Source organism: Amphiura filiformis, chromosome 14 (assembly GCF_039555335.1).
Source record: "Amphiura filiformis chromosome 14, Afil_fr2py, whole genome shotgun sequence".
NCBI lineage: Eukaryota > Metazoa > Echinodermata > Ophiuroidea > Amphilepidida > Amphiuridae > Amphiura > Amphiura filiformis.
The window spans coordinates 62,969,686-63,041,774 of NC_092641.1; the positions used below are offsets into that span (position 1 = coordinate 62,969,686).

At 37.7% G+C, this 72,089-nt stretch overlaps 1 protein-coding gene across 1 annotated transcript; it reads left to right on the top strand.

Moving 5' to 3' along the window:
• Window positions 1–3,037: 3,037 nt before the first annotated feature.
• LOC140169565 (run domain Beclin-1-interacting and cysteine-rich domain-containing protein-like) lies at window positions 3,038–56,759 on the top strand. The gene is made up of 18 exons (XM_072192829.1): window positions 3,038–3,421; window positions 15,857–16,013; window positions 18,603–18,825; window positions 19,742–19,848; window positions 30,760–31,585; window positions 37,682–37,791; window positions 38,615–38,819; window positions 40,788–40,841; window positions 41,340–41,459; window positions 42,022–42,191; window positions 42,410–42,490; window positions 45,077–45,150; window positions 46,222–46,286; window positions 47,089–47,327; window positions 49,796–49,857; window positions 50,384–50,537; window positions 53,968–54,061; window positions 56,641–56,759. The coding sequence occupies exons 1-18, from the start codon at window positions 3,354–3,356 to the stop codon at window positions 56,757–56,759; spliced, it is 2,928 nt and encodes a 975-aa protein (XP_072048930.1). The 5' UTR covers window positions 3,038–3,353.
• Window positions 56,760–72,089: the final 15,330 nt, after the last annotated feature.

Below are 72,089 nucleotides of genomic sequence, written 5' to 3' on the forward strand. Positions count from 1 at the left end.
AGAAAACGTACCATATTTTGTAATTTTATTTGTTTAAAAACATTATGTGTATTAATAGCGCTCAATTGTTGATAACTGCGTGTTCTATATATACAATTAATGAGCCTACGCACAATAGTTTTTTCATACATTATATCGATTTTGACTCGCACGTGCTCGCCGTATACCAAAAGTATGTCGGTGTGGCGTGGCCTACCATTTTTCCATATGGGGTATAATCTTCTTCCACGGTAAACCAAACAGCTTCCGTGGTAAACCTTATAGCGCCATCACTTGATGAAAGTACGTTATTAGTAGGCGTGAGTTAAAAGCTATCTGGGCTAGAACTATTCCGACTGTAGGGGTGAGCTTGCCTACAGGTAATAAAATACTCGTGGCGGTTACCTTATACACGTATAGTTTAGGGCAACGGGGGGAGGAGGGTATGCCTACTACGGGGATGTGCGGCAGATTCAGGGTGCATTTTGGATTATTGATGGCCACCAAACACAATTAAGTCAGATCTCGAATGCTATATCATAACCCTTTCCTGTATAGTTTAAATAGGCCTATATTAATATAATTTTTAAATGCTATTATATTATTTTGTAATTAATTGAAAATCTAAAATAGTATAAAATCGTATACTATGCCTTAAATTAAAGTTTAAAACGTTCTTCCAATATTAAAAACTATTATTAAATAATCCCTAACATCTCAGACAACACCCCCCTCCCCAACACACACACCTGCACACCCGGTACCCCATACACCAACAACCACATGCCAAGTCTTGGCGAAAGTCTACCTTGTACATCGTGCAACCGCGCGTGCACATTCCAGCATTGCCCCGCTAAAATACACTACCCTATTACGAGCAATGGAATAGCCCGTCAAGCATACACAGTGGTTGCTCCTGGAAGGAAGATTATACCAGATATGACGCGGTTGCTCATGGAAGACAAGAAGGATTATACCCCTTTTCCATTTTTCTGTAGCTTCTTGTATACACGTCGATGTTTTCATCATTTATACAATAAATCCACATTAGACCCCTAATTTTATTTCAGGAAATAAAAGATTAGATTATTATAAAAACGAAACAGTAATCATTGGTAGGGTCTAATGTCATTTTAACATGGAATTTTCAAGGTTTTTTCTAATGCCATTCTCGCTCAATTAAAAAAATATTTTGGCGTATATAAAATTGAAATAAAATTCTCTGCCTCATAAACGACATCAAATGTGCCACGATTGGGTATCACGAATCGTTATATATGATGTGCAGTTAACCCTAACACCAGTAAAAACCACAAAATACCACGATGAAAAATTCTGATCATGCATGCATCCCAGGGTCTGCGATGACGCAATCACCCTAAGTGTGATATGCTCACGGAATTGCTGGCGGGCAGCAATAACCCGATCCAGCTACCGGTCCGCGATCGTTTGCTTGGCATGCGGGGGGTCATAGGTTCGAATCCCGGGGGTGCCAAGTCAAAAATTCTTCTTCTTCTTGAAAAATTCGGATCTTCTCTGACTTCCGATACCAAAAAGCATGGGTCAGTGTTAGGGTTAGAAAAGATGTATTTTTCTAGATTAGAGTGTCCTTTAACCCTAACACCAGTAAAAACCACAAAATACCACGATGAAAAATTCTGATCATGCATGCATCCCAGGGTCTGCGATGACGCAATCACCCTAAGTGTGATATGCTCACGGAATTGCTGGCCGGGCAGCAATAACCCGTCCAGCTACCGGTCCGCGATCGTTCGCTTGGCATGCGGGGGGTCATAGGTTCGAATCCCGGGGGTGCCAAGTCAAAAATTCTTCTTCTTCTTGAAAAATTTGGATCTTCTCTGACTTCCGATACCAAAAAGCATGGGTCAGTGTAAATACTAATAATAGGGTTAATATTCATATTTTCTTTTATACAGAGGATGCTTCAGTTTTGACAGGAAAAATATTTTCTTGAAAACCCTCTCACTCGGTTATTTCAAAACGGTAACCACGCTTCCCTAGAATGGGCAATAAACTAGCATTAAAAATTTTCTTATTCTAACAGCAAGCGTTTCTAAAATGCAGTATGGACCATTAGGGAGAGTTGAGCAAGGGGTCCGTGGTTCGAAACCCCATCCTGCCCGATCCTTGTTGCTCACTCTAAATAGTTCCAATAGGTCGGAAATATCATAATCATAAGCTCTTTCAGTCTAGTAGAATATAATTGTGATATTTCTCCTCGCTCCCATCCACCGTGTAGAATGTGCAGGTGTACACGGTGGGTGCCCGCGCCTCGTGGTTCAATGGTCACGTAAAATGGCGGTTCCGTGTGTCAGACGAGTCAAACCTGAGCACGTAAAAAGTTGCAGGCCTTATCGAAAAGAGTAGGGGGATCATCCCCGGGCTTGTTACCTGCACCCTCCCTAGGTCCCAGGGCAGTAGTAGTTGTGAATACAGTGATTGTACTACTACTAGATTAGTTGTGTTTATGTAATGTTGTGAAATGGTGATATAGATATTGATGTTAAAAAAAAAGTACACTGCTTACTCAGTGGTGCGCCTGAAAATAGGCGGGATTTCCGAAATACCATACCATACCATACCATACCATATGGCGAAATGTGGTGTAAATCAGACCCAGAAACAGAATAGACTCGCTTGCCAGTCCTATATACGCCGTACCTATGTACTATAACCCAGAACAAAATATTAATTTCTGACATGATCGTGTACTGTATCTACCGGCAATGTGTTCCACACAGTGATAGCTTTGTGAACAAAATATTTCTTCCCATGTGTACCATTCATAGCTTAAAATTTCAACAAATTTAAAATGTTGAGAGATGTTTATTTCTAGCAATTTCCACTTACAAGTTACATTGCCATGTTCACAGTCATCCTCCCTCCTCGGTGTTTATTTACATCGCATGACCTATCGCAATCTTTCGTGCAAATACCGATATGAATACCGCATGCTACACAAAATAATGAACTTCGCCCTAAAACAGAAGCTATGACCCGTGTTTACCTTTGACCCAAACAAATTCAGCGACGACCTTTGCCTGGATCAAAGCGACATTATTTATCTTCCAAGTTTGATTAAAATAACGTTCTTTTTTCACTCAAACGTAGTCGATAAGATAATTAAGCTTCAGTTGATCGAACGATTTAACTTCGAAACCAGTGTGGTTGCTTTAAATTGAGATTATTGGTCTTGATGGGTGAAAAATAAATGCGGAAGTCAGTTGCGAAATTGTGTCTGCGACGTCGAAATGCAATGAATGGGAGGCGTAGTGGTTTGACGTCATTAGACTAGACTGGAGTAGTAAGCTTATAAACATAGGGATTTGGCAGATCACATAAGGAGAGAAATTATGTCAAACCGGTATGGTGGACGAACTGGAGAAATGAGAAGACAGAAGAACCAACTGAATAGTCAATGGTAAGTGGGATAATTAGCCTGGACTGGAGTCGAGTGCAGTGAGTGTGTGTGTACTGTTAGTGTTACTGTTAGTTCCAAAAATTGGAACTCACGGCACGGCTCCGACCTCAAGTCCTCAAACGTTCGAAATTTGTAGTTACTACAACTAAAGTTAATTCTTTATTACTTCCGTAAAACAAATTCACACACATATCTTGGTGTAGACATCTCAAACAACATGAAATGGAAAAATCACATCAGTCAAGTAGCTGCAAAAGCTAACAGATCACTGGGTTTTATAAAACGAAATCTCACGGGATGCACTGAAGATATCAAGAACATGGCTTATAAATCATTGGTGCGACCTTCTATGGAGTACTGCGCTGCAGTCTGGGACCCTTACACCGCGGACCAAATATACCAACTTGAAGCTGTTCAGCGCAGGGCTGCCCGCTTTGTTAAAAACATCTAGACTATGACAGGCGTAGCAGTGTCACTGACATGATGACGGATCTGGAGTGGCCACTTCTATCTACCAGACGGAAAATCTCGCGTCTCAGCCAGTTCCAGAAAGCCTACAAAGGTTACCTAGCCATCCCGATCCAAACCCTACTGCACCCGGTAACACGCTCCACCAGGAATAACCACAGCAAAGCCTTCATACCACCACAACCATCAAAGGACACCTACAAATTCTCATTTCTACCAAGGGCTGTCACCGAATGGAACTCACTGCCAGAATCATCAATAGCAATGACTGACCCTATAGTAGGTATCCTAGGTGAATTCAAATTTGCCATCAAACTGCATCATTTTATATATCAAATTAAAGCCCTTGAGTAAACAAAGCCAAAACTGAAAACCTTTTTTCATAGCACTTTCCGTAGCAAAGTTACATCTTGTCAAAGCCTGACTTTCATCAAAAAGATTCATCTAGCAAAATTCCCCAAAACGGCATTTCGGGGTGTTTCTAGATCTTAGTCTCATGGCGATAGCAGCTTTTTTTAATGGAACTGCTATCAAAATCCTCTGAAATTCCATGTGGGGTGACTTATCACCATAAAAATTATATATTTGGGTCAAGTGAAGTATAGAAAACATATTTATGTAGGTTTCTTTCTTCGGGCACAAGTTTTAAATTTCTATGTAAAAATGCATTGACATTGTCGGCGAATTTGGCTGACCAGCAAATGTGTTAACTAAGGTTTGCCTGGGTTACCTACCTATAGCCTTCAAAGCACACCTTCAAGAAATTTACAAATAGTGGAAAAAAAAAAGCACACACACCGAAATCCGGTTTATTTTCCCCACCTGGGGTGTTTAACCGTACTGAACTTGAACTTGAACTTGAACCGTAGTCCGAGCTGTGTGCCAAGCGTAGACGAGCGTACACACATTGCAAACGCAATTCACCAGCGCGTACCCGGACCACGTACCACGGAAGTAATAAAAAATTAAAGTGTGTGTGTGCACTTTAAAATTTCAGTCTCCAATGTTTGAAATGAAATGTCAAATGATGGGTAGTGTTTTGCACACATTCTGGATACTTGGCAACTGGGGAGTACATTTTCTTCAATATTTTGACAATTTGACTTGTAATAGACTAATGTTCTATTCTATGTTGTTGGGCAATTGTTTCTCGTGCCCGTACCATAGTACAATCGAAGTTATATGTTTTTGATTGCAAAGATTGCATCAGGATTTTAATTTCAGACACAAATTCAGAACCCTTCAGGGGGGGGGGGGAGAAATTGAGTATGATAAACTGATTTAAAAATTTAGGGGCTGTATGCCGGGATGTCTTTTCAAAACTTTTTTAGGTCCATTTTGTGGTGATAAAGTGTTCAGAAAATCCAAATAAGGGGCAAGCCAGAAACAAGCTCTTAAAAAATTAAAACGATTCCATTCAATCCACGGGGGAAGACCCCCGCCCCCGGCTACGCCACTGATCATATGAGATACTACAACCAATAATTTTATACCACCAGCCAATAATTTTATACACAAATTTATGCATTATAAAAATGGCATACAGAAAAACAGACCTGTACAGTGTAATTTGTATGAACAATACATGCCAATGTAAATTTTCACTCCAGATCCAAGGGGTAGGTAGATGAGAGTATTGAGCCAGATGTGTAACACCGGCGTGTCCAGGATCTGTTCTTGCGGGGGGCTCAGAGCGGCTTTCAGATTTATGCGGGGGACTTAAGGGGGTACTACACCCCTGGCCAATTTTGTGCCAATTTTTGCATTTTTCTCAAAAATTATAGCGCATTGGTGACAAGTAAGATGGATATTATAGGGGCAAGACTACCACTACTGCACTGAAAATTCAGCAACTCAAGACAAGTAGTTATTGTCTTGATTTATTGATCAAATATTTATTTATTTATTTATTTATTGGAACATACACTTTTGTATCAGTGGCACACGCCTAACCAGCGGTGCGTTCAAAAACAACAAATATACATTATAAACAAGAAACAGAATTATAATACAATTGAATATAATCCTACATGCAAAATTATGGCCTAAGTAGTACAAAAATTAAAGGAAAAGAAATTGCCTGTCTGAACCCAAGTTGACTTGAAACGGGTCCTTAGCAGGAAAAATAAAACATAATATAGAATAATGAAAAAAATACAATTATATTATAATTATACTGGTATGACATGACAATTAATGGACATTAAATATCTTTCAAGACAGAGGATCTCAAGGACCATGCACGTTTTAAGTAACTTTTACAAAACATATATCAAAACAATTGTTGACTTGTACATAGTATATGTATGCTCACGGTCCCATGAGGTTCCCAACATAAGGCACAGTTTCACGTCTAAGTCCCCCGCCATAAAGATTTGCCAGAACATTTCTAAGTTCTGTTCCGAAAGCGTACGCTCGAGCTCAGAGAATTCTTCCGAAAGAATACAGTCTTTCAAGGCGGTGCATGTAAAGAGGAAATGGCGAATATCTTCTTTATCATTTTTGCGCATTCGTCCATGCCTACATTCCAGGAATGAATTCTACCATTTAGGGGTAGAGTGTTAGACCGCGCCTTAAATTTGAAACTTGCTCCTCGGAAATCAGTTTTTTCCAAAAGGTACTTCTCCAGTCTCAATTCTTTCTTATACAAAACTTTTTACCTTGATGCGATCTTGAATAGAAGCAATTGATTCCCACTTCCCAGCCTAAGTCCCCATAAAGAGCGGCGATAGGGGTTTTGGTTTTCCCTCATTTTTGACTGTAACTCCACAACTGTTGTCTGTGCTGAAATAAAATTTCCAGTGCAGTAATTGTAGTCCTTGCCCCTATAATACTATAGTATATGGTCATTTTCACAGTAAAGGGTGTAACCTTTGATTTTTAGGGTCAAAATTTCAAACCACTTTTAAGTATGTTTCTGTTTACTGTAATCATGCATAGAAGCAACTTAAATTCCAGTAAAATAATGTTTCAAGGCTTAAACCTTTTGATTTCTGATAAAAAAATTGACATTTCCATAACATTGTGGTTAAAATCTAAGAAAAAATGTATTTTACATAAGCTCAGAAAATTATGACATGAAAGCTGGAATACATGTGAAATCCCATTTCAAAGTGAGTCAACAGATATAAGTTAAATTTTATACCATGTTTTGCTATGTTTGTAATTGCAATTTTGAAAAATTTTAACATCAAGGGTCATTTGCAATGGAAATTTCCCAACCTTAAACATATTTTTTAAGTTTTAATTGGGTTCCTAAACTTATTTGAATGTCTTACTTCATGTACAAATACTACTTGATGAAAGGAACCTCCCAGCCAAGTTTCACAGAAATTGGAGTTATTTTTAGCGATTTGTTGTTTCGGAGGCTTCAGTTAACAACACAGGTGATCATAAAAGTAAAATATTTGGCCAACTACTACAAGTTGACATGAAAAAATAGGTAACAAATATCACAATTACCAATTTTCATGCTTTGCTTCTAAGTATTGAATTTCAGTTGTGACAAAAATTAAATTATCGTGCAGCAAGTCATTTTGTTTTGTTTTGGAGGCTTCATGTTAACAATGGTTAAACATTGCAGAAGTAGTTTTTTTGAAAACAACACTATTGGGATCATCAATCAATCAATCAATCTTTATTTTCATCAATCTCATACAAACATTATAGCATTATTATATACAATTATTGTGTATTAACAAGATTTGATGAAGGTAGGTACATCACAAAGCCGAGGCCTGATAACGATGTACCACCTTTTAATTAACAAATAATTATAATTTAATCAAAACAACGAATATACACATAAACATAAATAAATAAACAAAGAACCCATCTTAATTTACCATAATACAATTTTAAGCAAACAAATATTTTAGCAGTAGTATAGTATCAAGTAGTATAGTGAATAACATAGAGTCAGCACAATATGAATTAAAAGAACCCATTTTAATTTACCATAATACAATTTTAAGTAGGCAAATATTATAGCAGTAGTGTAGTATCAAATAGTATAGTGAATAACATAGATTCAGCACAATATGAATTGTGACATTATTTGTTATCTTTTAGATACCTTAACATACTATTTTTGAATTCATTTACCAGTTTAGCTTCTTTAATTTCACTTGGCAAACTATTCCACAGCCTAGGACCAAGTGTTAAAACATCAGTGACTTTATGGATGTCAGTTCGATAATTCTCTTTCTTTCTGGTATTATAATTGTGAATAGACTTCATGTTTATGAACAAGTTGTCAAATGAACTTGGTAATAGACCCTTATGATATTTGTACATAAATATACCCAGTTCTTTATTATACAGATGACATATATTAATTGTACTTTTCGAACAATGGTTTGGTGTGGCAAAGATACGAACTATTATTTATAATTCTTACTGCTCTTTTCTGGAGCTTCACAAGTCTGTTTAAATTATACTTATTAGCAGAACCCCACAATATTATACCGTAGCTTAAATATGGTAAGATTAGCGTATAATACAACTGATACAGGCTTGATTTTGGTAAAAAAGTTTAAGTTTGTTTAGGACACCAATATTTCTAGAACATGTTTTACTAATGTTGTTAATATGTGACCTCCAAGTTAGGTTGTCATCAAGTGTAATGCCCAGAAATTTAACGTCATATACACGTGAAAGTTTGCATCCATCCAGAAATACATTGTGGACATCAGTTATATTCTTTGTTTGATGAGGTGTTCCAATAAACATAAGATTTGTTTTACTAGCATTCAGGGATAACTTGTTACACTTAAACCAGTTAACAATCTCCTTCAATTCTTTATTCATATTGTCACAAAGCCTTTGAATATTATTATCAGAAAGAAAAACAGTTGTGTCATCTGCAAATAATATAAACGATAGAAGTTTGGATGTTCTGCTAATGTCATTCATATATATAATAAATAGTAGTGGCCCCAAGATGGAGCCCTGTGGCACCCCACACTTCACACTGGTACAAGATGATTTTGCAGAATTAAAAGATACATATTGTTTACGGTTTGACAGATAGTTTTCAAACCAGTTATACGGTACACCACGAAAACCATAATGGTACAACTTTTGTAATAAGATGTCATGATCAATAGTATCAAAGGCCTTTGAAAGGTCCATGAAGACACTTGCAGTATACATATTTTCATCAATAGCCTTGTTTGTATCTTTAATCAAGTCTAATACAGCCATATATGTAGAATGTTTATGACGAAACCCATATTGCCTATTGTACAGTAATTCTTTGGCATTTAAAAAGTTACTACATCTTTCATGAACAATTCTTTCAAGAATTTTTGAAAAACAAGGCAACACAGATACTGGTCTATAATTACCAAATAATTGTGGAGAATCTTTCTTATATATAGGTACAACCTTTGCTATTTTCATAGCATCAGGAACAATTCCTTCTGTTAGTGACTTGTTGAAAATGATTTTCAATGGATATAAAATTTCAGTGGCAACCAATTTTACCACGTCAGACTTTATTAGATCATAACCTGGACTTTTTCTATTACCTAAGTTGTTAATAATCTTCAGGATTTCATTTTCGTCTGTCGGTTTGAAAAAACAACTAGAGTTGCAACTATTAGTTAGATACTCATCAAAATTTTTACCTTGGTGTTTTATAGAGGCAGCTAGTGTAGGTCCAATGCTGGCAAAGAATTCATTGAATTTGTTTGCTACTTTTGATGGATCATTATAAGTTTCATTGTCACTTACAAACTTTTGAGAAGATGTCTTTTTTGGACATCTGAGAACAGAATTCAGAATTTTCCATGTATTTCTCATATTATACCTTTCTTTGTCCAGTTGTGAACTGAAATAATTTTGTTTTGCCCTCCTCAATAAGGAGTTTAACTTGTTACTGATACATTTTATATTTATGTACATTCGCATCAGTAGGTTTTTGGATATGTTTTTTGAACAACTTGTTCTTTCTCTACTTAATACATTTTAGTAGAGAATATGTTATCCAAGGTGCCCTAGGCATCCTATTTTTGTATGAGATTTCTTAACTACCTTTTTTGGAATACATTCATCAAATACCGCTTTAAATTTATCAATAAACTTGTTGTATGATACATTGGCATCATGATTTTCACACACATTGTCCCAGTCAACCTTGCTAAGTTTATCTTTAAGTGCATCAATGTTTTGTACACTCATATCCCTTATTTCGATGACAAAATCTTTGGTATTTTTACCATAAACACTTAAGTTTGTAGATACAAATATAGGAAGATGGTCACTTATATCAGTTAGAATAATGCCAGATGTTTGATTTGCATAATTGTTGGTAAAAAAGTTATCAATAAGAGTTGCTGATTTTCTAGTTATCCTAGTCGGTTTAGTTATACTAGGGTATAGAGAATATGATGTTATAACATCTACAAATTCACCAGTTGGTTTATGAACATCATCATTGAGTAGGTTTATATTAAAATCACCCATTATATATAGGAGCTTATTTTCCTGACCTGTTATTTTACATAACACAGCATCTATATATTTATTAAATTCATCAATAGTTTGGTCAGGTGGTCTATATACTACACCAACTACAATGTTTTGCTAATTACTTTTTCAATTTCTATAAACAACGATTCAGTATACTTCAACTGATTTAGATCATTAATATCATGTCTAACATTATAAGCAATATTCTCATCAACATACATAGATACACCACCGCCTCTCTTGTCATTTCTATTACACAATTCGAGGTTATATCCTCTTAGATGATAGTAATCATGAGGCTTTTCTTTCAACCAAGTTTCAACCAGTCCAATGATTTGAAAGTTGACATCAATTTCTGAGAGTAATTCCTTTAATGCATCAAAGTTTTTAGTCAGACTTCTTACATTGCTACAAAGTAATGATAAATTGCTGTTTTTTATACCGGCTGTTTCTTTTAGGTTGTCTGTGGAAAAATATTGTGTGTTATTATTACAATCATTTACTTCAAATGCATCATCATTATCAAAAGGATTGTATTTCATGTTATCGAAATGGGATTTCATATATTCAGTATCAGCCGACATGTCCTCAAAACACCTATACAATTCAAGTTGGAATTCACGTTCATCAGTAAAATGATTAAAAGGCAGTGTCAAATTTTCATTACAACTGGAGCAATGCCAATATTTTGTATAGTCATTGCTTCTGAATTCCTTTGCAGATAGGTCACTGCAACATTTGTGAACATATTTCTTACATAAATTGCAAATTAACTTTCTATGATTTCTTTTTACAAGATGGGAGCATATAGCACATAAACAAGACATAAATAAATAAAACAACAAACAAATAAAGTAAAAATAATATATAAAGCAATAACCTAGTTATGCTGTAAACACAGCAAAATATTAGGGTTATACTTAGATATTACTAAGCTTGCATGCCAATATTATAAAGAACATATTTATAAAGAACATATTTATCAAAAACAATTAAGACACATATCGATGTTGAATGATGCAGTATTAGACTTTGAACATGACCAATTTATAGAATAAAGGTACTAGATTCATAAAATCTGTATATTGAGGACATACATGAATTGTATACAAGCATGTACATGAAAAAGAAAACCATTTAAGAGTTTACAATTGCATCTTTAGAGTCATTTGGAACCGTTATGTAATCATATCATTTTGTAACCAACAGAACATGGATTGCTAACGGGAACATTAATGTATATCATAAACATGGATCAGTGTAGATACAACAAGATATCATTTAGAATTGTCATGAGATAATATATCAACAAAATTGTAAATCCCGTTGTACATGTTAGCCTACAAGGGTTTGAAGGAATTGAAGATATAGTTATCATTAGTGGAATCAGCAAAGATTCAAATATACCAGACACATAATTGTATATTAAAAAATATACATAAATTTAAAGTGTTAAAAACAACAACATAGATATCATTTTGAACCGTGATTTATTCATAGACCGTGTCAGGCTTATGAAATAGGGTGGTTATATGGATACAACAAATAAACCATGCCGATGTCATCATGTAACTATTATAACATAGAATGGTATACATCATAGATTCATATATCATGCACATACTCCATATCGTGTGTATTTTAAAGCAAACATGAGTCTGCAGATACCTGAACAACAAAGATATCACTGTAAAACCAGTCAATGATTCATGTTTACACACATTGTATAATATCAACAAACAGAAATTTAAAGAACAAAGACATAATTATACATAATACCCATTGCATCAACATCAACCAACAGTCAATCAATGATTTTGCATCTAATAAGCACACTGTACATATACAGGCAATGATTTGTAGATACAGCAGAGATAACTTTTCTTAAACCCAACATGGATTCATGTATCAGGACATTGTATTGCTTGCATTTGAACAAGATTGGAAATATACAACATACATATAATTTGGAACCAACATAGATTCATACATCAGGCATACGACATACAAAAAATTAGTAGAAACACTGTGGATACCATTGTGAAATGAACTTGGATCCATAATATGAATCCTATTTTATATATCAAATACTCGATTTATATCAGATACAACCAAGATATCATTTGATGGAACAAACATGGATTCGCATGATTAAGTACCTTGAATATAATAACATACATGAACTTGTAAATAAAACATTATCATTTTGGAATCAACGTGTCATTTAAGCTGTTATTTTCTTGTGTGTATTGAATCAATGATTCTACGCGGCAGATATTGTAGATTTATAACATGGTAATTTTTTCACCCATTTGTTAAGTATGGTGTTATTTGCATGTGAAGCCTCCGAAACGGGCTTTCTTGGGTATCAGTATATTTTTCAAACATTAACGATAATATCAATTTCTTTTTTAATTTATGACATTCTGCACATATCATGTAACAATTACAATGCAGATATCAATATGGAACACACCAATTTAGATGATAATTAACCTTATTGTTGTTTTGGAGGCTTCAATTGTTTCGGAGGCTTCAATTGTTAACGGAAAGTTTGTATTGGGTCCCATTTTCAAACGGTGATATATATCTCCATGATTTAAAAACAAGTGACTTGAGGATCTACTTTGCTACATTTTGATAAATAGATTGGATGAGCTCTTTTATTTATATTTGCCCAAGCTTGCTGAACAGTTTGTTTCGAGGCTTCAAAAGTTAACGGAAAATCGGCTCTTTGAAGTCAAGATTTTATAAAAATTTTAAAAGCTTGCAAATCGACTAATTTTTGTTACCCATTTCAAGTTAAGATACCAATTGTTATGAATCAAGAAGAAGTGAAGAAATAACCAAGAATTATGAACCAAAGCTATACCCACAAAGTTTGTTAACAATTGTTAACGGAAAATGAAGCCTCCAAGCGACAAATCTCAAGTCCGGTTCTCAAAAATACAGGGCTGTTCACAATTCGGTAAATCTAATGTGGCAGTGTTTACTGAACATATGACCGTACTTTCAGGATAAGAAAAATTATCCATGAACTAACTGAAGAAAACACAGGGTTTTACAAAAATGTTACTGTTTTTTATAGTTTTTCAAAATGACAATATTAGGTACATTTAAGCCTGCTAAAATTGAATGCAGTAACTCGCGAAGATTATTATGCTACCCAAGGTAGCTGCTAACTAGATGACTTATGTGGCCAAAAATCATGGAATTCTGTGCCTTTATTAGAACACTACGGATCAAAATGTTAAAAATCCAAAGTTACACCCTTTACCGTGAAAATGACCATGTATCTTACTTGTCACCAATGCGCTAAAATTTTTGAGAAAAATCCAAAAATAGGCACAAAATTGTGCAGGGGTGTAATACCCCTTAATGGCTAAAACAGATTCTTAACAAAGTGCGGGGCTTCAGCCCCCAAAGCCCGGACACGCCACTGTGTGACATGAAAATCTGTTTGTCAAAACTCCCCAAGAAGCCAACACAGTACTCACAGTAACCAGTATATAATACCATTATAATCACACCCAGGACTGATTTAAATTCAGCTTCTGTCTAAGAACAATACTGAGATAAAACAGTGTACAGTAATTTTCTAATTTATATACCGTATTTCGTCAAATAATATTACATTTTCCCAAGGGGGGCGTTTAGGTCATTTTTAGCACGACAATTCCCGTTAAAATCATTAGGTAAGCCTAAAAGTCACGCTAAAATGACAAACTATGAACTTTTGACACTGACTTTTGGTTCACTTCCGGGTTTCTGATGCAGATTTTCGCCATGTATTGCTGCTATTACCGACCATGTGAGCAACTTGGTAAGCTTACTACACAAGATAGCATGGAAATATCGGAATTTTTGAAATATTTGAGGGGGGGGCGACTGTTTGACGAAATACGGTACCTGAATAAAACTCCATGGCCTAACTAGCCTGTATCTCGTTTCGCCAAAGAACGCGTCTGTAATACATACCTGTTTTAATGACTTTGCAACAATGTTTCTATTGTCAGCAATAACAGCTTGCATTCACACTTTTGAGTTTATATGGTGAATTTTCGTACACATCATAAATAAGTGAAATCAGAATATCCTGAAAGGAATTTAGGTAAAGAATTCAACGACACTGACCTCGCAGCAGCTAATGTTTTCATGTAAACATGGCGTCATTAAACATTTTAGCCTACGTTTCAGTATCCTACTACCGGATCGTTGAAACAACAAAACCTCAATCCCGGCCTCATTCACGAATTCACTCACCTTCCTACACCACCAGTTGAAATAAAACTCAAACATCCCGTGTTATTCCTCAAAACTACATGCACCTTCATTAATAAAAAAATTGAAATCCTAGTAGAAATCCGTTATCGAAAATTGTTTGATATAAAACGTCACCAAAAGTAATTTTTCTGAAGAGTAGATACCGCGTGTCAAAATGGCGGCGCAGTCGCATCCCCCAGCTTTGTACGTGTACCCAGGTCACGGTATGTCTACGTGACTAACAGTCAAGGTCAGAGAACAGCGCAACCTGTCTGCTGTAATATAATGGCTCCGCCCAATGAACGGCGCTGTCAATCATCCTTATTGCCTTTGTCGAACAGACTTTTACGCAGGTAAGAGCTCACGCTGTCCTCACTTTTAGGATCGGCGAAGCGTCAGGCCGACACAAGCTGGTTGTGTAGGAGACTATCATCGTGATGCCCACGTTGCAACCATTGGATTACGGAAGAAATATTCATACCAGGACTGAAGCAAATGTGGCCATTTCTATGTTTGTACCGGGCATGTACCGCCATTTTTCAACACGGAGCTAGCGGAAAATACTGCAAATTCGTCCAAGGTAAGCAAAGGGTTGGGGATCGCATTTTAACTTTGACTAAACTGTTTCGGAGTTAAGGCACGCTAAAAGTAGACCATTTCGGGGGCTGTATTTGGTGTACATGTGACGTTTTGAACAGAGTAAAAAACGACCACTTATTCGCTATTGCTGAAGTATACCCGCCGAATCATGTACCAATACACAAGGTATTGGTACATGAGATCAGGTATAAATAAAAACATAACTTGTGGAATTTATTTTTATTTTTAATCCTTAATTATTTTATCCTTAAGTTAATGTAATAATTGTAATCAAGAACGTCCTTATATTGCATGCAAATTGAGGGTTAAAGGGGGATCCCTCAATTTTGTATAATAGGCATGACTGGCATGTTCTTGTTACAATTATTACCGCACTGGTATATGAAACTTAACATTTACGAAAAACTTCTGTGCTCATTTTTATTACAGCGGGAAAGTTTTGCTGGAGAGTTTGAGCCTTGGGCTTACCTTGGGCGAGTTTTTTTCTTCTTTTTCCTTTCTCCAAATCTACATACACACACCCTCTGTGTAGTGATTATAGTTGTCTCTTCCATAGGGGTCACCGGGTGTAGGGGTGTATAGATGTCAAATAAAATAGTTCAATCTATAAATCTTTTTGCACTTTTGCAGTGTGAAGGACCATCAGGAGCTACTATGGGGCCTCAAATTTACTGTGGAAGGTTTACTAGCAGTGCAGACAGCAAATGTATGGTCAACTTATGGTGGACTGGCAAGACTGTGTGGACAACTAGATAAAATACTCAGGCATAGACTCCGAGAAAGACAGGTAAGGCTAATAATGTATGGTCAACTTATGGTGGACTTTCAAGACTGTGTGGACAACTAGACAAAATACTCAGGCATAGACTCCGAGAAAGACAGGTAAGGCTTATAATGTATGGTCAACTTATGGTGGACTGGCAAGACTGTGTGGACAAATAGATAAAATACTCAGGCATAGACTCCGAGAAAGACAGGTAAGGCTAATAATGTATGGTCAACTTATGGTGGACTGGCAAGACTGTGTGGACAACTAGATAAAATACTCAGGCATATAGACTCAGAGAAAGACAGGTAAGGCAAATGTATGGTCAACTTATGGTGGACTGGCAAGACTGTGTGGACAAATAGACAAAATACTCAGGCATAGACTCCGAGAAAGACAGGTAAGGCTAATAATGTATGGTCAACTTATGGTGGACTGGCAAGACTGTGTGGACAACTAGACAAAATACTCAGGCATAGACTCCGAGAAAGACAGGTAAGGCTTATAATGTATGGTCAACTTATGGTGGACTGGCAAGACTATGTGGACAAATAGATAAAATACTCAGGCATAGACTCCGAGAAAGACAGGTAAGGCTAATAATGTATGCGTGGTTTGGTCAACTTTTATGTGGACTGGCATGACTGTGTGGACAACTAGATCAGATACTCAGGCATAGATTCTGAGTAAAACAGTGCACACCAACATCGCCCGTTTAATAATTATATTAAACAGCAGAGACACTGAAATGAATACCCGGGATTGATACATGTGAATGTGCTATGCACGATTTGATATTAGACAATAAATCTTTGGATACTGGGGTAGAAAATGATGAATATCTCCCGTAATTGATTTAGTCTAAAGAAGCCAGATTTGGTTCCTTGCACTTGAATATATGTGTTCAATGGATATGATAGTCGTTAGCTAGCGTCTTGAGAAAGAAGCGTGCGTCTTGAAGTCAAAAACTGACAAAAACATTCTGATTTTATATGTGCCAAACTATAATAGTGCAGCGTAGGCTAGCTGCACTCACTCATGCAAGCAGTCTAAAAGCATGACCATTGACCTCATAATGACGTAAAACATACATACTCACTCACACACAGAGACATCAATTACTAGCCTATTGTCAGTAGCCTTAGTCGATGTCCCTCGGCTCATTATGCGTCTCAAAGGTCGGAACAAAATGTCCATGCATGGCTGTGGATTCAACCTACCATGGCGATTTCTGCCATGAAGATATCGGGGCGATGACACTGTGCAGTACTGGTCCTGGCTTTAATTTATGAACATACAGTGGATTAGGAAGAATAGTCCCCCATTCTTATAGGGGACTGGCAAGACTATGGACAACTGGACAAAATTCTGAGGCATAATATACAAATATTGATTGCTATTAGGGGCAAGGTTAAGTTTATTAGGCCCAAGGTGATCTCAAAACCATGCTATGACCCGAGGCACGGCTGAGGGTCATATAGCATGGTTTTGCGATCACCGCAGGCCTATAATTTTAACCATGTCCCGAAAATATAGCAGTCAATATTTGTTTTATATGTACCGAATGGGTGTATGTGGATGTTGCTATTGCGCAGTTTGATTGGGACGCACATGACCGGTCCATAGTTCATTTTTAGGGCATAGCTAATTCAATGACTGCACCAGGCGGCGAATGACATGATCGAGCCGGCAACTTGTGAAACCGCCCAGCCGTATGGCATTTTCCATATACTTGGTTTGTTTTGTGGGATTCATTATCTAACCCCAACGGTTTTAGCTTGTATATTATTTATTAACATAGGCCTATTTGTTTTTGATATTTCAAGCGTTTTAAAATTTCTAAATAATTCCATTCAATTACACGGTTGACGATGAAAATTTACTGAATTTAGAGAATGCAATGCGACCACCACCTGGACTGCACTTTCAACCCATCAGATGACAGGAATCTATATACATGTACGAGGTATAATTATGAGTATTTACTGGGAGTCTGGGTATGGGAAAGATGTATGCATTCATCTCTCAAGACTTTCTTCATCATAACCATGCAGTTTGTTGGCATCTTTGTTGACAGGTAGACGTTTATGGCATGCAGTGGAGACCATTTATCATTATAAATGTATATTTAGTCAACACACATGGATGTAAGTGGATTGACTTCCAGAGAATTATGGCACTCACCTTGGTCTGTGGCGGACATTTTAAAAATGAATTTAGAAGAGCAGCAACAACATCACTTGCATTGCATTCCAGATGTTAAATCTACATCATGCAAAATTTCAGGAAATTCGCACGAGTCCGTTTTATTTTAGGGTTATTTGTATAACTGGTCTTTACATGTAGCCCTATGGAGAAAGTGCCCGTTGAGGGCGCTTATAACCCCATTTTAGGAACAAAATGTGATTTTAAAAAATGGACTCGTATGAATTTTCTAAAATTTTCAGAGTATGTAGTATGAACATGTAGAAATATAATCAAGTAGTTGCCCTACCTGCTCTTCACCAAAAAAAACAAAACAAGTCCTATACCTCAATGATAATGAAACCTAGGTGCACTCTCTTGTTTTCTCATTATAATTAATCCTTGCTTTTACTCATCACACTACAGGCCTTGTTTGCAGTTGACAACGACTACTGGCTATTCATTCAGGGACTGCGTCGCATTCATCCAGTACTAGCGCCATCACTTGACAGACTAAACCGTCAAGCTGCGCAACGAGGCACAGGTCGGGGGCATCTGTGGTTGAAAACGAGTCTTGAAGAACACACCTTGTCCAATCAGCTTAAGCTGTTAGTAGACGACAGGGATCATCTCCGCAAGTGCTATTATTGTAAGGGATAACCTCATCATACCATAATGCGACCCATCATATCAAAACAGATCAGTTGTCGGCTGGCTTCGTTTGCAGATAACAATGAAAGAAGATGAGAACAAATTAAAAGAAATTTGAGCTTGTTTCGCTTCATAAAACATTTTTTCTATAACTGATTTCAACAAGTAAGGTGTCATTTTAAAGCTAAAAAATAGCAGTTTATCTTAGTTTTTAAATCTCCCTTTTCATTTCTGATGACAATTGGTAGGTTTTGTGATATGATGTGTTACATATTGTCTATAATAAATGCTCCACTCTAATAAACACCCCCTGTGATTTTTCAATGAAAACATTAACCGAAATCAAATGCAAACATTTCCCATGTGTGTAGGCTTAAAACTTGCATCAGTGCTGTCTGTCATGATCTCGAAATTGCATGGATAAAACCTATTCTAACTTTAAGACAGTTATGGATGTTCAATCTCTAGCTTGTAAACACTTGAAAACATTTCTTACACACTTGGAAGCAAACAGATGTCTAAATTGTTTCCAAGAGTCTGAATAAGACAAAATCGGTGATTAGTTGTTTGGTTATCAAAAACTTCCTTCACCCAATGGAATTTGGGGAGCTGCACAGATAATTGGCTGATGTTACAATATAAGTGCGGATAGGTCTGCCCCTGTGGTCCGGCTGCAACTGGCCTAGATGATGCGATCTGATTGTGATGATTCGCCATGGCAGCGAAATTACAGCGCTTTGAATCCTTCAAGATCTAGCTGGAAAAAGGCGTTATATAAATCCGAAATTTATTATTTTTTATTTAATAAAGATCTGATGAATTGATAGGCAGACAAAGGCTTACCTGAGCATTCATGTTGGATTTCAAGACTCTTGGAGTTAGTACTGAAATTTGCATGTTTTCTTTCATTTCAGCCGATGCCTTTCTATGCAGTGTATCTCACTTTTCAGCCCTGTACATGTGCCTACAAGCAGTTGAACAAAATAATGCATCTTTATTGGCTGATATTGATCCTATGTTGGTAAGTTACCATGGTAAAGAATACTTTCAGGCATGCCCATATATGCTGCCTTGTGGGGTTTTTGTCAGACAATATGTGACCTAATACCACAAATGAACGTAAAGTCGCAAGTAAGTAGATTTGAGACGTCGTGACTGGTGCATTGGCATTCTTTATTTCACAGGCACATGTTCAAGTCAATGGTATGTCTGTATGTCCTTTGTGAATGACGATACAGGTGCACGGCAAACAAAGAACATCATCTCAGCAGCCAGAATGTCTCAAAACTATCAATTTGAGACTTAACGCTCATTTCGTGGTAGCAAGAGACATATTGTTATTTATTTTCTATGCGTGTGAAACCTAATAACCAGGAGATATTTAGATCTCAGTATTCTTTCTGAACATCCAGTCCATTGTTTCTGCATCAACTTTAGTGATACCAGTCGCTCCATTTGGCAGTCCGAAGAGGGGTCACTAAGAGATGATCAGCTGTCTGGTGTTCTGCTCCAATTGTTATTGATAATTTTTGTGTACTTATTTATTTAATTTCCGATTGAATGACACTAAATGAAACACACAAAACATTGAAATCCCATTCTGTAGTGTTTGGTCATCTAAAACTTCAATATGTAATTCTCTTTGGATGCAAATCTGCACCTCCTGGACCACCATAACTACTTATCTATGATTAGTAACCACGCTTAGAAAGGGTGGGTTTCGGAATTTTGGTATAAAGGGTATCAAATAAAAGGGTGAGTTTAAAATAAAAAAAAGGGTGGGTTTGTATCACCACTGCCAACTATGTACCATACACACTTTATTGAGTACTGCTCTTTACATGAAATAACAATATTAAATCTCTCCATGCGGGTGTCAAATGCAGATGACTGCATGACAAATTACAAGAGATGTAAAAAGTCATCATTGTCCTTAGTATCATCACTTTTGAAGTGTTTGCTTCCTCTCAAATCAGGTCGTGGCCGCATTGCATTCAGTAAATTTTCATCGTCAACCGTGTAATTGAATGGGATTATTTTGAAATTTTAAAACGCTTGAAATATCACAAACAAATAGGCCTATGTTGATGAATAATATAAATACAAGCTAAAACCTTTGGGGTTCGATAATGAACCCCACAAAACTAACCGAGTATATTGCAAAATGCCATACGGCCGGGCGGTTTCACAAGTTGCCGGCTCGATCATGTCATCCGCCGCCTGTCTCAAATATTAAGTTATAGCAGTTGAAATCCATACACCCTGTATGGAAGACATAACCTTTATATCTCACATAGGGAGTGTGAATTTCAAATGGGGTCACCTGAATGGGTGACTCCATTTGAAGTCTACCCCCATGTGAAAGATTACGGTAATGCCTTCCATAGGGGTATATGTATTTTAACTGGAATAGCCCATTATGATAATTAAGCTTGCCTTCTGTTTTTACCAAATACAAATGCATTTTCTCTCAATATGTAAATATGGTGATTATATACTAACACATAGTCACATACACTGTGAAAATTTTTAGAATCTTCTCAACCTATACTTAGTTTCGGTAGTGATGTTAGTACTTTACAAGTTTGTGCCGCAAGCGTGCCCACAAACCACTCTTGTAAATGTACGTATAGGTGACCCCGGAGTGACTTCACAAGCTGTTGACCTCCGTTGACAACAAATCCGATTCAGAAGTCAAATTTGTAGTTTTCTGTGGTTTGTCCCTTTTCAAATCGGCCAAAATACTACCATTTCTATAACTTCTCGACATGGGGCCTCCAGCCAACAACAAAATAAAGACTCTCCTCTACATGTTCATGTGTTCAGCTTCACATAAACCCGCCAAGTATTTAACCTTTATTTTACCGAAATCGCTAAGAAATTTGCTCGATTCAAGGTCAAAACCGAACATAAACAACTGAATGAGCTCTGCTACAAGTCTTCAAGTAGTCGCTCAGCTGCACGATCTATTGTGGGTTGAAAAGCGTAAGTGTAGCCGACTGTAGCGCCATGTAAAATAAGTACCCGGATGACCAGGGTGACCTATAGTTGTACACGCGCTGCGATTTGAGGCAATTTGAGGCTGCAAAATACGCACCAACATCACTACAAAACTTGATGTGAAACAAAGTATTCTTTTTAAATATTTCTTCCCATTTTCATACTAACCATGTTCTCTAACATTCACTCTGTCAAGCTTTCATGCCTTTATTGCCGCATGGTAAGTTCTGTAACATCTTCAAATGTGTGTGTGACAAATAAATACTGGCTAATGTATTAGCCAATACAAGTGTTGTGTTTGTATTACCCAATTTGAATGTTGAATGTTAAGCTAAATCCTTGCTACAAAATTGCACTTTTAAGATACATGTTACCTTTAAAAACCAAGCTTTGTTCATACCTGAATCACTGACGCAATTATGTATGAAAGGGCTGTCAACTGTCATGCATTGGGCGTGTGACAGTCACACATTGGCATACTTTACGGTCTCATACCAAGGTATTATAATCTCACGCCAAGGTAGTAAATGTCACGCCAAGGTAGTAAATGTCACACCAAGGTAGTAAATGTCACGCCAAGGTAGTAAATGTCACGCCAAGGTAATAAATGTCACGCCAAGGTAGTAAATGTCACGCCAAGGTGGTAAATGTCACCCTAAGATCATATAATTGCACAAAATGTCATGCATCGTCAAATTAACTTTGTGCCCTCCCCCCCCCCCAACACTTTTTAGATTCTCTAGTGCCCTGGCTCACTTTTAAAATCATTAAAAAAAAAAAAAAAAGATTGCATCCTGGTATGCCACTGTTCAACAGTATCACACAAAGCAATTCCAAAACTTTGACAGCCCTGTTTATACTGTATGCATGGTAACTGGGAAGATAAAAAAGAGTTATAGTGGAGAACACACACTGCCATATTTGCTTGTGGGGAGCAAAACTGCACTATACTATATGATTGCAAAAGATATTTGCATGTGCTAGGGTTACACTTTCTTTGAAAAGCTGGGTCCAGTTGGCATGATGGCCTATATATTTCTTCATGAGGAGTAACATTTTGAGGGACCATCAATGATTACCACTGTCCACAGGCTACCAAATGCTTGAAATAAACAACGTTTGTGAGCAGTTTTCCTCTGCTTATTATGCTTCTAACCCTGATAATCATGAATAGAAAGATGTAGATCATTTTAAGAACATCATTTCAGATTCCTATTGTATACTTTGATCAGCTCGTAATCGGCGGGCCTTATAACATCGCAGATTAATATCAAAATACTTTGTTTTGAGAAATTTCTTGTGACATCTCGCCAGAAGCATCACAAATTTTTAATTCAAGTCCTGTACTTTGTCTACTTGTTTTAAAACACACAAAATAAAGACAGACAAGACAATTATAGCACTCTTAACATGTGTCTATTTGTCGGCGTAGTGGTAAAAGCCTAACATTTCCTGCCTATTACGAGCTGATCAAACTATACATTTTATAAAATGACTCTAGCAATTATATGAAGCATGTGTGTGAATCTGTGCGCAATCTGTGCATCATTGTACTTTGCGTTAATTGTGTTTATAATGTGTTTGTTATTGTTTATTGTACTATGGAATAAGGTCATCAGGCCACTACTTTCGTGATACACTGTTTCAATATCCAACAAATTTAAGTAGTTTGTTTATTGTGCTTTTTGTCGCCTTAAGTCAATTTGGTTTACTATCAGCTATGATCGCAAACATCCTCATCTATCTGACACAGTTCTTTAACCTCAATCCGTTTGTACATTCAGAGAGTGACATTTGAATATGTTGGGTACAAAAACGCATACTCTTTTAACTGGAGGTTAAATTTTGAGCTATGATTGTTGAGTAATGTCAGTGAACTGTGCCATTGGAAGTGAGAGTATTTCTGATAATATTGACTAAGATGAATCATTTCAAGTCATATTATTTGCTGAAGCATTTTATATGAATTGATTTGTTGACATCATTATTACACTGAGTATCAAATTTGGGCTCAGTGTTACAGATGTTAACCCTAACACGCCTGAGTACTACAAAATACTACTTGATATATGCGCTGTTCCAATATAGGCACGGTTTCGCTGGCCAGCGAAGCCCAAGACCCGTGGCAACGTATCGCCGAGCCAGTGGTTGGCATGCGAGGGGTCTCGGGTTCGAATCCCACCTGGAGCAAATAACTTCTTTCTTTGTTTTCTCTCTTTATTCCTTCCTTCCTTCATTTATCCCTTGGCCAAAAAGCCCCTTGTGGGTTAGGGTTAAGGCAAAGACAAGGCTGTACATCTCAGAGTTGATGTTCATTTTGTGTGGGGCGCATTCGTCTCTGTGAACTATGCCAATTAATTGTGGCTTTTTTACAAAAATATGTTTTCGCAATATTTCTTTGAATTAGTGGAAATTTTTATTATGTGCTTAAGAATATGAAAACTTAAGTTGTGAAAACTTTTAAAAACATCAGTCCTGAGTTAGAATTGAGGGGGGGGGGCAAAATTTGTATTGGATTTTAAAATCTTCACAAGTTCCAAAACATTTTTTGGTTTCTTTTTGCTTTACAGCAATTTCCATTTTGCCTTTGATGAAATAGAAATGGCCATTATTCATTATTCAATATCGCTGACAGCTGTTTTATATCTACTTCACACATTATGTATTATCTTGATCTGTGTTGTATAATAGTAAGATCTAGTGATATCAGCTGTGCACAGCCATATTTAGCAATACCGGTAGTACAAAGGCCACTGGTATATGATAACTGTGGACCGTTTTGTTTAATTATTTGTGTACTATAGCTTTAATTTGATTGTATAATATTTTAACAGTAGAAATTTTCATACTACATGTATGTTTATTTTTGCACCTTTCGCAACCAAGCAGCTATAGCGTAAATAACACACACACAAGTGACATGATCGAAGGGAATGAGTCAATTATGTTGGCAATTTTCAATTAGAAGTTTTTTACATCACTTTCTCCCGCACTTTCTGTAAGTTTATGAATGCTACATTTGGGTGCAAACCCCATCAAAATTGGATGGTTATGAGCAATTTATCAATGGCCGAAAACAATATAAAACAAAAGAATTTGAACGCTGTGTGTTGCCAATATCTCATAAACAATATCAGCGACATCCGACTCATTCCCCTTGATCATGTCATGGATTCCTTTTGTGTATAGTCAGTGTATGGCAGCATAGAATTGTGAATGTAAAATCAAGTGAAACAGTTCAAAATTAGCAAAGGGCAAAAATAAATCCCACAAACATTTCACTTGTACTATAGTATTATTTGTCTGTGTGATTACGAGCCACTGTGAGCATTTGTATTTATTTGAAAAGTGTATTATTAACTCTCTCCAAGCGGGTGTCGACTGCAGAAGACAATTTTTTTTTTAATTCAAAATTTCAAAAATTTCAGATTGTAAATTTTCATTACCATATGTGGAATCAACATGAAAAATGCATTAAAATGAGTACAAACAAGCCTAGTATTGGTTCAGTGGTACTTTAGATAGCTCTTGATATTTTGAGAAAATATCTTAAAACTTGGGAATTTTTATGTTGAAGCTTATGGCTAGCACGGAGAGCATTAATGTATAAAATTTAAATGGTAACAGTGTCCCTGACATTTTTATATGGCATTTACTTTACTGGTCAGCAAAAAATAAATAAAGATAAAACAATAAATTAACTCAGAGGTGTGTGACCATCCCCAGTTTCCTCAATACAAAATCATTAAAAAAAAAGAACTCATGAATATTTTTTCTTTACCCCAGTAAAATGTAATTCATGAGATTTGTTTCATTTAGATGGTGTGAACAAAAACACTTTAAATTTTTAAAAGTGGTAACCATACTACCACCCAGGCATGAGAATTTTCAGAGTTTTGCCTGAATTTTTTTTCAGACTGTTTTGGGCCTTTTAAGGCTGAATCACACGCTTTTGCTGACAGTTTAAAAAAAAGCCATTCTCATACCCGTACCACCAGAAGTATGTTCTAAATCCTATGTGGCATTGTTCATTTTTGATTCTCATAATTATTAAAACCGCTGGAGCAATACAACTCGGAATTTGAAAACATTTTGTTTTAATGGTATTCCTCAATGTATATAAGGTAAAAAACGAAATATGAATGAATTTGGCCAACCAACTTTTAACTTTTTTTCTGAGTTATTACTGTATTACATGTACAATGTAGTAAATAAACAAATTTGAATCTTTCCCCAGAGTAGGCCAGTGCACATGAACGTTCATGTGCACTGGCCTACTCTGAGGAAAGATTACAATTTGTTCATCCTATTAACCCAGAGAACTAAGTATAATAATTTTCAATGTACATGTAGTAAATAATTTCAGCGAAGGCCTAAAAAAATGTTTGATTGGCGTAACCCGACCTACCCTAAAATTAGGCCCGACCCTAACTTTTTTTTTTTTTGTTGCAAAATTAATTGATTTTAATTTTTAAAAAGTAAATAAAAATTAAATTAAAAAAAAAGAAGAAGAATGTTCCAAGGCCTTTGTCAAATGCAATTTACAGCTTTAAAAGTTAAAAAAAAAAACCTACCTACCTACCTACCCAATTTATTTTTTCTTATGTTGCGCCAATCAAACAATTTTTTAGGCCTAATCCCAGGATAAAGCAAATTTTTAAAATTTAAATGCATGTTTGTTTGCTTTTCCAGTAAGTACATGTTTCAGCAATCAGCATAGTTTATGAATGGAATGTTCACAGCCCGATTCATAGTCGGAACATATTTAATTAATACCTTCCTAAAGGAAGTAATGACAGTTATACACATATGGCTAAGTGAAATTAATCCCGGCCTTTCCACATTTGATTCTTACAGTCTAGACATGTATGACGCATATCAGTATGCTACTTAATAAGCGCCCCTTGAGAACTTTTTAAAAAGACCCATTCAGTGATCCCATCGCAAGTGTAAGAAAATTGTTTATAAATTGCTGACAAGTGAAGGATAAGTCATTCAAATTGTCATTTGGTGTTTTTGAAATGACAAATTTGGCAAAAAACGAAGAAAACAGCAGTACTGATGAAGTTGAAGCCCCATTCAAATACATGTAGCTAATTTAGATAATGTCAGTATCTAAATTACAGATTTGTGTAAAATGTCTTATTTTGTCTTAAATACGCAGCTTTCGGCTGAACCACTCGCAGGCTATGTTAACATATCTATGACAATGACAAAGGTACCAAAATCCGAAATTTTTAAGCTTCTTACGATCATCCGGATGAGCAAATCACTGAATAGGCCTTTAAGTGCCCCAATTTTACTTTGCTTTTTATAACCTTTGAAAAAGATCCTGCTAGGATCGCAAGCTCCGGCCCCTAAAAACTTTGAAATTTTACTAAATAGGCTATTTTTGTGGATAAGCCGTTTCCACCAGCTCGCTTTTAACTTTTTTATAATGAAATTGCATTTTGTTTTCACAAAACATCAGTTGATCTGGGCATCAAGTTCTTTTGGCTGCAGCATATAGTTTCTATTTCTTTATATTGCAAATGATGGTGTATGAATTATAATATGAAATTGCCAAATTGGTAAACTTTTTTTTGCAAACTTCATTTTTTACTATATTTGTAATATTTTCATATGTCCCAACGTACACCTAAATGGAATCAGCCAAATTTGTTGTGATTTGTAGGTCAATAGTGCAATTTTGTTTAAAGTCGTGTTGATTACAACATTAAGTCCAAAATAGCTATTGCTAATTGAAATGTATAGAAACCCCTCCCGACAGTTATTACCAATATTTTTGCAGTATTTCGGATAAATAATAACAGGTCTTGAACTTAACTTTTTTAACAAGTAGTCCCCAGTTTCAGCGTGAACCAGTTGTTAATAATTGAATTGGCTGGTATTTCCAACTTGCCCGCTAGCTGAGGCATTTACGGGGTGGATATCAATGTTATATTGACCCACTTCCGTTGTTTACAAATGAGGAGGGTCAGATTTGGCTATCTTTCACTTCCTATGGAAGACATAACCTTTGATCTCCTACACAGGGGTGTGGATTTCAATGGAGTCACCCTAGATTAAAGCCTTGTCTTCCATAGATGGATTTCAGCCGGGATTAGCCCATTTAAAATGAAACTATTGACATTGATAAGGTTGCATCGATCTTTTTGGTTGTTCCCTTAGACCTAAGTAAATAAACAACTGGTTATTGATACAAGCATGATTCATATCAACGCTTTGTGGTCTGCTACAAACATTATGGTATTTTGAAATCTCCAATGTCAGTAATTTGAGCACACAAAATGTATGCTCATAGCATTGCACATGCGAATGGAAAGGTATGAACAAAACGGTGTACAATGGACTTGATGTAGCTGTGTGAAAGAGAACTCTATCAGATGGTGAAATATGCACAAGAATAGTTAGTTTTGTTTAGGAAGAAAATATTGAGGATAAAATCATTGGAGCTCATTGGCACTTGGCAGTTTGTTCTATCCATATGGTATAGTGTACATTGTACATCCACACCAGATGGACAGCATAGCATGATTGGCCGTATATATGTACGTACATTGTAGTAAAAGTGTGAGTCTTGAATAATGGTGAATTACATGTGCTTTTTGTTTGTGCATATTTGTGACCCATCACATCTAAAACAAGGCAGTTATTCAGTGAAAACTTCATGAAGTAAATGTTTGTAAAAGCAAAGAAACTAATAAGGAATGGGCGATTCCATTTGAAATCCACACTTCTCTAGTCTAGGGGAGTTTGATTTAATAGAATCAGCATATTAATCAACTATATTTGAGACTCTCCCTCCCTCTGTGGAAGATTAAGGTTGAATGAGTGAATGTTCTTAGTCATGCAGTAGTTTCAAACAGAGTTTTGAATTAAATCTAATACTGGAACTTACTTTTTGCAACTATTGCTATGTTGCGTCTGGAACCACCAGACTTCATCAGGCAACTGACCTGTTGGACTGATGAAGTCTGCATGGTGGTTCCAGATGCAACGTAGCAATAGTTGCAAAAAGTAAGTTCCAGTATTAGATTTAATTCCCAAACTGTATTCAGGTTGAATCTTTCTCAGAGGGTGTATGAAATTGAAATGGGTCAAGCTGCCTAATTTGTCCATTCCATTTGAAATTCATACTCCCCCTGTAGAAGATAAAATCTTACATCTTCCACATGGGTAGTGTTGATTTTAAATAGAATAGCCCAATGTGTGCTATATTTGTCACATGATTGTCAATATTTGACCCGATCTGATTCACTCAGTCAGAAATTTTGAAAATTGAGTTACTACCATTACTAACTTAATTGCTCAATACCTACACTTACTGATGTTGAATCCCCATGTCTCTAGAATACTTGGTAGCAAAGTTATGAACCTTTCATATATCTGTTTCTTATATCCGGATGGCATCCCTTAAATTTAGTAGCCTCTGAGCCAGGGTGTTAGCTAGAAATTGAGGGTTGCCCGTCATTTGAATAAAATTGCCTGTCCTAATTTGACCTTTAAAACATTTACCAGACATCTATAGCCCATTGGGGGTTCAAGGAGTTCAAATATATGCTGATATGGCCTTGTTCTACAAACTGGGTCTGCTAAAAGGGTCAATTAGCTTCTCAAAACATACAATTTATAATATAGCCTCTGTCAAAGGCATTAATTTTGCCCGTCCCAGGAGCAAACTGGCCGTCTAAAATGACGGCCAGACGGGTGGCTAGCTAAGACCCTGCTCTGAGCACTATTGGGCTTGGCCTGGCTTCGGCCGAATGTTATAAATAAATGTTTTTTAATGTTTTTTCTCCTTATTTTTCGCCTATTTCTCGGTTTCATTATTGTCTACTTTAGCCTGATCGGACCAGATCTGGTCACATATGACGTCTTACATCAAGGTGTGAGATGTCATTTTAATGGAAAAACAATTCTTTAACTTGGTTAAGGGCTGGGGTATGAACGTTTGGACAGTATTTTATTTTGGGACATTAGAGCACATCAGACATATCGAATTGCATTCTGAATACTGAAGAATGTCATTCTGATATCAAATAATTTTGATTTTTTGAAATTCGCAATTTAATACACATTTTATGGCAAATCATTAAAAATTGATATTTTTGATATTTAACAGTACTTGAAGTAAACTTTATAAATCTGATGATTTATACTTAAAGTGTATGTAGGTGGATGAAAAACCGACGATCAATTGAAAATTTTGACCTTTTCAGTATTGAAGATATGGATTTTTTTCCCAAAACACCAAAAAAAATTAGGTCTTTTGGGAAAAAATCCATATCTTCAATATGAAAGGTCAAAATTTTCAATTGACCGTCGGCTTTTCCTCCCTGCTACATACACTTTAAGAATATATCATTAGATTTATATAATTTACTTCGAGGACTGTTATATATCAAAATTTGAAAAATATCAAATTTTTATAATTTGTCATAAAATTTGTATTATATTGTGATTTTAAAAATGAAAATTATTTGATATCAGAAAGACATGCTTCGATTCAGAATGCGATTCGATAGGTCTGAGGTGCTCTCATGTCCCACAAAAAATACTGTCGAAACGCAATAAACGCTCATTTTGGATCCCTTAAAAAATCTAAATGTATAATTTCGAAAACAACTACCATGTTTTTATGTGATGTCATAATTATTCGCATATCAGTAGGCACCTTCTGTGGGGTTTTGTATGCTGAACTTAAAGTCAACCTTTTTAGCTGCATATAAAATCAAAAGTGTTGAGTGTTGTCAATCTTTTCATGCTTTTTATGTTGTTTATGTTCTGCATTAAAGTACAGGCATTGAGATTGAATCCTTCAGTATTAACCCTATGAGAACTACCTGCCGATTGGTCAAAAAGAAGATTTTTTGTCCTAGCTTTTTTTAGCTTAAATTTATATATATATTTTTGTTTTAATCTTTTCCAGCTTCAAATACCAAAAGACTTCACCACCACCTCCACCACCACCACAACCGATGATGCCACCTTTCTCGAAAATAAACCAAGAAACACACCCCACCAACAAAACATCATCCCAGCCAGGAAGCATCAGTCCGTCGAGGATCTAGTCATCCAGCCTCCTCCATTTGCATCCCCTCCCGCGGACAGCATCCTAGAAACGTCAGGTGAACATGCCGTGCCTCACACACCACCTCCGAGCGGTGGCGAGGTGCAACGACATGCCGCAAGGAACATACTCCAGACGGTTCTGGACACTGCTGATGGTAAAAATACTTACGGTGGAAGTGAAAACAACTTGAGTAGTGTTGTTGGAAATGATCCGCTTTTGAATATGCAGTTTCTAAGTGGCGCAGACTTTTCAGCACCAGTGGCATCCGTGAAGTCATCAAAGACATCGACCCCATCAGGATCTCCTGCAATGGAGAGGGTCAATGTCAAAGTCTGCGAGTGCAACAGAAGTGCCTTGTTTAATGGGGACATGGATGAGGATGACGAAGGTGAAACGATATCGAATCATACCAAAGATGCTGCTTCTGAAAATACTTGTAAGAAGTGTGGGCGGTTAAAATCAAAAAATCAAAAGTTGTCGTCGAATGAAAATTTGAACTCACCAAATGCGGACAAGGAGAAGGAAGATGATACCGCTAAAGCAAGATATAAACAGAGAACTCTTGCACAGAGTAAACATTACAGTAGTGCAGCCAATCTATTGGAGAAGAGCAGTCAGGTGGCAGTGAAGAGGAAGACCCTGCATAAGAGATCACAGTCTGATGCTCAGCTGTCAAAACAAGGTATGGTAATTCAGTATCAACATTCCAATAGCAGTTAGGAGGCTTGTTCCTTCTGATTCCCTTGCATTGGGCTATTCCACTTGAAATCCACACTCCCCCTGAGGAAGTGTAGCTGCCATTTTAGAGAGCACAGTGGTATAACAGGTATAGACTTTGACTCCTAATCATGAAGCTGTTTGGGTTTGAATCCCTGCATTGCAATGTTACTTGCTCTCTTAGGCTAGGCACTTCACCTTGCTTGCTTCTCACCACTCAGGTGTAATGGCTAGCTGTTAGTGGATAATTACAATCTTAGTGCTGAGAGGAACTGCGCTACTGTTTGTGCCCTTGTTGAAGCGAAATAATTCTGATATATCTCGGTGACAGTCGAATACATTGTAAATATTGTTGACATGTTCTGGTACCACGGTGAAGTGCACATTAAATCACCAACAAGATTTGATTTAATTTGATTTGAAATACTCACTCCAGTTGTGGAAGGTATACATGTATGTGTAGGTAAACCCATATACAGGGGAGTATGGGTTTCAAAATAATTAAAAGTAGCCAAATCCATTAAAAAAAACATACACCCTCTGTGGAAGACCTTTCTTCAATCATCCACAGGGGTATGGCAGATTTCAAAAGTGGTAGCCCATTGTAGCGAAATGGATTTTAGAGGTGGGCGTTCTAATTTCCAGCAGTTAGCAGTCAAATTGAAATCACATGACCCATCGACCATCGTACACCACCATTTTTGTAAAGTGTTCCAAAGAATAGGACCACACATTTGAATGGCCTATATGTCTTCCTGTTGAAATCTGAACAACCCCTATGGAAGACATGATCTTAATCTCCAACACAGGGAGTGTGAATTTCAAGTGGGGTTACCTGGACAGATGACTCCATTTGAAATCTACACGACCCCCCCCCCCCCGGCTACACCCCGGTCTGGGAGATCTTAACATAGGTGGTGTATGTATTTCAACCGAAATAGCCAATTGGCATGACAGAGTGAGTGTTTTAGTTGTTTTGCACAAACTGCAGCCTCTCACCGGTTTGGCACATACGTTTACAATTTTTTTTTACTCCTAAATAATTAATTTTTTTTATTCTGTTTTTCAAGGTGTTGTTAGTGAAACTGGTGATGATAGTAGGCTTAATAAGTCGGATAGCTCTGCTTTATCTTCATCACTACCAGACGCAGACAGGAGGAGGGAACGAAGAGGGAGCTTTCTTGAAAATGGTAAGTCAAGTGAGTCACTTGAGACAGTGGTGTGCGTAAAGAATGGCCGGGTACCGCGGGTCGCTTCGTGCAGCCTATTCTTTACAGTGCATCAAGTATGATCAGCCCCTTGACAGTAAATTTTGCTGGTATGCGTTTTCCAGTTCGATTTACCAGCGATTCCGCTGTTGTTTTGGTTCCAGCTTTAACACCCCCGGTACATGCATGGAGGCCGCCATTGGGGTGCTGGGATGCTTAATGGGTGCTAAAAGCATGTCCTTTAGCACCCCCGCTACCATGGCTTCGCGATCCGCATCGCGTACAGTACCCAACTGTCATTCATCGGGGGTCAATCACCTTGAGCTTGACAACGATATCTGAATAGACTATCGCCAAGTCTTATGTGTAGGTGTGTAAATTTAGGTCAATTTTCGTGTTTGAAACGGTATCTTCAATCCCGGAAAAAAATGTGTTCGAACACACACTGTAATTCCCATGTTCTACTTAGTATTGTACGCACGCTATATGAGTCACTGGAAACTAAGAATTATAATAGAGTTCTCTCAATGTTCATAAGCATATCCCCTCCCCTTTCCCCACCAATCAATGTTGGGAGAAGATATGGTGAAGATGAGCATATTGGGCATGCCAACATTGTACGGGGGTGGAAGGGGGACCATTTCCAATAAGGCCTTTAAAGTGTTCGAACAATAATTTCTAACATTGTTGGTCCGGATAATTGGATTGTTGGTCGATATGATGTAGAATAAAAGTTGGTTCTTGTGTGCGCTAAAAATGTCATTAAAAATAGCTGTTCAACATTTGAAAAAAATACACTTTAGCAGGCTTGAAAAAGTCTAATCTTGGATGTAGCAAGCTGTGATTTTTATGGGTAATTTTGTTACTTGAACGCGGAGCATGGATGCGATGCAGCTGGTAGAAATTGCGGATACGCATTGGCAGGATAATGGCGGTTTACACATATATATACTATTTTCTAGTTAGCTGTCAAATCCCAATTTGTTTTATCTCTGGTATGATCTGTGTGTACATGACCATATTTGATATAGATTATTCCTATATTGGCACCTTCCAGCTGTGGTGTATTATGGTGCACAAGATTGATAATCAACTTGTTGGCATCAGAAAGAAAAAATAGAATGTTTGATGCCAGCGTCTGACAGCCGCTGTAGCGGGAGTCACAGCAGAAAACTTCACATGTGAGCCACTACAGTCAACTCATACAGATACTCCTTTTCCCCTTGCACCACACAAGAATGGAACGGAGCCACAGAATCAAATGTATCATCACCTGGTTTGGAAGCCTTCAAACAGCACATACATTTGTAAAGAGGAAGCATAGTTGACCAGGCCAACTCTGTAGCCAACATCTTTGTTGTGCAGTAACTATTACCAGAAATTTTTTTACACTGCTCTGGACCTTGACCATTGACAATTTAATTATCATGGATTATTTTTCGCCATAAAGTGTTGAGCTTGTTATAGCACTAATTAATGAATAAATCCAGATGTGTTGTTTCCTCTTACAGCAACAAAGCACAGCACAAGAACTTTTAAGTTCTTTTTAAAGACACATTGTCATGTGTGCAGTAATAAATTTCTAGCCACCAACAAGTTGACAAGATGCTGCTAAGCCCTGTCGACTCAAGAAGAAGGAGATTATTTCCACACATCCCCTGCCACTGAGTGTTATTTTCCTCAAGCAACTCTAGGACAAGTTTGCTGTCCTCACAAGTTTTCTGTCTTCCCAAGATTATTTACACATAATTCTTGTTTTACTCTATATAGGTGCTGTATCCCCTGCCACTGAGTGTTATTTCCCTCAACCAACTGTAGGACAATCTCTCACAAGCTTTCTGTCTTCCCAAGATTATTTACACATAATTCTTGTTTTACTCTATAGGTGCTGTATCCCCCGCCACTGAGTGTTATTTCCCGCAACCAACTCTAGGACAATCGCTCACAAGCTTTCTGTCTTCCCAAGATTATTTACACATAATTCTTGTTTTACTCTATAGGTGCTGTATCCCCCGCCACTGAGTGTTATTTCCCACAACCAAGCTTTCTGTCTTCCTAAGATTATTTACACATAATTCTTGTTTTACTCTGTAGGTGCTGTATCCCCCGCCACTGAGTGTTATTTCCCTCAACCAACTGTAGGACAATCTCTCACAAGCTTTCTGTCTTCCTAAGATTATTTACACATAATTCTTGTTTTACTCTATAGGTGCTGTATCCCCTGCCACTGAGTGTTATTTCCCACAACCAACTGTAGGACAATCGCTCACAAGCTTTCTGTCTTCCCAAGATTATTTACACATAATTCTTGTTTTACTCTATAGGTGCTGTATCCCCTGCCACTGAGTGTTATTTCCCTCAACCAACTGTAGGACAATCTCTCACAAGCTTTCTGTCTTCCTAAGATTATTTACACATAATTCTTGTTTTACTCTATAGGTGCTGTATCCCCGCCACTGAGTGTTATTTCCTCAACCAACTGTAGGACAATCTCTCACAAGCTTTCTGTCTTCCCAAGATTATTTACACATAATTTTGTTTTACTCTATAGGTGCTGTATCCCCGCCACTGAGTGTTATTTCCCACAACCAACTGTAGGACAATCGCTCACAAGCTTTCTGTCTTCTCAAGATTATTTACACATAATTCTTGTTTTACTCTATAGGTGCTGTATCCCCTGCCACTGAGTGTTATTTCCCACAACCAACTGTAGGACAATCGCTCACAAGCTTTCTGTCTTCCCAAGATTATTTACACATAATTCTTGTTTTACTCTATAGGTGCTGTATCCCCTGCCACTGAGTGTTATTTCCCTCAACCAACTGTAGGACAATCTCTCACAAGCTTTCTGTCTTCTCAAGATTATTTACACATAATTCTTGTTTTACTCTATAGGTGCTGTATCCCCCGCCACTGAGTGTTATTTCCCACAACCAACTGTAGGACAATCGCTCACAAGCTTTCTGTCTTCCTAAGATTATTTACACATAATTCTTGTTTTTACTCTATATAGGTGCTGTATCCCCTGCCACTGAGTGTTATTTCCCTCAACCAACTGTAGGACAATCGCTCACAAGCTTTCTGTCTTCCTAAGATTATTTACACATAATTCTTGTTTTACTCTATAGGTGCTGTATCCCCTGCCACTGAGTGTTATTTCCCTCAACCAACTGTAGGACAATCGCTCACAAGCTTTCTGTCTTCCCAAGATTATTTACACATAATTCTTGTTTTACTCTATAGGTGCTGTATCCCCTGCCACTGAGTGTTATTTCCCTCAACCAACTGTAGGACAATCTCTCACAAGCTTTCTGTCTTCCTAAGATTATTTACACATAATTCTTGTTTTACTCTGTAGGTGCTGTGTCCCCTGCCACTGAGTGTTATTTCCCACAACCAACTGTAGGACAATCGCTCACAAGCTTTCTGTCTTCCTAAGATTATTTACACATAATTCTTGTTTTACTCTATAGGTGCTGTGTCCCCTGCCACTGAGTGTTATTTCCCACAACCAACTGTAGGACAATCGCTCACAAGCTTTCTGTCTTCTCAAGATTATTTACACATAATTCTTGTTTTACTCTGTAGGTGCTGTATCCCCTGCCACTGAGTGTTATTTCCCACAACCAACTGTAGGACAATCGCTCACAAGCTTTCTGTCTTCTCAAGATTATTTACACATAATTCTTGTTTTACTCTGTAGGTGCTGTATCCCCTGCCACTGAGTGTTATTTCCCTCAACCAACTGTTGGACAATCTCTCACAAGCTTTCTGTCTTCCTAAGATTATTTACACATAATTCTTGTTTTACTCTATAGGTGCTGTATCCCCTGCCACTGAGTGTTATTTCCCTCAACCAACTGTAGGACAATCTCTCACAAGCTTTCTGTCTTCCTAAGATTATTTACACATAATTCTTGTTTTACTCTGTAGGTGCTGTATCCCCTGCCACTGAGTGTTATTTCCCACAACCAACTGTAGGACAATCGCTCACAAGCTTTCTGTCTTCTCAAGATTATTTACACATAATTCTTGTTTTACTCTATAGGTGCTGTGTCCCCTGCCACTGAGTGTTATTTCCCTCAACCAACTGTAGGACAATCTCTCACAAGCTTTCTGTCTTCCTAAGATTATTTACACATAATTCTTGTTTTACTCTGTAGGTGCTGTATCCCCTGCCACTGAGTGTTATTTCCCACAACCAACTGTAGGACAATCGCTCACAAGCTTTCTGTCTTCCTAAGATTATTTACACATAATTCTTGTTTTACTCTGTAGGTGCTGTATCCCCTGCCACTGAGTGTTATTTCCCTCAACCAACTCTAGGACAATCTCTCACAAGCTTTCTGTCTTCCTAAGATTATTTACACATAATTCTTGTTTTACTCTATAGGTGCTGTATCCCCTGCCACTGAGTGTTATTTCCCTCAACCAACTCTAGGACAATCTCTCACAAGCTTTCTGTCTTCTCAAGATTATTTACACATAATTCTTGTTTTACTCTATAGGTGCTGTATCCCCTGCCACTGAGTGTTATTTCCCACAACCAACTGTAGGACAATCTCTCACAAGCTTTCTGTCTTCCCAAGATTATTTACACATAATTCTTGTTTTACTCTATAGGTGCTGTATCCCCTGCCACTGAGTGTTATTTCCCTCAACCAACTCTAGGACAATCGCTCACAAGCTTTCTGTCTTCCCAAGATTATTTACACATAATTCTTGTTTTACTCTATAGGTGCTGTATCCCCCGCCACTGAGTGTTATTTCCCTCAACCAACTGTAGGACAATCGCTCACAAGCTTTCTGTCTTCCCAAGATTATTTACACATAATTCTTGTTTTACTCTATAGGTGCTGTATCCCCTGCCACTGAGTGTTATTTCCCTCAACCAACTGTAGGACAATCTCTCACAAGCTTTCTGTCTTCCCAAGATTTTCACAACTGTCCAGAACTGGATAAGGTAAGAATTAGAGAATATAAAACTGGAATTATTGTTATTTGTAAAATCTATATACTACAGTCCAACCTCTTCTATCCGGACCTCTTTTTTATGGATCTCTCTGTTATCCCGACATGTGATCTTCATAGAAAAACGTGTTTTAACGCTTTAGTTATAGAGAGTTTGATTCCATGCATTTATGAAAGCATCAATTTGAAGCTTGAACCTACCCACCTCAAGCCTCGACATGTTATTGATATCGATTTGATGCTGATGATTGAGGTCATAATTTTGTTGAACTCAATCATTGGTATCGGATCGACGTTGATAATATGCCAAGGCTTGAGGTGGGTAGGTTCAAGCTTGAAATTGTCGCTTGCATTTAATGGGCTGCTATCATACACAGGCAATTCTGTTTCAGATTTTCTGACCTTTCTTCTTGAATTGAACTTCCAAAAGATCCAAGGTTTGTTTTTCATTTGAGGATGTCAAAATTTAACTCTTTTTCTGCCAAAATAACGGTATATCAATTAACCCCATGGACACTACTACGTACCTTCCTGATTGGTTAATAATACAACAATAGTAACTGAATAACCGATCAAAAAAGAGCTTTTAAATCATTCAGTAATTTTAAACTTATCTCCATTCAGTCCTACTGCCTATTCTTATCCTGTCTCTAATTGGCTCAATACATAATAGAATCTTATTTGCAACCAATCAAAATAGTTCTTAGAGGCTTGACATAATTTGGCCAGTAGTGCCCCTGGTGGTTACGTCCAATTCTATTACCTTGTGACACTGAATCCAGATTGCGAATGGTTTCATTTTGTTTTTCCTACAGGAAAATGCCCATTTCTGTATTTCTGAAGCCATCATAGCCGCAGTTGAACAAATCAAAGTCAAACAAGTCAGCAAATCACCCTCAGATCACGAATCCGATGACGATGAAATACAGGAGTTAAAACAAAGGATAAGATTACGAAGGAGTGAAAAGAAACGAGCAAAGATATTCTCTGCTGCATTTAATGAACCAACGAAAATGGACAGTAAGTTCTGTTTATGTAATGATAAAGTATCTATCAAAATTTATTTCCTGTGGGCACAAGTAAGTCTATTAACTGGATGGGTGATGTTAGCATATCTTGTGAACCCCCAATCAGCGAAGTGACATTGGGCTATTCCAGAAATTAAAGGCACCCCCCCCCCCCTCCCTAAAGAAGACATGGGATTCCCAAAATTTGTTACCATTTTTGCTCTGGGAATCACCAAAAAGGGTAATTATTGCTAAGATCACCGCGTTGATGCTTGACTGAAGAGTTGCATCATGTACTGCGACTTCCGCGTAATCGAGAGGGGCGTAATGTCTAACGCATGACATGCAGAACGGCATTACCCACAAGATGGCGGATCCCACGGAAAAGGCTGACAGCCTCTATTATTTGTTTAATACTCTGCATCTATCCTTGCGCCATAAATGATGTGTGTAGAATCTCATGGGCACCGCACCTACACAAAATATGTGGTATTTACGATGATAATTAAATGGAAATGTACAATACGAGGGGGTATCCAAAAGTTTTTGACATCACCCAGAAGGAAAAGAGCTATATCAATGAAATTTTGTCAGTGTAATCACTGGACATTATGGGCCAAAAATGGTCTCATAAGTACGCTTACTCTTTTTACACGTGGCGCTAGATGGGCAGTAGGCGCATAACCTTCAAGATGGTGAAAATTGAGGCATGCAGCGTGATTAAGTTCCTACATTTGGAGGGTTAGGCCTACAATGCTCAGAAAATCTATGATGAAATGAAAGCTATCTATGGTGATGATTGCCCATCATATGGCACTGTTGCTTTTTGACTTACGGATGATGCGGCCACAGTGAAGAAGCTCAAGAAAGTGGAGGATCTTATCATGAAAAGGTTATGCGCCTGCTGCCCATCTAGCGCCACCTGTAAAAAAAGTAAACATACTTATGAGACCATTTTTGGACCATAATGTACATAAGGACCAGTGATTACACTGACAAAATTTCATAGATATAGCTCTTTTCCTTCTGGGTGATGTCAAAAACTTTTGGATACCCCCTCGTATATCAAGTGACACATATAGCCTACACCAGCATTGTACTGTAATGCTTTGGCTCGGAACCAGAGTGGCAAAATGGATAAGGATAAGAAAATAAACGAAGGCAACAGAAATATGGAGCTAAAAGAGATGATTGTGTTTCCTTTCAATAGTACAACATAATTTATTCCGCATGTATTCCTAACAACAAAATCAACCGCTATATGAATGTATGTCCAGTCTATTTAATCCTATTGGTCATCAATGCAGCATAGAAAAATAATATGTGTTAACTGAAAGGGCTCCAACTGAAAAGTGACGCCTTGTCGTCGCCTAGCTGAGAGGGAGACGCAAATGAAAGCCCGCCCTCTCAACTAGCCGACGCCACGACTACAACTAGCCAATCAGAAAGTGGAGTTAACCACCGCATTTCCCGTCTCCATACTGCGTAGTGCGTTTCCCTTTTCGCCGTATGTCTACGTGCCGAAAAGGGTGACGCAAAAGCTATCAAGAGAGGGGAAAACAATGGGACCCCAAGAAACAATCAGCGCTAATTTGGATAATAGATCACAATGCAAAACAGGGGATAATTTGGTTTCTATATGAAATAGAAAAGATCAAAAATACGCCATGCCAGGATCTGCGCCCTATGCTGAACACTGAAACAACAAGTCAGATGCGTCGAAACTGTCAATCATGCGTCCAGGGTCTCACACGTTGGTCGAAGGTCAGTGACTTTGCAGAATGCGTAGTCACGGTCAAGCTTAAATATTACACTATTTTATCACTAAAAGGTGAACAAGGAAAGCCAGAAAAGGTAGAGAGACACCCGTAGGCCAGGGTATTTCAGTACTGTGACTGTATATAACTGTATTTAAAATAGAAAATTCTGTGAAACTAAAGCCAAGATTTATTAATTTTTCTAATATTTTTTCTTACTACAGCCACTACTTCCAGCAGTGCCTATAGCTCATCCCAAGATTCTCCAGATTCATCAGGTTTGTATTAGCTGTTATAAAATGCATGATTAGGTCAATTTAGCTCATCCCAGTGACAGCACCATCCAGAGTTAAAAATCATCCCTACCCCTGCCACATTCACATGTACCCCACGTGTAATCCCCTCCAAACGTGGACCCCATTTAGGACTATGCAAATGCGGATGTCTGAATCCACATTTAATCGACATACCGAGGACGTTTTCCGACATTTTTGTGTGTGTGTATTTTTGTGTGTATGGAATTTTACCTAGCAACTCCAGACATAATATCTCGTGTGTAATAGAGGATCTATTTCGCAAATGCATGATACATGGAACTGGTCATTTGTAGACTTCCTTGAACCGAGAATGGTCCCACATTGCAAAAAAGTCTCTGGTTTAAATGTGAAATGTCATTGTGTGTCCTCGTTTTTCGGCAAACTCACCCCCACCTAGACATTCAAACAAACATACAGCAATATATTAAAATGTTATCATATATTCTAACCTTGTGACAGATGAATTTGGTAGCAGTGATGAAGTTGAAGAGTTTGACCTCTCTGACCCTGCTGGTGGAACCAACCTGTTAGCTCAACAGTCAACTGGTTTAACTGCATCATTAGCCTCACTTTACTCAGGTTAGTGGACATTAACCTAGCTTTATTTTTTTGGACAAGATTGACAATATTCGGTGTAGAAGTGACGTAATAATCGGATAAATGAATACAATTTTTGAATAGATCGCCCTGCACTACAAGCAGGTTGCAATCATCACCTATATATGTCTGCAATCAGAGATTGAATACAATACCGCTATTTTCAAAGATACTAATCTTACAGGTGCGAATGATTAGCATTTCTGAGACAACTATGGTTCAATGCATAGGTACCGCGTGAACGTTGTAGTGCAGGGCAATCTATTTAAAAATTGTATTCATCTATTGCTATGGTAACTTTACGTTACTTCTACAGCGAATTGTAGTAAAGTTTCTATTAATGGACTATTCCAATTGAAATCCACCTTCCCCCTATTGAGAACATGACCTTAATCTCATACACATTTCAGATGGAGTCACCCAATGCAGGTAACCCCATTTGAAATTCACACTCCTTGTGTGAAAGATTAAGGTCATGTCTTCCATTGGGGGTGTATGGATTTCAACAGGAATAGCCCATTATCTCCATTGTATTCTTCTTCAGATGCTGATATACAGAAAGCCAATAACTCACTAGAAAACAGCACCAACAGTACACTCTTGTCAACTGCTGAAACCGTGGCCTTATCACTACTAAAGAAGTTCTCTAGCAAGCAACTGCCTGCTGCTTCTGATCTAGAATGGATGGTCTCAGAACAGGATGCACCACAAGCAGTAAGTAAACTCACCCCATGCCAATTGAAACATCATTGATACATTAGGGCAGTGCTAACCCATAACAAAATCGGCGAGTCGTCTCACAGAGAGGCTGATGGTAAACATGATAAATGGCAATCAACCAATGAACCGCTTAGAATTTGTGCATGAGTGATATAACAATAAATATTGAACAACCTTCTAATAATTATCTATATGTTGTGTTTTAATTCTAGCTGTTACCACTACCAAAGTCGTTGCCCATCTCCCCAGATGATGGTGAGAATTCTGACCTCTATACGTTACCGGATAAGAAGGTAAGATTGGTGGCGCTACTTTTTATGTCAAGACATATCAAGGCATTAACAACTGTTATCATATCGATAAAGCTGACGGGTTGGCGCCTAGATAGCTATTAACCTCCTTTTTGAAGCTGGTCCGTTTCACAATACTAGGAAAGTGAGGCGGAAGTGCATTCCATGTGCGGGCTGTAGATGGAATGAAAGAGTGCTCATGACTAACAAGGTTAGATCTTGGAATTTGAACTGCAAGGTCGTGAGATCTAACTGAGCTATTCCACTCTAGCACCAATTTCTACACGGAGCAGATCGGCTTTGAAGTTGGGACACATTTCAAGATCGTTCATCAAAGATCCATACATCTCAATTTTTAGCTGCGGGTAGCAGCTCTATAAGTCACCATGTCTCTCCGTTAGTCCGTCCGTGCGTCCGTTAGTCCGTTAGTAACAAACGCTAAAAAAATGCTGTTATGTCTACATTGTTTGTCGCATGGCTATGGTACTTGGTGAGGGGAGGGCCTATACGGACCCATACTGGAAAAGAGTTTCATTCCAAATTTGGGAAAATGAGGGAAATTGAAGAGAATTAAGGGAAATTGAGATTTTTTTTTTTTTTGAACTTTTTTTTTTTTTTTTGAATTTTTTTTTCCGAATTTTTTTTTTTTCCTAATTTTTTTTTTTTTTTTTCTCAAATTTTTTTTTTCCGATTTTTTTTTTTTTTTTTTTGAAATTTTTGAAATTTTTGTAAGACACCATAACTGCAAAATTGAATTCCTTGTCCCGCAGCGACCGCTACGGATCCGACGGTACTTGTTCTACTATGCACTTTGTTCATGTTCATTTCGAAAGGGATGGTGAGTTTATCAACTTGAATGCGTTTGGTGTTGTTATTTATGATAACCAAGTCAGGGCGTTGGCTGATGGTGAGAATATTGGGAGGTATGGTGCCTCCGCCAACGGTCCATCCAGAAAGGTCCCCAAAGATAGCATTTTGGGAAATAGCGGCCTGCAATTGGATCAAAATGGTCAACAGGACGGAGTTGTATACTTGTGTCGAGTTTATATACTTGTGTCAACCTTGTTGTTGGAATATTGCCTCAGTAAGCCGTCAACTCCCAGCAGTTTAACCCCATGAGAACTGCCTGCCGATTGGCCAAAATGAATATTGTGTCCAATTTTGAACCAATCAAGGAGGGTATTAATAAGATCATCTGCAAATGCAACTTTAATCATAAATAGTTTAAAGCCTAGTCATAATTGGCAATTGAAATGAGCAGTTCAAGTTAACAACCAATCAGAAATGCTGTTAGATGACCAGTAGTGTCTAGGGGTTAAATAGTTAGGAGGTATTGTCTGGTATTGTTTCAAGTTTTCCAATAAAATCATACTGAATTTGACACATCTGTAGGGTATTTAGAATTGATTGGCCTCCAATGCTTATTGCTATTGTGACCATCTGTGGTAACCCATGTTATGAATTTTAAAAATGTGACACGATCTGGTCCACGGGGGCTGAAGGCGGCAAATTTGAAACTGAGATAAAGGCATTTAAATATATGGAGTAAAAAACAATAAAATACATAAGAAAATAGACATCAAAAAACTTCATAACTTTAGAACCATGTATGATAGGCCTTTGGCGTTTTCAGTAAATGATAGCCTATTGTATGTATAATGTAATAATTACAGTAACTCAATTTTCAAAAATTGGACCAGATCGTGTCACAAATATCACATTTGCTGGTTGAATATGCGCAGCAGTAGCCCCCTTACAAACTTTTCGTAACATCTCTCTGTTTTATTCCGATAAAATTCAATCTTTGTTCCATTGCCTTTGTCACGATATGTGGACACTAATCTTGCAAATGAATGACGAACAAATATGACTTTGAAATAATTGGTGAGCTTTGAATTGAAATCATGCATTTTGCTCATTAGCTTATAAGGATCCGGTTGTCTTTTTTCTAAATCCTCTGGAACCGTTGTCGTGGAGAACAAGTAAAACGTTCTTCGAATGACTCGGTCCGATTTTCCATATGGTAGTAACAAGAAATTTGTAATCATCGTTTGAGTAAGCTAAATCGCAACATCCGCTTGATGGTACATAGTTTCTCATTAAACACGATTGGTCCTTTCAAACAGCGTCTTTACACTTTTAAAGACGTTCATTTCAAATTGCTTCCATTTTGTCCATCCATGTCTTGTTATTGCCAACGGGAGTACTTGCTATTGTTGATGTCGGTAAATGAAATTATATAAAGTCGTCATATTGTTCTGCGCTACACGATTGGTTACAGTCACAGTTGATTTTCTCAATTCCATCTTTGCTATGAAAATTGGTAGAAATATGAAAGTCATGTCATTTCTAGCAGCTCGAGTCGAGTCATAAGATTCAAGTCAATGTATAAGCTCTATAATTCGAAATTTGATTTGGAGTCATTTCGTTTTCGAGTCTTGAGTCATGACTAATTGCAAGTCTCCTGTGAGAGGGTTGCTATTTAGTGTAGTGGCGCTTAATTAAGGGTTAATTGCATATGATAATAGTTGAAGTGTATTTGTTGAATGTATTAATTCTTTGGCATTCTTTCTCCTTATTTCCACACAGACTCGTATAAGAGGCAATCTTGAATGGGCACCACCGAGAGCACAGATTATATTCAATATTCACCCACCACCAAAGTAAGTAATCCTGTCCCATCTATGGCCTATTACACAAAGATATGATACATATCATACGAGGCAATCTTGAATGGGCACCACCGAGAGCACAGATTATATTCAATATTCACCCTCCACCAAAGTAAGTAATCCTGTCCCATCTATGGCCTATTTCACAAAGATATGATATATATCATAAGAGGCAATCTTGAATGGGCACCACCGAGAGCACAGATTATATTCAATATTCACCCTCCACCAAAGTAAGTAATCCTGTCCCATCTATGGCCTATTTCACAAAGATATGATATATATCATAAGAGGCAATCTTGAATGGGCACCCGAGAGCACAGATTATATTCAATATTCACCTGCCACCAAAGTAAGTATAGCCCATCCAGAGTGCGGGGGGTTTCATTTGTTGTTGTTTTTGCCAGAATAGCACCAAAGTAATAAGAAATAATGTGGAATCACAATTTGGCACAGATATATGAGGATGTAGGGAAAAACAAAAATTATATTTCAGCAAATAGTACATTTCAGCAATAGCTGAATTTACTTTGGCTGTGTCAGGGATATCTGACCAATCAAATTAGATGTATTAAGGGGGTACTACACCCCTTGATAAATTTATGACTATTTTTGCAGTTTTCTCAAAAACTAATAAAACACTGGTAACAAAAATTATACATATTATAGGGGCAAGGAATCCAGTTACTACACTAGAATTTCAGTTACTCAAGACAAGTAGTTATTGATTTATTGATCAAATATTGGTTTTCCCTCATTTTTGACTGTAACTCCACAACTGTTGTCTGTGCTGAAATGAAATTTTCAGTGCAGTAGTTGTAGTCCTTGCCCCTATAATATACATATCTAACTTGTCACCAATGCTCTATAATTTTTGAGAAAAATGCAAAAATAGGCTCAAAATTGGCCAGGGGTGTGGTACCCCCTTAACAAATCATGAGAGCCCCAAGTATGTTCCCAATACAGTTCATCTCCATTTCATCTGTCATGGACATTAATACAATTCATACAAGTCTGTTATTGAATCTGTTGCTACATTTTCATTTGCTTTCATTTGTACAGGAGAAAAGTATTAATTGTGAAACAGAATTACAGATGTGCAGGATGTGGAATGAAAATTGAACACGGTAGGTAGATTAGGCCCAAATATATACAGGGTGTCCTAAAATAATTTGTACCACTACATGCCATGACTTGTCAAAGACATCATAGTGTCAGTAAAATAAGTATAAGTCACAGTGCTTTGGGTACTAATCTGTTTTGGGACACCCTAAGCTGTATTGATAATATTATGTGAAACCTCTTAATAATAGGATACTAAATAGCTATAGTAAAAATTTCATTGAAATGAACACGGCTGCCAACAGGCTGCGAATCGACCATGATCGTGTGTCGCATATTTTCAACACAAATGCATGACCTTGGATGCAATAATGCCTTCCCTTTTTACGCAATACTAACAAATCACAGGCAATTCAATAAAATGTATTGTTCTTGGTTACAAGCTTGATTTGAGTATAGGCTGCAGCACTAAAATTAATGTTTAGTGGTGGCTTAAAGCGTGAGAGGTGGGCTCTGCCACCCACCCACCCCCACCCACTGAAGCTACAACCCTAGCCATGAGAAAGGTCCATCCGGGAACTAAGTCACCAATTAACGTATTGAAAGCCTTCTTTCAAATTGTGCATGATGATGTCATGGGAAAGAGCTCAGCCGATCAAAGAGGGCTTGTGATGTCATCATTGGCAGACGGTTTGTGTGAAGGAGAATCAAACCGGCATCGGAAAAGACTAGATTAATTAGCACCATTGGTTGTACTGTGCGATTTTCTGATCTCATTCCTAGAGTGCTTAGTTCTTTTCAACAGTCAATTGTATATGTGATACTTTCAACAACACAAATATTTCGTCTGCAATTTTTTTTCATCAGGTTTCATGAAGAGGCTAAGATATTGTGAATATCTGGGCAAATATTTCTGTCACTGTTGTCATAACAACGCATCAGCGTACATTCCTGGTCGAGTTCTACGCAAGTGGGACTTCAATAGATACCCCATATCGAACTTTGCCTTGGAATTATTGAACAAGATGCATGAAGATCCACTGTTCAATGTGTCAGATATCAACTCATCTCTATATAGGAGAATTAAACAACTCAATATATGCAAGGTAAGTACAGCGTTTTGGGTCAAGGTGGGAGAAAAAAATCCCAGGTCAACCCAAAATAATATCGCCACCGGATAGACCACGTAAGTTATCGTTAAATCGTAAAAGCTTAAGCTTACATAGTTTTATACAGCACTCTATGATCAGTGGCATACCGTGGCCGCCCCAACCTCGGGGGGCTGAAGAAAATTCAATTTTGCCGCCCCTCCTCAACAGCCCGAAAAGGTTGACCCAATTTTTTTCTCGGTCGTATAAAAAAGGGAAGAGCAAAAAAAAGAAAAAGAAAAAAAAAGGGTTTCAGGCGCTATTAGCGCCCTAAAAACAGCACGTTGTGATGTATTGTATCATTTTTTTATGCTTTTTTATTTACTAATTCTTTTTGCCGCCTTTAGTTTTTGCCGCCCTGTTTTTGCCGCCTTCTTCCGCCGCCTTCGCTTTGGCCGCCTGCTTTTTACCCGGGGCTGGCGCCCCAAAGCCCCCCAAAAAAAAAAAAAAATATGCATGATGATTTCAGGCTTGTGAGAAAAAGAAAGTAATAAATTATGAGAAGAGGTCACAAATAGGATCAAATAATCCAACAAAGAATCACCCTGCCAAAGTGCCGGCATGTTTTATGGATACTTTCATTTATATTATTTGGTCCACAACAACAACCAACATGAATGGAGTGCCAATTTCTATTAGCCTATGCTGTCTTTCGATCAACAAGCGCTGAGGGCGCTATGAATCTCCCAGCTTGACCAATTCGGCGTAAGTACATGGGAAGAATAATATAAAAAAGAGACAAACCTGTGTTTACAGGCAGAGGGCCTATCTCTTATTCAAAACGATTGGGCCAGACTTCTCCATATAATGTTACTGCATGGGGATCGCTACACCTCATATATTACCTTCCTGGCTTTGTATAAGCCAGTACCCATTTGTATACCTGCAACTCTGGAAAAAATGTGTTCGAACACCCACTGTAAATCCTGTGTTCTTCTTATTATAGTGTGCACGCTATATGAGTCACTGGATTATAAGAATTATAATTATAGTGTTGTCTCAATGTTCATCTTAAGCATACCCCCTCCCCTTTCCCCACCAAACAATGTTGGGAGAAGATATGGTGAAGATGAGCATACATGTATTGGGCATGCCAACATTGTACGGGGGTAGAAGGGGGACAATTTCCAATAAGGCCTTAAAAGTGTTTGAACAATTATTTCTAAGATTGTGGACGGGGAGAGGCAATAGGGGTAAGAGCCTTGCCTAACTGCACAACGCGTTGATGGTGCGAGGATTCCAACCACAACGCCAAGCTACCTCACAATTATGAGTCAAAGTCTTAGACTAATGCGCCACATGCCCCTAATAATAATATCTTCTTCTTTAGCCTACTTCATTCCACTGCAGGAATCAAACTTTCCAATTCATTAATAATATAAACTGCACAAAATGTATTTGTTACACTTAAGGGATGGGGTATGAACGTTTGGACAGTATTTATTGTGGGACATTAGAGCACATCAGACATATCGAATTTCATTCTGAATACGAAAATGTCCTTCTGATATCAAATAATTTTGATTTTTTGAAATTCGCAATGTATTACACATTTTATGGCAAATGATTAAAAATTGATATTTTGATATTTAACAGTACTCAAGTAAACTTTATAAATCTGATGATTTATACTTAAAGTGTATGTAGGTGGGATGAAAAGCCGACGATCAATTGAAAATTTTGACCTTTTCGTATTGAAGATACAGATTTTTTCCCAAAACACCCAAACAAATAAGGTCTATTTGCAAAAAAATCCATATCTTCAATATGAAAGGTCAAAATTTTCAATTGATCGCCTGCTTTTCATCCCAGCTACATACACTTTAAGAACATGTCATTAGATTTATGAAATTTACTTCGAGGACTGTTATATATCAAAAATGTGAAAAATATCAAATTTTAATAATTTGTCATAAAATTTGTATTATATCGTGCAAAATGAAAATTATTTGATATCAGAAGGACATTCAGAATGTAATTCAATATGTCTGATGTGCTCTCATGTCCCACAAAAAATACTGTCAAAACGCTCATTCCAGATCCCTTAAATAATTCAATTTCTTGATGATAGATTCAACAAGAGAATCAAACGGAGTAAAAAATAATTTGTCAGTCAGTGCTAGAACAATATAAGTGATATTTGGCAAAAATGAGCTAGTATTTGAGCAAAATTAATAAGAACAATGTATAAATGAGAGAGGAAAACCCTACTTTAAACACATTTTGGCATGCAAAAAATCTAAACAAATCCCCTTTCAGCCGTAGTATTTCACAGAGTCCAAAATGTACGCTTTCCTCTGATACCAAAATGTCCATTTGATGGAGAAAAAGCCGGGTTGAGGTTGTTAATCAGGTCACAACATCCATCTTTAAAGCTCTATCTACAGTAGTTTCTGTAACTTGTTTTTTTTTCTCAATCCTAACAGGAATACAGATTCCAGTTATTTTACCTCAAGGACTTCCTCAAGACATGCAGACTTAGCCAAAAGTAAGTCATGGCTTTTTTGTGTGACTGTGTGTATATATTTTTGGTTTATTTTTTTGAAAACTTAAGAGTTGTTTATAAAGGGTTAAAATAAAGATACCTGCAACTGTAGAGTGAGAGATATCAAGAATTAACAAGCACAAGAACTGCAAGACATGTAACTGGGATGGTAGGAGCTGTATTTGTCCAGTTTTAGCCACAGCAGCTGAAATTGCTCTTCCTACCCAAGCATCCCGCCAAAAACTGCTTTTGTTGCAAACCCCCATATATCAGTGATTGTTTTTGATGATTTTTTTGTTGTGTTCTCAAAAACGGGCAAGTGGATGTAAGGGGTTTTGAAACTAAGCTCTTCATATAGATTTGCACATTTTGACAATTTCAGGGAGGGTCAAAAATCCCAATTTTTTGCCCTAAAAAGATACATTTTTTATTTTCACGGGGGACGGAAGCCCACAATAACTGCTGTTAAATCTTAACATTTTAAAACTACAGTAATATTTTGTTTTGTGATGCTATTTATTTTCTACAGTCTACTCATGACATTCCAGTCATACGCTCAACATCTACTGAATGACCCTCATGTATATTCCATGGCTGACTTGTTACATGTAAAGAGTGGGGAGTTAGAGACTGTGTTAGCTCAGCTGGTAGAGGATGCAGTAGCACATATAACACAGTGTCAGGTAGGTGTCACAGTGTTGAATGACCCTCATGTATATTCCATGGCTGACTTGTTACATGTAAAGAGTGGGGAGTTAGAGACTGTGTTAGCTCAGCTGGTAGAGGATGCAGTAGCACATATAACACAGTGTCAGGTAGGTGTCACAGTGTTGAATGACCCTCATGTATATTCCATGGCTGACTTATTACATGTAAAGAGTGGGGAGTTAGAGACTGTGTTAGCTCAGTTGGTAGAGGATGCAGTAGCACATATAACACAGTGTCAGGTAGGTGTCACAGTGTTGAATGACCCTCATGTATATTCTATGGCTGACTTATTACATGTAAAGAGTGGGGAGTTAGAGACTGTGTTAGCTCAGTTGGTAGAGGATGCAGTAGCACATATAACACAGTGTCAGGTAGGTGTCACAGTGTTGAATGACCCTCATGTATATTCTATGGCTGACTTATTACATGTAAAGAGTGGGGAGTTAGAGACTGTGCTAGCTCAGTTGGTAGAGGATGCAGTAGCACATATAACACAGTGTCAGGTAGGTGTCACAGTGTTGAATGACCCTCATGTATATTCTATGGCTGACTTATTACATGTAAAGAGTGGGGAGTTAGAGACTGTGTTAGCTCAGCTGGTAGAGGATGCAGTAGCACATATAACACAGTGTCAGGTAGGTGTCACAGTGTTGAATGACCCTCATGTATATTCCATGGCTGACTTATTACATGTAAAGAGTGGGGAGTTAGAGACTGTGTTAGCTCAGCTGGTAGAGGATGCAGTAGCACATATAACACAGTGTCAGGTAGGTGTCACAGTGTTGAATGACCCTCATGTATATTCCATGGCTGACTTATTACATGTAAAGAGTGGGGAGTTAGAGACTGTGTTAGCTCAGTTGGTAGAGGATGCAGTAGCGCATATAACACAGTGTCAGGTAGGTGTCACAGTGTTGACCATGAGATCTACACTATATTCCATGGCTGACTTATTACATGTAAAGAGTGGGGAGTTAGAGACTGTGTTAGCTCAGCTGGTAGAGGATGCAGTAGCACATATAACACAGTGTCAGGTAGGTGTCACAGTGTTGAATGACCCTCATGTATATTCCATGGCTGACTTATTACATGTAAAGAGTGGGGAGTTAGAGACTGTGTTAGCTCAGTTGGTAGAGGATGCAGTAGCGCATATAACACAGTGTCAGGTAGGTGTCACAGTGTTGAATGACCCTCATGTATATTCCATGGCTGACTTATTACATGTAAAGAGTGGGGAGTTAGAGACTGTGCTAGCTCAGTTGGTAGAAGATGCAGTAGCACATATAACACAGTGTCAGGTAGGTGTCACAGTGTTGAATGACCCTCATGTATATTCCATGGCTGACTTATTACATGTAAAGAGTGGGGAGTTAGAGACTGTGTTAGCTCAGTTGGTAGAAGATGCAGTAGCACATATAACACAGTGTCAGGTAGGTGCCACAGTGTTGAATGACCCTCATGTATATTCTATGGCTGACTTATTACATGTAAAGAGTGGGGAGTTAGAGACTGTGCTAGCTCAGTTGGTAGAAGATGCAGTAGCTCATATAACACAGTGTCAGGTAGGTGGCGTGGTCATTTTGATTGATTTCTGTTAATTTTTATAACCAAATCATGCATACTAAACTGTTGCCTATCACCAGATCATTGTCAAGATTTAAAATAACATGTATTATGGAGGACAGCCAAAATGGTTCAATGAGCTCAGCCAAGCTTTGCTGCCTTTGGTAACACATTCTAGCGAAGGGGTACCCAGTTTTTAGCAAAGCCTAAACCCATAAAAGCCTGTAGAAAACTGGCAGGCTTCGCTGAATTTACACACAACGCTCCAAATACCACTTTTGACCAAAAATCAATAGACTCTATTTTACGACCATGGTTGAATTGACAACCATTTGATGAGTGGTTCATTATGTACTTGCTGAAAATGAAGGAAATGGTTGTGTCATCAACCCGTGTTTATAATCCTGCTGCTTTCCTGAAGGCTCTGATACATATCAGCAAACTGGTATAGTATACTGTTCACTTGTTAGTACTGAAGGCTCTAGCCAAGCTGAACCATCAGTGAAGGCAGCAAAGCTTGGCTGAGCTCAGCAAACCATTTTGGCTGTACTCCCTTTGTCATGGCTATGACTAGAGTTGACTTGGCTCAGTGACTTGGTGAACTATTCAAATTAATAAGTACCCACTTGATTAAGTGTGTGTTCCGAGTTATTTAATCCAAGAATCCAAACAATTTTTTCAAAGTTTGGTTGTCATATCTGTACTCTATATATAGCAACATTCATAAGTCATATAGGTTCCTGCTAGTTGATGGGGCCCTAAGGGCAGTCCAGATGGTGCAGTTTGGGATTGTGTACGTGCAATTGTTCAAACAAGGCAAAACATGCTCAATCTGAAGCTATTGACGGGCGTTTTGATACTACGCTTTATTCTGTACAGTGTATGCATTGTAATGTGCAAAAAGTAGCCTGGGTACGGAACAATAACCTCAAATCGTGCACTGTCTAAAACAGGCGAAAACAAGCGCCCACCCAAAATGACTTTGGAATGCTTACAGTATTGTGTGTTAATATGCACCTTAGCCTTTGCTAAATGATCCATTTTCATGCATTATTATGTTTTGTTGAATCCACGTGTGTAAAAATATTGGATCCAAAACATAATAATGATAAAATTGGATGCTTTACGATCAATATTTTATTGGTCTAGTTATGAGTTTTAAAATATTGACTCGACTACATCTCGTCCCAATATTTTAAATTCATAGCTCGACCAGTAAATATGGGCTCAATCAATCCAATTTTATATCAAATACAGTACTTAAGGGTAGATAGGGTATTGTTGGTCGAAGCAGCCAAAAAAATCGATTTTTATTGTCTGAATCAATATATTATTGAAAAATAACACTTTGATGTTTTGCAAAAGTTCATTCTACAAATCATATACTTTGAAAACTTGCTTAATTTATTGTTGTTAATGAGTTATGTACATTTTACAAAAATGTTGTTGTTTCAGCCCTCTTTACAACATAACTCAAGAACCACAGGACCTATAAAAGCATTTCTGTGATATTTGAATTCTTCTACACGCCATAAGGAAATGAGCAATGCAATTTTTGCCAAACTCACTACCATTCGCAAGATGTTGTGAACTACCAAATCGCAACACTTTAAAATAGTGTATTACCTTAATAAATAGGTTCCAGATCCTATAAAAGACTCAAAAATTGAGTATGTAATTATGTGTTATTCTTGCTAAAAAGTAGAGGAGATTTAGCATTGGTGTAAGATATCAGAATCTCTCAATTATTAATCAATGTACTTTGTTTTGTTTCAGCTATGCCAAGCCAAAGGTTTCATATGTGAGTTGTGCAATAATGATATGTACTTTGTTTTGTTTCAGCTATGCCAAGCCAAAGGTTTCATATGTGAGTTGTGCAATAATGATCAAGATATCATCTTTCCATTCCAACTTATGAAGACATACCAATGTCCAGGTAAGAAAGAGGCAGAAACGTATAACTATAACTAGGGTTAACATGGCTTAAACCAGGGTTAACATCTTTCCATTCCAACTTCTGAAGACATACCAATGTCTAGGTTAAAAAGAGGCAAATATGTGTACATAAGGCCTAAAAAAAATTGTTCGATTGGCATAACCCGACCTACCCTAAAAATAGGCCCGACCCTAACGTAACATTTTTTTTTCTTTTTTTTTTCAAAAAATAAATAAATAAAATTTTAAAAAATAAATAGAAATAAATAAATTTTAAAAAAAAGAAGGAAAAAAGTTCCAAAGCCTTAGCTTTATCAAGCTTAAATTTACAGCTTAAAAAAAAAAAAAAAAAATCCTGACCTATCTACCTATCTACCCTAAAAAATTTTTATGTTACGCCAATCAAACAATTTTGTTTTTAGGCCTTATCATTGTGGTCATTTCTACAAAGTGCAGAATACTAGATTACTTTAAACTATACCTATAACTAGGGTTAAAATGGCTTGAACTAGGGTTAGCATGGTTTACACCATATGGCTTAAAACGAGGGTTAAAATCTTTCTAATCCAACTTCAGAAAACATACCAATGCCCAGGAAGAGCAAAGCAGATGTAATGCATACTGATGAATACAAGATTGCTATAACTGCCTCCCTATAACCAGGGTTAACATGGCTTAAAGTATGGTTAAAATGGTTTAAACCATGGTTAACAGGGCTTAAACCAGAGTTAACATGGCTCAAATCAGGGTTAACATGGCTTAAACCTGCTATATTGTTGTGATTTCTACATACTAGTGAATACCAGACTACCTTTATAGTCTGTGTTATCTCAAATTTTGAGTAACAGCATGTTGGATTTGCAATGGTAGTTTTGAATAATTGCACTCGCTAGCCCTTTTTTCCTGTGACGCAAGTTTCATAAGAAAAATTAAATATGACACAACCCACAGCATGATACAAATACCACACAATACTTTCCAAAACTTATCAGCCGTGTACCGGGCAAAACTTCCAAAGGGGTCACATTTCCAAGTCATCCGTCTGACCGGCTGCCAGAAAGACTTCAGTTGGGACAACTGCGTGTGAAGCTCATGAAAATTTGCAATTAAAATGGGGTTAATTGACCAATATGATGATACCCTGCACTTTAATGCACGAAGATGTATTTTGTTTTTTCCGTCAAGTCTCGTGACCCCTTTTTGAAGAGGCCGCGACCCCCAAAGGGTCACAACCCACAGTTTGGGAACTGCTGCGCTAGCCTAATCCCACGGGTCATATACACATGCGTAAAAGACCAATTTGTCAGTACGCTGGTGACACAACAGCATGCATGCCCAGATGGCACACTGAGCCACTCTCAACTTGAGATGAGACAGAGTATTATAACCCATGAAATGGCCTATGCTAATCACCTACCGCAAGCAGCAACAATGACAACAAAGGCTTTGCATCAGAAGCATACCAACTGGGGGGGGGGGGTCCCCTTCAAATACTGCTACCAAAAGTTGTAATATGCATCTTCCTTTGGGCCCCTTTTTAGACCACAATTGTCCTAGTTATCCTCATTATAGTATTAACCCTAACCCAACTAGGACTCACTAAAGCTCACTATTAAAACCGCTCTGCGTGCATGCATTCCACGGGACTTGATGACGCAATCAGACCAAGTCATATATACCCAGGGAATCGTGTAGCTACATGCTGGGGATCTTCTGCGTGGCATACGAGGGGTCCCAGGTTCGAATCCCGGGGGTGCCAAGTGACTTTCTTCTTTATCTTCTCTCCTTTTTCGTTCCTTCTTTCCCTTCCGATAGCCAAAAAACCACGGGTAGGGTTAGGGTTAGTGACCATGCATGGTTTTCCTATATGCCTCCTTAACCCTAACCCAACTAGGACTCACTAAAGCTCACTATTAAAACCACCCGGCGTGCATGCATTCCATGGACTTGATGACGCAATCAGACCAAGTCATATATACCCAGGGAATCGCTGGCGGGCCAACGCCACCTGTGTAGCTACATGCTGGGGATCTTCTGCGTGGCATGCGAGGGGTCCCAGGTTCGAATCCCGGGGGTGCCAAGTGACTTTCTTCTTCATCTTCTCTCCTTTTTTGTTCTTTCTTTCCCTTCCGATAGCCAAAAAACCACTGGTAGGGTTAGGGTTAAACTTGCACATTTTCATGCTATGCACATGCAATTGTCCCAGTAAAGTCATTTTAGCAGCCGTTCAGCAAGATAATTTGGAAATTTTTTCCCCGGCTCATTGGCCCCGGGATACCACTGCTTTGCACCACAATAATATTGATAACGCCGCCCTTATAATCATTCACGATGACGTAAGTAAGTGGAAACTTGCAGATTGCGGGAAAATAAGTTGCAGATTCATTGTAATGGTAATCATGATGATATCATGATGTGAAATTTTAGTGGGGTGTTCTTTTTTTCTATTTTTTAAATTTTAAACTAATATAAATGTAAAAATGTACATGGCCTATAATTTTGCATTTAATAAATCCTTGGAATCTTTTTTATATTTTTCTGCATTTTTGGCATGTTATCACAAAACATGTTGGCAAACAGGTGATCACAGATGTCATAAATGTGAACGTATCAAAGCAAGAAAACATCTCCGGGAACAGACATCACCCAAGGTTGACAGACCAGTCCCTACAGACCAGATCAGTCCACTTGTAAGGTGACAAAACCGCATCACTTGTATTTAGACCAGTTCCGGTTAATGGACTGCATGAGTGTACCAAATGATATTTATGATATTACACCAAATGGATGAACCTGTTCCTTTGGCCCAGATTTCTTTTGAAGGTGTCCAGACTGCATCCCTGTGAACAAGATCAATCTACTTTGGTTCACTTTTCGAGCGAGTTAATCAGAGCACATACGTGTTGCAGGATTTTGAGTGTTTAAGTTGCACACCCCTAGAACCAAAATTCTTGCGAAGGAATGTGCGGGCATCGTCAAATAATTTCTACGGAAGCGTAAATTTGGACTTACTCGATGAAAGAATAACAAAAACCAAATAATGTTCGCCAATTATAAGCCGCACAAACTCCAATGCACCTCATGCTGCTATTTTCAAAGTTACTGCACCACAACCTCAAAACGAGGGTGATAAGTTATTTTGAGGCTGTCTGTACATTTAGATGTGTAATTGGAATTAGGCCAAAAAAAAAAAAAAAAAGGTTTGTCTCAAAGCTCACGAGAAATTCCGAACAAATGCGAAATGCGATTTTTTTTTTTGTATTTTGAGAAAAAGTCTGATTTTGCCAATTTTTTCTGGAAAAACTAAAAAAAAAAAAAATTTTTGAAATAAAACAAATTGTCGCATTTGTTTTTTGTCAAATCGTGGGATTTTACAAACGCACGCGCGCGCGAGCTTTGAGACGAACCTTTTATTTTGGCCTTATAGAAATGCTGCAAAAATGAAAAGCAGTTTATAGAAGATATATAAATCGGATTTTATTTAAATTTTATTTTTCTTGCAATTTCAAGATTTTAACTCAATTATGTTTGCACTTTTTATGATAGTATATATCCCATTATTCTTTTTATTTTTCACTCCTATCAAACTTTGATATTGTATGCAAATCAGTACATGTGATGTGATCAAACAAAAGTCATTTGTGACACGATCTGGTACATGGTAGCCAAAGGGGGCATTTTTGAAAATTGAGTTACTGTACTTATTACATTACACATACAATAGGCTATCATTTAATGAAAACACCAGAGGTCTAGCATACATGCTTCTAAAGTTATGAAGTTTTTTGATGTCTATTTTCTTATGTATTTTATTGTTTTTTACGCCATATTTTTACATGTATCTCAGTTTCAAATTTGCCGCCTTTGGCCCCCATGAACCAGATCATGTCACACTTGTCGGGCAAAATCAAAATCAGTTTTCAGTTTCACTTTGTGCTGTTTTCAGAGCTTTACTTCAATGAAAACTCTTTCACAATGGACTATTCCAGTTGACATCCATACACCCCTATGAAAGGCATGACCTTAATCTCCCACACAGGGGGGTGTAGATTTCAAATGAAGACATCCTTTCAGGTAACCCCATTTGAAATTCACACTCCCTGTGTGATAGGTTAAAGGTCATGTCTTCCATAGGGAGTGTATGAATTTCAACTGGAATAGTCCTGTTCCGGTTCCAGAGATATGGTAATTTTAGTGGTGTTCAGAACAATAAAATACAAAGGAAGTTATTCTTGGCTATATCTCAAAATCAATATAAGTGACAAAAAAGACTTAACTGATTACATCACAGTTATTTGGATAAATCATTTTGTGGATGAGCTATATGTTAGGAAGACAATTATCCACTTTTTAGAACAAAAAATAGATTAGGAAACTCCAATTATCAATCAATCATATTCTTAAATAAACCTTGATTTATTAAGTGCCTTGCAAGAGGGAAAAAATGCCACACTTACCTAGCTTGCTCATGTTGTTATGAACTGTGCATAGTGGTGAATGTATAGCTAGTCGTATGCTCCTATATTTAATTCTCGGACACAACGTGTACTTTTGAAAGCAAGAGTGCGTCCCATGATGTTGTAAACTACACATAACTCAAAACAAGCTTAATAGAATCTCGGAAGCTGCGATTTGATGGGCTGTTGTTTTCTTTGGAATGAAAGGGTGGGGGTCATGAATATGTCCGACATGACCAGAGTAAATTTGTTTATGTCCGTCGCCGAAACTGTCTGCGTTTTCTTTCTTTGTTTATATACCTCTGCTTTCTCTCCTTTTCTCTCTTTCTTCCATGCAATATCTCACCTTTAATGTTCCTAGATGCACACACAAATTTACCGCAAACGTAAATATGCACACAAACCAGTGCGTCCACAGCCCTTGCGTAACGCATGCACAAAACATGAAATGTTTAACGTTTGAACGTTTTTACGAACGAATAAACTGAGGGACAGAGCTATTGCTTGAGCTGGCTTTGCCGCTAAAAAATTTAACTGTCACGCTACACAATGTTGTTACTGAAATGTATGTAACCAGTTGCTAATGTGAGACCTTCTGTGAAGTAAGCACACGCCACAACACTACACCAGCTGTGTACATTGTACACCTGTGTCCGAGAATTGTATATATGAACAATAAATCACGCCAGTACGCAATATATAAATATGCGGTAAGTGCGTAGCAGTTTTGCCTGTCGTATTTCATGGAACAATCGGCCTTCATTATCGGGTGATGCAGAGACTTTGACTGCTTGTACGCTGTCTGTGATCTTTTTAGTTCGTAGTGATTACAAAGTGATTACAGTATACCGATGAATAGTAGACGACTATAAACTGTGTGTATCCGCACCTAGAGGACAACGTTATCAAACTTTTAGAGCGCAAAGCCTTTTTTGGCTTGGTCTCTACCCCACACTCAGAGAATCGCATAGGGCATCTAGAAGCAGTTTAGAGTAATCTACAATTATTCTGTATGGAGTATCAACATCAATATATTGACATGTTTTGGTTTTCAGTTTTCTCTCTCTCTTTCTCTGATTGCAATATTCCATGACTCATTTCCTATAACATCAATATATTACCCTACAGTATTATTTAAGCAAAATGACTAAAACTGCAAAAATTAAGCCTGAAGGCTCTGAAAACTCTCCTCAATGCTTTCCCTGCGATCACTGATGTAGGGCTGTCAACTCTCACGCATTGGCCGTGAGTCTCACGCATTGGGTCACTTTCTCACGGTCTCACGTCAAGTTAGTATAATCTCACGCCTAGGTAGTAAATCTTACGCAAAAAGCTGGAAAATGAGTAAAATCTCACGCATGATCATGAATAATTTGTTACTCCTACCCCCCCGCTTATCACATGGCTCGAAAGCGCTGTGGCTCAAATATTATAAATCATGGTACAAAATGCACATTGGAGTCGGCAAATCCCGTACGCATCTGTTCGATCGTGCCATGTCTTACAATCACGCCAGTACGCAATATATAAATATGCGGTAAGTGCGTAGCAGTTTTGCCTGTCGTATTTCATGGAACAATCGGCCTTCATTATCGGGTGATGCAGAGACTTTGACTGCTTGTACGCTGTCTGTGATCTTTTTAGTTCGTAGTGATTACAAAGTGATTACAGTATACCGATGAATAGTAGACGACTATAAACTGTGTGTATCCGCACCTAGAGGACAACGTTATCAAACTTTTAGAGCGCAAAGCCTTTTTTGGCTTGGTCTCTACCCCACACTCAGAGAATCGCATAGGGCATCTAGAAGCAGTTTAGAGTAATCTACAATTATTCTGTATGGAGTATCAACATCAATATATTGACATGTTTTGGTTTTCAGTTTTCTCTCTTCTTTCTCTGATTGCAATATTCCATGACTCATTTCCTATAACATCAATATATTACCCTACAGTATTATTTAAGCAAAATGACTAAAACTGCAAAAATTAAGCCTGAAGGCTCTGAAAACTCTCCTCAATGCTTTCCCTGCGATCACTGATGTATTACCTTCAACTGAATGTGTTACATAAATAGTGCAAGCCCTTCTAGGCTTCTACTATACAATGTATATTAATGTCTCACATCATAACCTACACATTGGGCAGCTGTTAACCCAAGTAATATTTTTTGTCTGTAGAATTTTAATTTATATGATGAATGTACTATATATAAGAATGCATTCTTCCAGTTCACGAGGAACACGTTCAGTTGATAAGTAAAGTAAGGTAAGGTAGGCATTCTCAACCTCGGCCCCCCCCTAACTCAACACAGAAGTTGCTAACCATGAGAGTTACCAAATAGCGCAGAAAAGAGGGGTTTTTTTTACCAGTAAGGAGGATCACAAAAAAATTGGCAAAATAGGGGGTATTTAATTTGCACTTTCCATGATATTTTACCGTGAAATCGGCAAAATAGGGGGGAATTTAATTTGCACTGTCCACAAAATTTGGATAAAAGGGGTACTTGGGAAAATCCGGTAATTTTATGTCAATATTATGTGTAAAAGGGGTGTTTGAAATTCTAGTCATTGTTGAAAACCATAAAAAAGGAGTTGTTTTTGGCCAAATTTTGTCCTCGATTTTGCATGAAAAAGGGGGGAAAATTTTATGAAAAATCATTGCAAAGGCATCTTTGAATAATTTGGTAACTCTCATGGTTACCAACTTTTGTGTTGAGTTAGGGGAGGGGGCGGGTTCTCAACGGGAAGGTGAAGTGAGATTTATGTACCAAAGATAAGGAGTTGCATTCCTCTGCATGTGTTTGTTGGTAATTTGATGGTTTTCACCACATGCTGACAAATGCAAGACAAGACCAAAAAAAATTAAAGGTTTGTTTTGCCCTTTCAGCTCAAATTTTACTTGGGTCGATTGAAGGATCTTCTTTTTTTAAAGAAACAAAGTATTCCATGGTATCTAGGGCTTGCTATGGGCCATTTGGTCAATGAGAAACACATTAATTCTAGCTAATTTGCAGGCATAAGCTGTAGTGTAAGACTTTCAGCAAACAGTTCTTGGTCTTGGTCAGTAACACAGAGGCAGCTTTGACAGAATGTACATGAACTGCATGAACTTCTAGTCATGTGTTTGTTTAAATATAGGCCTACAGTATTCATTAACATCTATAGGTGAATATATTGGGTCTACACCTTTTAAGATCTACATTTCACCAATATTTAGTGCTGAGAACTCCATCAAAATGTTTAAAAAGCTAGATTTCCATTTTGAAAGAAAAAAAACCGACTGATTTGTTGATCTTTTTGGGTCGGTCAGGAAAGGGCAGTCAAACCTTTTTAGGCCCAATTATAAACCATCAGATTCTACATTACTTTGTACTCTTCTGACTACAGAGAATGATGTTACCAGTTTGTTTAACAGTGCAACACAGCTTTTGCCATGGTCTCCCAACTCACACTGGGCAATTTGTGTGAGGTACTTGATGGATGATATGTAGTTTCTTTTTCTGAATTGTCACTAAACAGGATTGTCTTCCGTCATGGAAGCTTATGGCTAGGAAGACCATAAAATGAAAAGTGTGGTTTTTTGTTATAACATGCCTTACACATGTAGCATATGTGGCATGATCTGATCGACTCAAACCAAAGTCAGAAATTATGGAAATTTAGTTATTACCGTTATCAAATTTCCTAAGTACCTAAGCTTACTGATGTTGCAATCCGTAAGTCCCTAGCATACTTTGTTTCAAATTTGCAAACTTTTTATGTCTATTAAAAAATTAATATATAAAAAACATTTCGGTAGTTATATAGTGCCTTTTCACAGATCTCGGAGGGTTCAAGCGCTGTAAATTTGCTGCCATGGTGAATCATCACAATGAGATCGCATCAACTAGGCATTGTGCAGCAGGACTGGCGCAAACCTATCCGCACTTAGATTGTAACATACACCAATTATCTGTGCAGCTCCCCAAATTCCGTTGGGTGAAGGAAGTTTTTGATAACCAAACAACTAATAATCAATTTTTGGAAAGCAGGAGGAAACCTGAGATCTCGGGAGAAAATCTGTGAGAACGAGCATGGTATGAGGATAAACCAAGTGCATGTGAGTCCTTGTGCTGCGCAGGGGCTTGAACCAGGGACCTCAGTGGTGCAAGGCGAGGGAAAAACCGCTGCGCCAACCGCTGCGCCAACTCACTCTCCCCATTTTCTTATGTTGTTTGCTCCATATTTTTGCCTATATGATATATCTCATTGCATTATTTGCAGACTTTAGTTTGATTTGATCAGATCATATTACAAATAGTGATACATATTTTGTTTTTTTGCATTACAGTGTGACCTTTATCCATGGGCTATTCCAGTTGAAATCCATACACCCCCTATGGAAGATAGATTTTAAACACAGTCGCCCATTCAGGTAACCCAATTTGAAATTCACACATTGTGTGTGGACATTTTAGGTCTTGTCTAGCTTCCATTTAGGGGTGTATGGATTTTCAACTGGAATATCCCAACGTTGAGATTTGATTGTTAGTAAACCTTAAACTCATTACTCAAATCATGTTCATTTTTGCACTGAAATTGTCTTTATAAAGAGAAATATTTATTGATAATCAAATCATATTTTACTATTATTAACAGAGTTGTATATCATGTGTGTTATGATTGCTTTATAGCTTATGTATATTAAAATTTTATCAAATATTACAACTTTTGTGATGGAGGGTCATTTTCTTTTGTTGAATGTGGTAATTTCTTAAGGTGAAAATGTTACAAAAATGTAGATTATAATAAGTGACATGATCAAGGGAATGAGTCACATGTCGGCCCTGGTCGAAAATGAGTTTTACACATGTTTCTAAAGAGGACATTTAGGGCTTTCAGAAACTGAAAACCCCATGTTGATACAAATTTCTTTTGTGAAGTTACGCAATTTATCAATCGCTGAAAACAATATAAAACAAAAGAATTTTAACACTTTCTTTGCCAATATCTCAAAATCAATATTAGCAACATCCGACTCATTTCCCTTGATCATGTCACATATGTGCCCATCCACCACAAACTGGTCGTAAAGTCGGCATTTTCCATTTTGAGATAAATCAAAAACAGTATATGGATTTCTATGTAAAATATATCAGGAATTTGACCTCTGATGAACCATAACTTCACTTCCAGATGTCCGATGAAGCTGGTTGAGGTGTCATTTTAAAGCTGAAAGTAAATTCTTTCATCATCTGCAATAAACAGAAAATGACCTAGAGCCGACTTTACTACCACTTTGTGGTGGATGGTCACATATAGTGATATGATCAAGCAAAATCAGTAGAAAGTTGAATACATTGATTTTCAGATATAGTCATACAAAAACAATAATTTCTTTTGTTGCATATTGTTTTGGAAACACTTCAACTGTTCATATTTTTGGAACTAAATGTTCAATTTCAATGGAGTTTTCTGCAAAATGCTTTATACAATCATGTAAAAACTGAAAATTGAATATGCCTGACTTCAGACTGACTTTGCTTGATGTCACCACATGTCACAATTAACATATAGTCGTGGGGGAGTGAATAATATTGGTTTGTCTTTTGTTAAATTCAAATTCATTATGTTTGTGTTATGCATGAATTACAACCAAAATTACAACAAATCGAGGGTTGACAACAGAAGGCCTTAACTCAAAAAGTGCCTTTTTGAGAAAAATGAGTAAAAATAAAATTTTGCATTGAGATGTGACCAAGTATTATTGTGCTAAAGATGCAATAGGAAGTTGAATTGAGTTAAGGCTTATGATTTTAAGAATCTGTGGGTATTACAGATTATTTTGGTACCAAAATCTCAAAATGGCCAAAAGAGAGTTAAGGCCTTCTATTTGTCAACCCTCGAAATATTGATTATACAGGATCATCAAAACATGTTCAAGCAATCGATAACTGCTGATTTGAGCTTGTATTCGTCCACACAGTGGACACCGTATTCAATATGCTGCATCAAGTAAGAGTATGCTATATGATTGGCATGACAGGCACTAATCTAACATGCTATCCCCAGTGTCTGATTGGTTGTGGTGTACGTAGTTGATTACTGCACACAATATTTCAGGCCTTGCTGTCTAGATTTTAAAGGCGAGTGGTCAATCGCTCGCTAGCATGAGTGCTAGGCGAGCTGTTGAATAACTCTCTAGTGGTCAAATCACTCTAGGAATGAAAGATCATTCATACCAATATGAAACACTTTACGCACCATTAATGGTTAACACCCTTTCTTCGGTTTTCAAGGTTTAAGGCTTATTTATTATCACAAATCGAATACATTGAAAGTGTTGAAACTTGAATGTGGATTCAATTTTGGGTGATATACAGTGAGCGATATTTAGTGTCTATGGCAAAAATCGCTCGCTAGAAATTGAGTTTGGGCGAGCGGTGGCGAGCGAGAGCAATTGCTCGCCTCAAACGGCAAGGCCTGATATTTTCTGAACTAATTTCCTATAATCAGCTGCTGAAAAGATCTATACATTTTGGATTTAGTTAGCCCATCATATTAAGCTTTACTTTGAGCTTAAAGAAAAGAAAAGTGTCTTAGTGGCAATATTCTGGTGCAAACAGAAACTTCCCAGTAACATCAGTTGGCACCGAAGGTCGATGGATGTCAGTCGCAGGCCACCACAGCTAAAAGTAAGTCGTGAGAAATTGGTTAAACTTTTCATTCATTCATAAACTTAGAATTGATTGATAAAGATTTTCTTATTTTATTTTATTTTGTCAAGGTAATGTGAAATATATGTACATCCATATCAAAAGATTGATGTTGTTAAATGTGTCTCATTTCACATAATAGCTAGAATAAATACCAGACTCATATCAGTGTAGGTCACTAATAATCCCCAAGTCAAATTGTATATTAGGAATGTTCTCTGTATTCCTAAACCATATGACTTGGGATGATTTGAAGTGACCTCCACTTCGGAGATGAGTCTGGTATTTATTCCTAGTTATTATTATGTGAAATGAGACACATGTAGCAGCCGACAAGTGCATCGTTTTGATATGGATGTACACATATGTGATTTCTTTTTCATTGCATTTGTGGGTGAATTTTCTCCCACATATCGCAGCCTAATTCCGAGGCTACACTATCAGTAATAGCTTCCCTATTTCTGCATTCTATATGACACGTGGTAGCTATTGCAGCTGGGCCTTGTACTAACCCCTAAATTTTTTTATGTACAATGTACTAAAATTTTAAAAAGTTAGTGCACAATCTTCTGAGGCAAACCTTTTGTTTGTTTGTTTGTTTGTTTTCAGCTTGACCTTAATTCCAAAGCCTGTTTCCTGATGGTTATTTCCTTTTCTTTAGCCCTTTTGCAGGCTGTTTTCTTGATGCATATTTAACTTGTTGTGCTGCTCTTCTGTGTATCATCTGGTTTATAAGTCTTGTCTGATGGCCTTGTGCTCTGACTCGGGTTGCTTGCATGTGAAGCATTGGTTGCTGAACTTTTGGTCTTTGCAGAGTAGGCTTTGGTTGAAGATTTGCAGGCAGTTTTTGTGATGCAGTTGTAGGTATGTGTTGCGATGTGCTCCTATGTACCATCTGGTTTTGTAGCTTAGTCTGTTGGGCTGGTGTTTTCGCTTTGGTCACTTGCGTTTGAAGGCTGTGATGCTTTTGTTGCTGAATTTTTGGTCTTTGTGCAGAAAGCTGAACCTTTTGTTGAAGATGTGGAGGTGGTTTCCATGATGTCTTTTTAATTTGTTGTGCTGCGCTCTTATGTAGCATCTGGTTTAGAAGTATCGCTTGCTGGGCTGATATTTTGGATTTGGCCGGTTGGGTTGGCAGACTGCTATGATGCCTTTGCTGCTGAATTGGTGGTCTTTGTGCAGGAAGCTTTTGTTGAAGATTTGGAGGTGGTTGCCGTGATGCAGTTTTAATTTTTTGTGCTGCTCTCATATGTATCATCTGTTTCTGAAATATAGCCTGCTTTCCTTGTATTTCAGCTTTGGCCACTTGTACTTTAAGACTACGATACATTTGTCGCTGAATATGTGGGCTTTGTGGAGGAGGTGTAAGCTTTTGTTGAAGATTTGGAGGTCGTTGCCGTGATGGAGTTTGAATTTTTTGTGCTGCTCTCATATGTATCATCTGGTTTTGAAATATAGCCTGCTTTCCTTGTATTTTAGCTTTGGCCGCTTGCACTTTAAGACTGAGATACTTTTGTTGTTGAATTTGTGGACTTTGTGGAGAAGGTGTAAGCTTTTGTTGAAGATTTGGAGGTGGTTGCCGTGAAGCAATTTGATTTTTTTGTGCTGCTCTCATATGTATCACCTGGTTCTGAAATATAGCCTGCTTTCCTTGTATTTCAGCTTTGGCCACTTGTACTTTAAGACTACGATACATTTGTCGCTGAATATGTGGGCTTTGTGGAGGAGGTGTAAGCTTTTGTTGAAGATTTGGAGGTGGTTGCCGTGAAGCAATTTGATTTTTTTGTGCTGCTCTCATATGTATCACCTGGTTCTGAAATATAGCCTGCTTTCCTTGTATTTTAGCTTTGGCCGCTTGCACTTTAAGACTGAGATACTTTTGTTGTTGAATTTGTGGACTTTGTGGAGAAGGTGTAAGCTTTTGTTGAAGATTTGGAGGTGGTTGCCGTGAAGCAATTTGATTTTTTTGTGCTGCTCTCATATGTATCACCTGGTTCTGAAATATAGCCTGCTTTCCTTGTATTTCAGCTTTGGCCACTTGTACTTTAAGACTACGATACATTTGTCGCTGAATATGTGGGCTTTGTGGAGGAGGTGTAAGCTTTTGTTGAAGATTTGGAGGTGGTTGCCGTGAAGCAATTTGATTTTTTTGTGCTGCTCTCATATGTATCACCTGGTTCTGAAATATAGCCTGCTTTCCTTGTATTTCAGCTTTGGCCGCTTGCACTTTAAGACTGAGATACTTTTGTTGTTGAATTTGAGGACTTTGTGGGGGATATGCAGATGGTTGTCGTGATGCAGTTTGATTTGTTTGTGGTGTGCTCATACATAGCATCTGGTTTGGTAGTCTAGTCTGCTTGACTGGTATTTTGGCTTTGTTTGCTTGCATTTGCAGACTATGTTTCTTTTCTTGCTGATTGATTGGTCTTTGTGCAGGAAGCTGTAGGTGGTGGTTTCCTCGATCAGTTTTAGCTGGCTGTACCTTCTTTGCTGCTTTCCTAGGATCAGACTTTCTTTTTTTATGGGCTGTTTTTGTGGCTTTCATCTGTTTTGTCGACTTAGCCAAAGCTTTGGTTGACCTTTTTGCTACCTTTATCATCTTAACTGCTTGTTTCTGACCAGGCTTTCTTTGATCCTGTTTCATCATAGGGGTAGCCTTATTAGGTTTTACTATCTTTTGCTGCCGAGGAGCCACCATTATTCCTTGCTTTTTTGGTCCAAGACAATATGTAGCCTTTGAGCCATTTGCTGCACGCCTTTTCTCAAGAGCTTGCTGTTTAACGAGTGACTGAAGAGCCTTCTTGATGATGCTCTGTATCGTATGTTGGTTTGTTGTGTCTTGATAATTGGCAACGATATATTTTCTGATATTTCTTTGGGATGAGCCATGTCTGTCTTTCAAAGCAGCTACTGTATCCAGTATGATTTTCTGAACTGTCAAGAGATGAAGAGCAATATTCAGTGGTATACAGAAGATTGAAGCGGTACATATTTAGAGAATAAATGATAGGAATTTTTATTTTGACTATCTTCTACCGTGTGATAGATGACAGGCAGGTCCAATATTTTGAGTAGTGGATGCCGGTGCAGCCAGTATCCACTACGATAAAAATATTGGACCTGCCTGTCATCTATCATAGGTAGAGGATAGTAAAAATAAAAATTCCTATCGTTTATTCTCATTCTTAGTCAGTTAAATATTATATTAATAAATGTAAACTGTTTTTTAAAGCAAAAATTAAGTTACCGTCATAAAAACTCCCCTTTTCCTAAAATGAAGGAAACTTGTCAACTTCACATCTTTTGTTGCGCTGTTCTGCTAGCGCTGCATGCGAGTATTCCGCGACTGCGCTTCACGCATACAACGCAATACATACGCCAACCTCTATGAGCGTGTTACACGTTATCAACACTCATGATGACGTGGGGTCGTCTACAGCCTGATACACGACATCCAAAATCATGCGATTGTCCAATCAGATTATGTGTCTACATAATAGACTACTCCCACTGACTAAGAATTATTTGTTATTCTATTACCTATTGTCCATTATTCAAAATCTGTGACTTGTTCGAACGTGTTATGTGAGGGTAATAAGAAATAAAGGGTAATGCAGTATCTCATATACCCAAATATATCCGCGGTAGTAAAACATAAATATTAAGAGCATGTCATGAGGTCAGACCCAAAAGACCCTAAGTGCATTTTTTGCCAAAATAGGATTTTGATACCAAAATTATCTTACAAGACTGAGCAACTTATCATACTCAAGCTATAGCCACAGAAACTGTTATCAGCCAAAATGCAAAGCCGTAAGTGCAACACTGCATGAAAGCTGTAAGAGCCAGAAGGCCCTAAGTACAAAAATGCATTTATCATTACATGTCATTTTGTACTTAGGGCCTTTTGGCTCTAACCCCTCTGTGTTTTTCTATGAAGACCACATGGCCAGATAACAGAGATCCATATAAAAATTGTTCTGGATAAGGAAGGTGTGACTGTATTTTTGAACTTCAGATTCAGATACATCGTCTTTTAAAAAGATAATTCTTCCTTTTCCACATACCTTCATGTTGTGTCATTTTATTGATGTTTATCTGATCTCGACCAATCTTTGTTTGGTTCCCGGTGATCTGGTCCCCGCCGATATTTGTTTGGTTTCCTTTGATTTGATCTGCACCAATAGTTGTTTGGTTTCCAACGACCTTATTTTTGTTCCCATCAACATTAACGGTTGTCCTGTTGCCATAACTTTCTCTAGGTCTGTCACCATAATGCTCACGGGGTCTGTCACCAAAACTCTGTCTAGGTGTGTCACTGTAACTATCACTGTGTCTGTCACCATAGCTCTCTCTGGGTCTTTCACCATAACTCTCTCTGGCTCTGCCACCAAAACTCTCTCTGGGTCTGTCACCGTAAGCCTGTCTAGGTCTGTTGCCATAAGTCTCTCTGTGCCCATCACCGTAACCCTCTCTGGGTCTATCACCGTAACTCTCTCCGGTCTGTCACCGTAATTTTTTTTGGGTCTGTCACTGTAACTCTCTCTAGGTCTGTCACTGTAAATCTCTCTGGGTCTGTCACTGTAACTCACTGTGGATCTGTCACTGTAACTGTCTCTGGGTCTGTCACCGTAACTCTCTCTGGGTCTGTCACCGTAACTCTCTCTGGGTCTGTCACCGTAAATCTCTCTGGGTCTGTCACCATACCTCACTCTAAGTTTGTCAATAGACGCCTCTCTTGGGGTCTGTCACCATGAATGTCTCTGGGGCTGTCACCATAACTCTCTGTTGATCTGTCGCCATGAGTCTCTGTAGGTCTGTCTGTCCGATGCTCAGCAATAGGTCTATCCACCTCATTTTCATCTCTGTCATTAGCACTGGATACTGCAAAATAAAGCAATAATGGGCAAACAATAGTGGCAAATAATATTATGTTCTTAAAAGGACAATGATTCTGAAAACTTGCTATAAGAACATTGATGGTAGGCACTGGCCCTACTCAGATTTCTGTAACATGTATTTTTAAAAGGTGGTATGAATAAGGAGATTACAAGATTTCATGATAAATATTCACATTTTACATTATGCTTCTTGTGACTTGACTATAATTATATAGGCCTATATGTATTGTTTTTTGCAGCATCAACAAAGTGTGGGTGCTCAAGCACCCTGTGCACCCACAGCTCCACAGGCCCTGCTGAGGTGCAGATCTAGGTCTGTATATTTCTGTGTGCCTACTGTATATGCTTGATTTCCTCAAAATAGGCCTACATGTAGAAAACAAATTTACAATTGCAAATATCATGTATTTCATGACTTACATTGCTCACTTTCTAAACTTTCACCACTGTCATCGGAGGAGCTTTCAGAACTTCCATTACTTTCATCAGAGCTATCTGAAATTCCACATTCTTCATCAGTGTTTTCAGAACCTCCATGGTCTTCATCAGTGTTTGTAGAAGTTGAAGCTTCTATCATGTTTGCATCATCTAATGTGGATTCAAACTGTTTGTTTACAGTTAATTCTGCCATCACTCAATCTAATATAATAAAGAAAAATTCTACTTCTTAACTACAATTGATTTAACTTCATTCATGCAACTGTAAAAGACAAAACAGTCTAATTTTTCTCCTTTTTTTTGATGACTAGAATCAGTCTTTTTATAACCCCCCTAAAATGGGCTGAAATGTTTTATGACCACTCTATATCGGCCTGAAAATGGTTATGACCCCCTTCCACACACATACCTGAAACAAATTTCTCCAAAAAGGGCAAGAAATGTGTGCAGCTGTCGTGCCAGATAGAAAAAAAAAGCGCAGTGATTTATAGTGCGCTACGCACAGGCACAACGCATAGACGTTGATCCACAAGCCTCAGCACACTTTACAGGTTGTCGCTGACCACTACGGCCCCACATCATTCCATAAACCATTTAACAACATATCAGGGACTTTGCTGCTACAAAAGTGCACACCCTAGACATTCCACAAATAGCCATCACAACCATGCAGGATCAGCTCCCCAAGTTTCGTACGGGTTACAACGAGACAATTAGCAGTAAGTTCCATGTCCAGGGGAAGTTCAAACTCAATTTTCCACAAGAGCATACTAGGCACCGCCAGAGTTCGAACCCGCAGGTGCACAAAGCATGCATGATTGAAAGTATAACAAATGCTTGCGTAGAGTGTGAACATTTTGATTGTAAATAAACATTGTGCTTTACTTTATGTGTTTTTGATTGTGGGGTGTCTCAGTCTCTGTGTGTACACTGAGAGTTTACCAGGTTTCTGTTGATGGTGTCTGACATGAATACTTACATTGTTTCCAATTAAACTAAAGTGATTAGGCAAATCCAACAGATATATTGGAATCAAAATCTGTAGCACTTAGTCGATACCACATATCAACACAACACGCTAGCTATCCTAGACAGCTGAGATCATTACATTTATAGGCTCATGAACACAAAAACAACTTTATTATATTATTCTGTTTTTCAGAGTATAAACGTATATGTTTTGGCAATCAGCCATACACATCTGCATATGTACGAGACAGGAATTGCATTTGCACTTGAAATATTGCAACAACAATGATAGTGCAATATTAGTACACAAGGGATTTTGAATTTCTTTATCTACCAAGTTAAACATACAGCCAAGGCTATAGTCCATAGATCACAGTCATAGGTATTGTGTATTCCCGGGGGAACACTCCATTTTCAAACTTTTTGTGCCAAGGCCACCAACATCTGCCCTATAATACTAGCTTTTAATTGACACTGTACTTTAACACGTGGGGAGGGGGAGTCATTTCATCCCCCCCCCCCCATTTTTTTTCACAATTTTCAAAAATATATAGAAAATGGCTAGCCT

Coding starts and splice junctions, on each gene's coding strand:
- LOC140169565 (XM_072192829.1), top strand. CDS start 3,354: ATGTCAAACCGGTATGGTGGACGAACTGGAGAAATGAGAAGACAGAAG. Junction 37,792..38,614: donor ACTGTCCAGAACTGGATAAG/GTAAGAATTAGA, acceptor TTTTTCCTACAG/GAAAATGCCCATTTCTGTAT. Junction 45,151..46,221: donor AATATTCACCCACCACCAAA/GTAAGTAATCCT, acceptor TCATTTGTACAG/GAGAAAAGTATTAATTGTGA.